The sequence below is a fragment of the Aedes albopictus genome, chromosome 2 (genome assembly GCF_035046485.1).
Source record: "Aedes albopictus strain Foshan chromosome 2, AalbF5, whole genome shotgun sequence".
Classification (NCBI taxonomy): Eukaryota; Metazoa; Arthropoda; class Insecta; order Diptera; family Culicidae; genus Aedes; species Aedes albopictus.
This window is the reverse complement of record NC_085137.1, coordinates 92,182,206-92,254,294: the sequence shown is the minus strand read 5'-3', so window position 1 is coordinate 92,254,294 and position 72,089 is coordinate 92,182,206. Positions and strand designations below refer to the sequence as shown.

The following is a 72,089-nucleotide window of genomic DNA, read 5'->3' as shown; positions in this document are numbered from 1 at the left end:
ACCCTAGTTTGAAGTGACAGCAAAACGAAATCTAAATTTGAAATCAAATGTAGTCAAGACAAACTGATATCAAAATGTGATTTCAATTTGCTGCTGATTACAAATCGAGTTCTCGATTTGCTATCATTTTGTTGTTAGACTTTGCTCGCGATCCCTATCAAATGTGAACTGTTGGCCAAATAATGTGTGCAACACACTCAAATTCAGAACATTTAGCTTCAATTCCAAATCAACAAAACATAATTAAGACTAAAGAATATGTATGAGAATAAGCACTTAGTTAGAGAACCAGTACATATTTCTAAAACACAAAACATGCAGTTCATGCTTGTATACAAGAATCGTCAGGAAAAACGAAAATACCAATGTTACCCCAGATTACGGCACTCATCAAAACCTTTTACATCCACCCTAGCCCGCTACAATCCTCAGCTAATAAAAATGACGAGACCCAGCTTGATTGATAAATGACAAGTCTTTCGTCAATCCTCTTTGATTTGTAGCACACGTCTGCCTGAGAGCCTCCCCTGGCGCACACCGGGCCGATAAAATCAATCGCCGTCTAGGGGAAACCGACGACCGGAAGCGTGAAATTTTATTATTCACCAATTTTTGACACATTTACAAAAGGATTTTTGAACCGCACCCGGGGATCTAGGCTGTACTTTTGTGCAGTCGTCTTCGTCATCGTTGGTAGTGGGATGGATGCACATTATTCCCTGAGCAAGCAAAGTGCAATTTTTCACCATCACCAGGAACAAAGAAACGATTGATTTCGTCGTCATTTTTCTTCAATTACCGTCACACGTCAGCAGCCGGCAACCGAAAGCCAGCGACAGGCGCTGCTGTCGCTGATTCTCAGGCACTCCTGGAGAGGAAAGTTTTCGATCATAAATAATGTCATGCTGAAACACAACCATCATACAGGCTCTCCTGGTCTTAGCTGATGGGGGAGGCCGGGGTAAAATGTGCTTCTTATTAATTTTATAAGAAAAGCAAAGGTAAGACTTTGGGTCTTTAGCTTCACCATTTTTGTGGAACCTTGATTGTAAAGTAATGAAGCTATTCTGATCATAATCAATTTAAAATGTTGATTTTTTTCATCCAATACATAGCTATTATTTAATGCTTAGGCTGAAACTAATTTTGATTTTCTGTAACGTCATCACCTCTCAGAAAATTTTGCGGAATTCAGCACAAATAAATTATTCAATTATTTGCGGGGACACAAATAAATTATTCAAGAAATTACAAAATTTTCAAGTGAAATTAGAGTCATCGAGAAAATTTCATAACAAATCCAATGAGTTGAATTATTTTTCCTAATTGTTTGGGTAATTTTTGATCAAATACATTTATTATTTATCCCCGCCCCCTTGACCAGTAAGAATTATTAGAAAGGAAATTGCCTACCTTCAGGCGTTTTGAAAGCAATTTCCAAAAAAATATGTTTGCCTTTCAACGGTTGCATTCAATCTTGTAATAGTTTTGCCGCTTATCTTACCTTACAGGTCAGAGTGACCTCTGCTGTACGCTGCAGTAGTGCAGTAGTCTCAATTCGACTCGGTGCATAGCCGTGCCAGTTCCGCACTCTGCGATGGGTCCGCAAATCGTCCTTCACTTGATCGACCCACGTAGCTCGCTACGCACCACGTCTGCTTGTACCGGTCGGATGACTCTCGAGATCCATTTCAAACGGGTTTCTATCCAACATCCTGATGACGTGACCAGCCCACCGTAGTCTCCCGGTTTTCGCGGTGTGGAAGATAGTTGGTTCTCTCAGCAGATTAAGCAGCTTGTGATTCATTCACCTTCTCCAAGTTCCGTCTTCCATCTGCACTCCGCCGCAACACCTTCCATTCGAAAACTTCAAGGGCGCGTTGATCCTCTGTATGCAGAATCCATGTTTGGGGCCTCAAAAAAGGTTTCTAACACTAGTTTGAATAAAGTTCTTTAAATAGCGAATGTTTAATACAAGAACAAGTTCAATACTTCACCTACTGATAGGTATATTAGAGCCCAATCGTGATTATCAAGCGTTTTTGGAATAGGGCACACATATGGCTTGACTAGCGACAGGTTGCATTTTTTTCCTGTCACAAATTTTCTCGCGGTTTTTTTTTCAATTCTGATTTCTGAATTCTTTAGCGTTGGGCTGTGCTACGGTTATCGGTGTGATACAATAATTTAATAAGTGCGAAGTTTCGAAAAAAAAACCCCAATCAGTGTGGGTTTTTCGGTAAAAGTGCCTACGAACTTGCTACGAACTCTGATGTGATTCGGGTGAACAATTTCCGTGGCCTTTGGTAGTGGTCGATGAAAAAAAAGAAGGAGGAAAAGGCAGATCCAAGTGCCGTCCAGAAGATGATGCGGGTCATGCAGGAAAAGTGGAAAAAGTTTATAAGCAACGAAGAGCTCAAGGTGATCTTGCTGAAATGGCGCAAGCGGGTGGACATCCTACGGATCATCGTGACGCTAAGCATTGCTTTGATTCCGACGCACTTCTTCCCGGAGACCGGAAAAGGGCAAGCGATGTTTCTTCGATGAAGATTTGAAATAGGTGAGAATGTTCCTTTTAAATTTACTACTTTTTTTTCAATTCACGGAATGCTTCTTCAAAAGCATTTGTATTTTCTGAACTTTTCATTGACTTTTAGCATTGCTAATTAATGCATTGAAGAGTAGTGAACAAAAATTTACTATGCCGATTTGCATCAAATTTATAAATATTTTTGAGATGGGCTTTTATTAAGGGGTCATGGGACCATAACATTTTAGTTTATTTTCAGAGAGCGAGTAAAGGCGCTTAAGCCTAGGCATTAGGGCCAGGGCACGGACCAAATACCTGTGTCCCATCCCAGGAAGGACCAAGGGGTGACATTAACCTTCTTAGCATCGTCACCCCCACCGATTTTCACCGTATTTTACTTTTTCATGAACTGAGCGGTTGGTACGAGATGTCCCCACTCATTATTTTTATTGTAGAATTAAAAACGCTGCACAGTAGGCCTGGCCGCTTTAATGATTGTAATGCATCTCCGATGTACTGCAATCATTAATAATGACAAGAAAAATGATGAAAGTAGTCGTTTCTATCATTTTCCAGGATTCTTTCAATGATTGGCTGTGTATGTGTAGACTAGACTAGACTAGACTAGGGCACACATATGGCTTATTTAAATCTACACGCTTTATTGGAGTAGTTTAGTTAGTTTAGTTTAGAAGTTTTGTGATTACTCTTTGTACGTATAGGGGCCCCAAAATTACAAAAAAAATGTGTTAGCCATCAAAATTCAATTTTACGAAAGTTAGTACCGATATGGAAGTAAAATTCATGAGCTTTATGTGAACTTCCCTGATATCCTAACCACAGGACTAAACAGAGCTTACCTTAAGGACGGGTTGAAATTCAGGGGCCCCATTTATGAGAACATAGGATTTATGAATATATGAAATACACCTATTCAATCCAAAATTACTATTTGTGAAGCACCCGGCTAAGCACGAACAGTGCCGGTAACATATATTTTTGTTCAATATTCAAATCTGACCACATGTCACATCAAACCCTTAATAATAATAGTTTGAGGATTATTTCTGCTCTCGAATGAAAAATAAGTGCAATCAACGTATTCCAACGAATTCATCAAATATTTCTTTCCAAATGTTCCTTGAAGGGTTTCCGCGAGAATTCCTTCGGGATATCTTTAACGATTTTTTCAAGCAGTTACTTCAAGGGCTTCTACAAAAAATCCTCTAAGATTTAATTCAGAACTTTTTTAAGGGATTACTTCAGAAACTCTTCTAACCATTGATTGAGCAATACTTTCAATGATTCCTCCAGGAACTCCTCCTAGCATTTCTTTAGGAAATTCTTCAGAAATTTCTCAAAGAATGCTTTAGGAATTCCTTCATAGATTTTTTTTTATGTATTTCTTCAAGTATTCTCTCAGTATTCTTCAAGGAACCCTTCAGATGAACCTTAACGAGGTCCTCCAAGGTTTCCTTTGGAGATTTCTCCAAAAAGGAGACATTCAAGAGTGCCTCATGGAAAACATGTTTGATGAATTTCTGAGATCATGCTTGGAGCCATACCTGAATGGATCTTTGGGAGATTTTATAAATGATTTTTGGAGGAATTCCTCAAGAAATCCTTGTAGGTGTGCTTGCAGGAATTTTTGGAGGAATCTCTTGAGGAATGAACTTTGTTTACAAAAAAAAAACATCTAGGCTGTTTGTCATGTTGGTCTAGAAGTACTATGAGGAACTACGTGAAGGATTCTCGAAGAAATTTTTATAGCAAAAGGATGTTTGGAAGAATTTATCATGAAATGCCTGGATTATTTCTCAAAGGAGTCAATGACGGAAACCACAAATAATTCCTCTCAAATTCTTTGGGGCATATAAAAAAATAATCCTAGAAAAAAGAATTCCTATAGATTTCCTTTGGGGAGTTTCTGCAAGAGGCCTTGGGGGAATTTCTGAGGATCGCCTTGAGGGACCCACTGAAGGAATATTTGTAAAATAGGGAGAAGATTAAATCTTTACTGGGATTTTAGAAAGGATTCTTGAACTAATTGTGAAAGAGGATTTCAAAAATCGCCTAAGGAATCTTTGGACGATTTCCTACAGCAGTTTTTGGAGGAATTTCTGAAGCTATACCTGCAAAAACAAGCTTGTACAAATTGAATGGACTTAGAAAAACCGTTCGGGGTATGACAAAATAACGCACGAAGAAATTTCTTTAAAAAAACACGAAGGAATTCCTAAAGGATTTTTCTGGGAAAGTGCTGAAGGGATCTTGTGGGGTAGCGCCAAAAGAATCGTTTGTGGAAACTCTTTTTGGAATACTTGGAAATTATATTGAGCCTCGTGGCCGTGCGGTTAGCGTCACCAAACATATAACCGTACCATGCCATGGGTTGAGGGTTCAATTCCCGCTATGAGTGATGAAACTTTTTCCAAGAATGTATCTTACTCGTATCCTCTGGTGCTCGTAATGTATGTTGAGTTCATTGACTAGTGTTAAGTTTTATTCAGTCAGTACAACCTCAGGCTGAAGACGGTGTCCATGTTTAAAAAAAAAATACTGAAGAAATTCTTTTTGATTGTCATTGTCATTGTCATTGTCATTGAAGTAATTCCTAGATGAATCCTGGAAAAAATTCTTAAAGTATCTTAAAGGAAATTCCGACGAAATTGGTGTTATCACTAAAGAAATCTTCGTCAATACAAGAGTTCTTGATGAAAACACCTACAGGATTCATTGAAGGAATTCCAGTAGAATTTCATGGAGGAATTGCTGTTAAAATTTTTACATTTATATTTGAGTTTTTTAAGTTTTCATTTGAGATATTCCTAGATCATTGATATGATCATTGGAAAAATTTCTAAAGAATTTCTAGAAAAAACACTCAGAGGATCCTGTGGTGGAATTCCTATAGAATTGCTTTCAGGAATTTGTGAAAGAATTTCCGAAAGATTTCTTGAACAAAATTATTTGTAAAATACCTGGGGAAATCATGTGTGAAATTTCCAATGGAAAATTTGGAGATTTGCTTGATGAAATTATTTAAAGAGGTCAAAAAAAATGCTCGAATACATTTTGAACGAACCTTTAGAGGAATCCCAAGAGCATTTAATGAGTGAACTACTAAAGAAATTTTTAGAAACAATCCCGAAGGAAGTTTGGTAGAAATTTCTATAGGCATCCATGAATGAATTATTTTAGAACTTTGAATAAAGCATTGGAAGAATTCCTGAAACGATCCTTGAAAAATCCTAAAAGTAATCCTCGGAAGGATCTTTGGGAGAAATAAGTATTTGAATTTCACAAGGAATGCTTATCCGAGTGATGAAATCTTTGCAGGAGTTTGTAGCAAGATTCTTGAAGAAATCCTGAAAGAATCTTTGCATGTTTTTCAAAGGCCTTTTTTAAACAAATACTTTAAAAATCTTTGGAAAAATTCCCGTAGGAATTCTTGAAACGATTCCTGATCAATTTCCGATGAATATCCTCTATGAAATCTTAGCCTTACATCAAATAGGATAAATTTGAGATCGTAAGATTACTAAGGACAAGGGTACCTTACCAAGAATCCAGAGAGAACTATTTTAAACGAATTTTGCAAGATTTCTCGAAATAGTTTTGAAAGTGTCTTATTAAAAGTCGCAATAGAAACTCTTAAAAAAGATTCTAAAGAAATGCTAGCAAAAAATCCTGATGGAATCCTTCTGGAAACTTCTAGAGTATATGGATATTAGTGGATTCTGTGGAAGAATTCCAGAAAGATTTTTCGAAAGAATTCCTAAAGATTTACTAAGGGGAACTTCTGTAGGAATCCATAGAGGAATTCTTGAATTATTTTTCTTTGGAATTATTATTTCTTTGGGAATTACCTGAAGGAATTCTCAGAATAATCTGCAGAAATTGTTGCAGTAATTCTTGAAGGAATCCTAGGAGGAATTTCAAATCTTCAAAAGAACGCCAAGATAAGTGATGAATGCTTAAACAAATGCCAAGAAAAATCTTTGGAGAAATCTCTGAAAGAGTTTTGTGGCGGAATAGTTGAAGTCTTTGAAGAATCTTTGGATAAATACTTGACTTTCACGGAAAAATCATGCAAAGAATATTTGAAGGATCTTTTGAAAAAAACCCTAATGAATCCACCTAGCGGTGATGGTGCCTTTCTCGTGCTTTAAAATATCCTTTCAACAAAACTCGAGCGACATGTTGATGACATTGACATAAATACAAAATGAAATGCTTGCTAAATCTACTCAATATGGACACATTTTATATTAGCATAACATCCAATATTCAGAAAATATAAGACAACGATCCAAAACTCAAACCAAACAAGTGTCATGAAGCCGCAAAATTTTGAAACGTCATTTTAGATTTTCCGGTCATCATTTTATGACTCCGGATATCTACCCCAACTAAACTAACTTGAACATTGAGACACCATCTTGGATGTTTTGGTATTCATTTTTGGACTCTGCACCTAAAATTACATAAAATAGTCGCCGTATTGAATTTTGCCATGCCGTTTATGATTTTCTGGTTACCAGTTTTGGACGAAGACCGGCATTCTTCCCCATTCAAACTATAGTCATATTGCAGACCTTGTGAAACAGCGCACAGCTTGGGTTTTCTGATTACAAATTTTGAATTCTGGACATATTTTCATACAAAATATGCCCATAATGCAAGAAATAAAAATCCTATAAAATAGGCACTAACTTGAAAACTGGGCCATTATCTTGGACATTGGACCGCTATCTTGGATACTCTGGTGGACTCCGAACATATTTCCCATACCAAATACACTTATTTTACATAGTTTTTACGGCTTTTCGGGCCCGTATGAAGTTGATCACCAATATTAACTTCTTTTCCCGATCAGCCTAGATAGCTGTGTAGTGTCGGTAGCGGTTAGTTCAACTGGCTAAGAATAGCACTACGGACCGCCTGTTCCAGTGGTAGAAATCCACTAATCAGGTGACCCCTAATTCATGGTGTTATGCGGCTTTACGCTTACCGTGCCTAGGAATGAATGGCTAGGGGGGTCTAATAAAAACCTAACCGCAAACGGAGCCTGTGGAGTACCAGGGCACCCTCCACAGTATTTGCCCTTACTGTGCTAACCGGAGCAATAGCGCGGTGGACCTTGTGTTTCTCCGAGACAATCAGCTGCCCTTCTTCAATCTCATACTTGAGGCTGAATAAGGGCGGGATTATGAAGATGTTATTAATTAGTTTAAATTTTCACCTATATGGTTTCGCATTATGCGTTTTACACAGTGTATTCTGTGCATCCTCGCCTTTGGCGCACTCAAATCGATACCGATCTGGCTTTATTGTTGCTGTTCTTTTTTGTGCTGTGATTGTTAAGAGTTTATTCTTGCCTAGTTTGGGTAGTGGCTACGGTTAGGATAGCTCAGATCAATCTTCAGCACAAAAGAACAGCAACGATCAATCTTTGTAGACTTATGCAAAATGGTACAGCCCAAGTGGCGTTAGTCCAAGAACCTTACTTTCGTAAGGGGAATTTCTATTTAGGAAACCTAGTGAATCCGGTGTTTGCTACTTTCAGTAAAAATGAAATGGCAAACTCACGTGTTATGCCTCGAGCATGTGTGCTTGTCAACAACGCAATCGTTGCTACACTCATCTCTGAACTAACTACCAGAGATGTATGTGCTATCACAATAGATGTATCTGTTGGAAACCTCAACAGGAAATACGTTTATTGTTCGGTTTATTTACCGCATGATGAACCATCCCCTACGGATGCTTTCAAGCAAGTCATTGCATACTGCACTTCAAAAGGCCTTCCGCTAATTGTTGGTAGTGATGCTAATGCTCACCATATAATCTGGGGCAGCTCAGACATCAATTTGAGAGGCTCCAGTTTGATGGAATACTTGAGTAGTACAGATCTTGGATTACTTAACATAGGCAACCGCCCAACCTTTATGGTATCTGGTAGAGAGGAAGTGTTAGACATAACGCTTTGCTCTAGCAGAATTAGTCATGAGCTGACCAATTGGCATGTGTCAGATGAAGAATCTTTATCTGACCATCGTTACATCTTGTTTGAACATGTGAATGTTACTTCGCAAACTTTGCGTTTCAGGAATCCCCGGTCAACCAACTGGGATCTCTTTACCGATTTGGTTGCAGCCAAATTTCATGGATACTCACCATCAATTGACACTCCAAGTGATTTAGATGATGCCGTTGATACTACAACGGCCTTCATCATGGAAGCTTTTGAAGAAGCCTGCCCTTTGCGGTCTGTGAAGACCACAAGAGGAACCCCTTGGTGGAACTCCGATCTGGCGAAGCTCAGGAAACAATGTAGAAAGAGTTGGAACAGACGACGTTCGGCTGGATCGGAGGCTTTCAGGTCGGCTCGCAAGGCCTACCAGAAAGCTCTTCGGTCTGCTGAACGATCCGGCTGGAAAAACCTTTGTACAAATGTTTCCAGTCTGAGTGAAGCCAGTCGATTGAACAAAATCCTTGCAAAATCTAAGGATTTTCAAGTGAACGAACTTCGTTTGCCAAATGGTGATTTCACTTCCTCTGATGAGGAAGTTTTAGAATGTTTATTCAGTACACACTTCCCCGGATGTGTGGATATTACATCTTCGGATGAACCTGATGTCTTTTCTTGTAGTTATGATTCTTTAGCTTCGGCTCGGAGTATCATAACTTTAGAATCGATTGAATGGGCACTTAATAGCTTTGCTCCTTTCAAATCTCCTGGGGCAGATGGGATTTATCCTATTTTGCTTCAGAAGGGATTTGATCATTTCAAACATGTTTTGAAACAACTACTTGTTTGCAGTTTTGCTACAGGGTATATTCCCAAATCCTGGCGGGATATTACTGTGAAGTTTATTCCGAAAGTGGGTCGCGCGTCGTATGAAGAAGCAAAGAGTTTCAGACCTATCAGTTTGACCTCTTTTCTTCTGAAATGCTTAGAACGCATAGTCGATCATCACATCCGTGATGTTCATCTGGCCAATGTGCCTCTTCATGTGAACCAACATGCTTACCAATCTGGAAAGTCCACTGTGACTCTTTTACACAAAGTTGTTTACGATATCGAGAAGGCATTCGCTCAAAAGCAATTTTTTTTGGTTTTTTTTTTTAGATATCGAGGGTGCCTTTGACAACGTGCCTTTCGATGCCATATTGGAAGCCGCACGGGGTCATGGTATATCTCCAATGATTTCCAATTGGATTCACCAAATGCTCAAAAACCGACATCTCTTCTCGACATTGCGTCAAGCGGCGATTAGGAAATTGAGTGTTTGTGGATGCCCCCAAGGGGGAGTCTTATCACCACTTTTATGGATTCTCGTAGCAGATACGCTATTGAGGCAACTCAATAATAGCGGTTTTCCTACTTATGGTTTTGCCGACGACTACCTAACATTGTTAGTCGGTATGTGCATCAGCACCCTTTTCGACCTGATGCAAAACGCTCTTCAGGTAGTTGAGGGTTGGTGTCGCCAATATGGCCTTTCGGTAAATCCGAGTAAAACATCTATTGTTCTTTTCACGGAAAAGCGAAACCGTAATGGTGTTCGAACTTTACGTCTCTTTGATTCTGAAATCAATGTGACTGAACAGGTAAAGTACGTTGGAGTCATTCTTGATTCCAAGCTTTCCTGGACACCTCATGTTGAGTTCAGAATCAAGAAAGCTTGTATGGCCTTCGGGCAATGCCGGCGAACCTTTGGTACAACTTGGGGTCTAAAACCCAAGTATATCAAATGGATCTACACAACTGTTGTTCGGCCAATATTGGCCTATGGATGTCTTGTGTGGTGGCAAAAGGGCGAAGTGAGAACGGTCCAATCAAAGTTAGGCCATCTCCAAAGGATGTGCTTAATGGCGATGTCTGGAGCGTTCTCTTCAACTCCCACGGCAGCGCTCGAAGTTCTCTTTGACGTTGCCCCACTACACATTCATCTCAAACAAGAAGCACTTTCTTGCACTTACCGCCTATGGGTACTCGGTTTACTAGAGGAAACTCCTGTGAACCGCAGTTCAACACACACCTCGTTGTTTCCACTTTTGGTGAATTGGGACAAAGTTGTCCTTGCTCCAAGTGATCTTACAATTGCTTGTAATTTTCCATATAGGACATTTTCCACGAAATTCCCTTCCCGGGAAGAGTGGACATCTGGTTATCTGGAGAGAAGTATTTCAGACGGCATCGTATGTTATACTGATGGCTCCCTTCTCGAAGGTCGAGCAGGTGCTGGTGTTTATTCTCATGAGCTAAGGCTGTATCAGTCTTATTCACTTGGCAGACACTGCACCGTTTTTCAGGCCGAAATCTTTGCTCTTATGTGCGGAGTGCAATCAGCACTTCAGCAGCACGTAATGGGCAAAGTAATATACTTCTGTTCAGATAGCCAGGCTGCTATTAAAGCACTTGCTTCGGCCAACTCCAGGTCGAAGATAGTTATCGCTTGTCGAACTCAAATTGAGGAGCTAAATTCAGCAAACGCTGTTCACCTTGTATGGGTACCTGGCCATTCTTCCATCGCTGGAAATGAATTGGCTGATGAGTTAGCTCGCACTGGAGCATCACATGACTTCATCGGCCCTGAGCCAGCTATTCCGGTATCCAAGTGTTGGGTGAAGCTTCAGATTGACACCTGGGCTGCCACTCAGCACAAACAATACTGGAATAGTTTGGAGTCATGTCGTCAAACAAAATTGTATTGTACTGAGCCATCTCTAGGGGTGGCAAAGTATCTAACAAATCTGTCAAAGCAGAATTGCAGCATGCTGGTCAAAGCATTGACTGGCCACTGCCGACTCAGTTATCACATGGCGAATATTCAGCAAGCTGATTCATTTGCATGTGATAGCTGTGAATCCGATTATGGAACTTCGTATCATTTAATATGTAACTGTCCAGCTTTTGCGCAATTGCGTTTCCGAGTACTCGGGAAACACTTATTAAGTGAAACTGACTTCAGAAACCTGAATCTTCAGGATGTTCTGTTGTTCTTGACCCGCTGTGGTAAAGAGCTATAGGCTCTCTTTACGCTTTATGCATTATCACAGTGCCCTTCTCAGGGCGCTGTTTGAACCCATTGTGGCACGCTTATGCGTTATTACAGTGTCCTTTTCAGGACGCTATGTGAACCCATTGTGGTACGCTTTTGCGAGTATGACGACCCTATTCCCTTACCTGTCCTTTCCCATGTCCTATCCTTTTTCCTTCCCTTCTCCGTCAGGTAAATGATGAATAGGCTCGTGTTCATGGCGATGGCACAAATTTCCCGAATGGAGGAGAACGTGCCTCTAGAGCCGACCTACTGATACCTGATACCATCTTGGATGTTTTGGTATTCATTTTTGGACTCTGCACCTAAAATTACATAAAATAGTCGCCGTATTGAATTTTGCCATGCCGTTTATGATTTTCTGGTTACCAGTTTTGGACGAAGACCGGCATTCTTCCCCATTCAAACTATAGTCATATTGCAGACCTTGTGAAACAGCGCACAGCTTGGGTTTTCTGATTACAAATTTTGAATTCTGGACATATTTTCATACAAAATATGCCCATAATGCAAGAAATAAAAATCCTATAAAATAGGCACTAACTTGAAAACTGGGCCATTATCTTGGACATTGGACCGCTATCTTGGATACTCTGGTGGACTCCGAACATATTTCCCATACCAAATACACTTATTTTACATAGTTTTAGAGCTCAAAATTCCTTAAAACCGCCACCATCTTCTGTTGACGCGATCAAATTCTTATTTTTCCATTCAACCATGACCCATCCTGCTATAAATTTACACCTTAGGAATTTGAAATGGTACGATTTGATGAGATCGCTTTAGTTTTGTCTATATTTTGTTCTCATATATGAGAACTTAGACCTATTCGTCACTGTTGTTCATACCTAATGTTTATCAGGCCATTAAACAAAGCCACGATTTAATTTTTCACATGAACGTTGGCTCTGCTACACAACAGCTACTCTCTAATGTGATCTAAGGCTATTTTCTTGCTAAACGTTCATTAGATTATCAAAAAATCTGCGATCTGATGTGTCGTATGTATGGGTTTGGTTCATTTTTATATTTGGTAATTTCCGGTGGGACTCATGATTCCATGAGTCATGGACCATGACACTACCGGTTGTCCCAATTATGGTCTGAGAATATTTTATTGCTATTTATTCACCTTTACCTAATCACCGCGATTTGATATATCGCATGAATGGGTTTGCTTCACTTTTACTTCTAACCACTTTCGAAGCCACAGCTGAACCCGCAACACTACCGGGAATCTAATGTGGTCTGACCCTATTTTTCCATCAGGTTGTCGATAAGTCGTGATCAGTCTTGTTAGAAATCACAGTCATTTGATCCTTTTCGTCGATGTTTGGCCTCCTTTGTCTCCGACATTCGCAACACAAGCAATCAAATTACTGTTCGAAACAAAAATGTCAAACGAATGCACTTCACCACGATAGCGGCTTCGGGAGACGGTTCAGCTTTTGTTATTCCTGTCTTCTTCCATAATTCGAGCTATGATGCCCATCTGCACAGTTAGAAAAAATCACCGACTTCGGTAATGTTTTACCGAAATCTTAACCGTTAAGTTTGTTTTACAGGAAAAATTCGGTAAAGGTAGCAACTTCTACCGAAGTTCGTTAGAGTTTGACAGATAAACGATAACATTTTACCGAAATTTGTTATTTTTTTACAGAATTTCGTTAAGAATCCATTACCGAACGATCAGCGGTTGAGATTTCGGTAAAAATTACCGAACGCGATTAGATGTGTGTGTGTCGTATTCAATGCAACATGCAATAGTAAACTAATATTAACATTCATAATCGGAATTGGCTGAAAATCTATGCGTAAAGCTAGAATTAGACACATGTCATAGTGTCAGATGACATTGATTTGACCCTTTCTTATGTTTATTGATCTTCGTTCTACTGCTCGTGTTGTGTGTAGGTAAGAGGTAATGATAGCGCACGAATGTAACAAAGCCGACAGACACCCGACTGCGGCAACGAAATGAAGGTAGTAAAAAGTGTCGAATGTTTACAAGACTGGTCGTGATTGGATGTACCGCATCCATGGGTTTGGTTCAATTTTACATTTTACTACCCGATTCTGATTCCGGGTTACTACCGGCTGAACCAAATATGGTCTAACATTATTGTCTTGTTAACTGCTCATCGGTTAACCAAAAACGCTGCAAATTGAAGGTGTCACATGCAGGGTTTGACAATTTCGACGGGACTCTCGGAACCGATTCCGGAACACTACGAGTTGTCTTCAGTGTGACGTAAGGCTATTTTCTAGCTAACTGTTCATCAGGTTATCGTAAAAGCCACGATTTGATGTGTCACATGCCTGGATTTGGTTTTCTTTTACATTTGGCCTCTTCCGGCCACTCAAAACCGATTCCGAAACACTTGCTGGCCGTTCATTAGGTAATCTAAAAAGCCGCTATTTGATGTGACGCATGTACGGGTTTGTTTCTCTTTCAGATTTAATCACTTCGGCGGGAACCCCAGAACCGGTTCCGGAACACTACCGGTTTAGATATGGTCTGAGATGATTTTCCTGCTCATTGTCCATCAGGTCATCGAAAATGCCGTGGTTTGATGTGCCGCATGCATGGGTTTGGTTCAATTGTATATTTGACCACTTCCAGCGGGACGACTAGAACCGGTTCCGGAACACTACCGGTTCAGATATGGTCTGAGACTATTTTCCTGCTTACCGCTCATCAGGTTATCGAAAATGCCGTGGTTTGATGTGTCTCATGCATGGGTTTGGTTCACTTTGATATTTGCCACTTCCGGCGGGACACCCGGAACCGGTTCCGGAACACTACCGGTTCAGATATGGTCTTAGACTATTTTTCTGCTTACCGCTCATCAGGTTATCGAAAATGCCGTGGTTTGATGTGTCGCATGCATAGGGTTGATGCATTTTCATATCTGGTCATTTCCTGGGGTACCGTTCCGGAACACCTAAATGGCCATATCTCCGGAACGGCTGAACCGATCCGAACCATTTTCAATAGGAAACAATGGGACCACATTCCGCGTCGAATGAACCGTCGGTCATTGAAATCGGATGAGGTTTACTGCCAAAAAGTGATGTGAGTTTTTTTGTACACACACATACAGACACACACACACACACGCACACACATACACATACAGACATCACCTCAATTCGTCGAGCTGAGTCGATTGGTATATGTGATTTGACTCTCCGGGCCTTCTATCAAAAAGTCATTTTTGGAGTGAACATATAGCCTTTCCAGTACACTTAGTGTACGAGAAAGGCAAAAAAACCAAAGAATAATATTTGAAGAAATTCTAGAAGAATTACTATTCCTCTGGCGGAATATCGAAGTAAAATCTTGGATGAATATCTGGTTCCCAAAGAATCATTGGAAGTAAAAAGAAAATCGTGTTAAGGGGCTGTCCATACACCACGTGGTCATTTTTTTGGGACTTTTCAATCCCCCCCCCCCCACCGTGGTCATTAGTCCATACAAAAATTTTTATTTGTCCATACAAAATGGTCATTGGCCAAACCCCCCCCCCCCCCTCATGACCACGTGGTTTATGGACAGCCCCTAAGTACTGTTCCTTTGAATTCCACTAAGAATTTGCATCCTTTGACAGATACGTATTTCGACCTCAACTGTAAGGTCGTCTTCAGTGTCCTGTACTTGACTCGACATGGAAGACGACCTTACAGTTGAGGCCGAAATACGTATCTGTCAAAGGATGCAAATTCTTAGTGGAATTCAAAGGAACAGTACTTAACACGATTTTCTTTTTACTTACAGATATTCCCCTAACAAACCCAGGTTAATCATCAGAATCATTGGAGTTTTTGCCTTTCTCGTACACTAAGTGTACTGGAAAGGCTATATGTTCACTCCAAAAATGACTTTTTGATAGAAGGTCCGGAGGGACGAGTTACATATACCAATCAACTCAGCTCGACGAATTGAGTTGATGTCTGTGTGTGTGTATGTGTGTATGTGTGTATGTGTGTATGTGTGTATGTGTGTGTGTGTGTGTGTGCGTGTGTGTATGTGTGTATGTGTGTGTACAAAAAACTCACATCACTTTTTGGTAGTAAACCTCAACCGATTTTAATGACCGATGGTTCATTCGACGCGGCATATAGTCCCATAGTTTCCTATTGAAAATGGTTCGGATCGGTCCAGCCGTTCCGGGGTTATGGCCAAGGATGGGAACACTCATTTGCAAAGAGTTACACTCACTTGCTATTTTCTCAGCTCAAAAGCGTGCAATCAAGAAACGATGTATGGACGACCTTTGCATTGTGGTTTTGTCTAAAACTTTGCCGAATAGAGTACAGGTCGCACACGCATACCGAAGTCGTCAGGGAGCTGCGAAGGCAACTCTCCACGAGGTGAATGTAAATTACACTCACCTCGTGGAGAGTCGCTTTTACAACTCTGTCACGACTTTGGTATGCGTGTGCGACCCCTACTCTATTCGGCAAAGTTTTAGACAAAACCAAAATGCAAAAGTCGTCCATACATCGTTTCTTGATTTCACGCTTCTGAGCTGAGAAAATAGCAAGTGAGTATAACTCTTTGAAAGTGAGTGTTCCCATCCCTGGTTATGGCCATTTAGGTGTTCCGGACCGGAACCCTTGGGAGGGGCCAGACATGAAAATGCAACAAACCCATGCATGCGACACATCAAACAGCGGCATTTCCGATAACCTAATGCAAGGTTAGCAGGAAAACAGTATCAGACCATATCTGAACCGGTAGTGTTCCGGAACCGGCTCCGAGGGGTCCCTACGGAAATGGCCAGATATAAAAGAGAACCAAACCCATGCATGCGACACATTAAACAGCGGTATTTCCGATAACCTGATGAAATGTTAGCAGGAAAACAGTATCAGACCATATCTGAACCGGTAGTGTTACGGGACCGGTTCCGGGGGGTCCCGACGGAAGTGGCCAAATATAAAAGAGAACCAAACCCATGCATGCGACACATCAAACAGCGGCATTTCCGATAACCTAATGAAAGGTTAGCTGGAAAACAGTATCAGACCATATCTGAGCCGGTAGTGTTCCGGAACCGGTTCCGAAAGGTCCCGACGGAAATGGCCAGATATAAAAGAGAACCAAACCCACGCATGCGACACATCAAACAGCGGCATATCCGACGGTTAGCAGGAAAACAGTATCAGACCATATCTGAACCGGTAGTGTTCCAGAACCGGTTCCGGGGGGTCCCGACGGAAGCGGCCAAACATAAAAGAGAACCAAACCCATGCATGCGACACATCAAACAGCGGCATTTCCGATAACCTGATGAACGGTTAGCAGGAAACTGTATCAGACCATATCTGAATCGGTAGTGTTCCGGAACCGGGGGGCACGACGGTAGTGACCAATTATAAAAGAGAACCAATTCCATGCATGTGACACATCAAATCACGGCTTTTCCAATACCCTGATGGCCGGTTATTAAGGAAGTAGGCTCAGACCACATTAGAGACTGTCAGTTGTATTGCGGAACCAATTCCGGCTGTCTCGTCGACAATCGCCTTATATAAAAGTGAAACAAACCCATACATACGAAACATCAGAGCCCGCCTTTTAATATAACCTAATGAAAGGTTAGCAAGAAACTAGTTTCCGACCATATCTGAACCGGCAGTGTTCTGGAACCGGTTCCGGATGTCCCACCGGAAGTGTACAAATATAATAGTGAACCAAACCCATGCATGCGACACATCAAACCGTGGTTTCTTCGATAACCTGATGAACGGTTAGCAACAAAAAGAAGTCTCAGACCAAATTTGGGACAACAGGTCCTGTCCGGGAACCGATTTAGTGTGTTTCGTCATAAGTGGTAAAATATAAAAGTGACCCGAACCTGTGCATGCGACACACCAAATCGCGTTTTTTCAATAACCGTATCAACTGTTTGTCAGCTAAAAGTCTCAGACGCACATTTGGGAGAACCGGTAATGTTGAAGAACAGGTAACAAGTGCCCCGCCAGAAATGGTAAAACATAGAAGTAAACCAAATTCATGCATGAGGCCATTAAGTACGTCACGTTCCTAGGGGAGAGAGGGTTGTTAAAGTGTGACAAGCAATGCAATGTATTAAGTATAGGAGAAACTCGTACGAAAGGGGCAGAGCGGAGCTTCGAACATTCCTAATTTCAGCGTGACATACTTAATGCATGCTCCCCATGGAACACATCAATTCGCGGCTTTTAAGCAAGCCTGATAACCAGTTGAAAAGAAAATAACCACACACAATATTAGTGTCATGAAATCGGTTCCAGGTATCCGCCGGAAATGATTAAACGTGGAATTGAACCAAACCCATGCATGCGGTATATCAAATAGTGGAATTATGAATCAATGTTAGCAATAAATCAAATATTGACTTTTTAAAAGCCTGGTAAACGGTGGGTAAGATTAAAAGTGAAGAAATGGTCAAAGTCTTCATATATGCAAGAGGATAAAATTGCGACAAAAGCAATCTTATCAAATCACACCATTTCAAATTCCTGTGTGGTTAACATAAACTAGGATGGATAACGTGTTATGGAAAAATTATAATTTGATCGTTTTCCCAATCTCCTTTTGCGTCTAAAATTACTGTGCACAATTTGGTCCATCAGGAGGTCAAATTTTACATGAATCGTATTAAGCGTATAAGTGTTCTCAGGATCGCCTAATGTCGACGTAAAGATCGTGAGTACATATTCGACGAGAAAGGCACTATCACCACTAGGTGGATTAATCTGGGTTTTTTTTGTATTAATTCTTTCTGGAATTTCTTATGAATTCCTTAGATGATTTTCTAGATTAACCCTCAGAGATATTATTGATAGAATCCATGTTAGCTTTCCTGAACAAATATTTCGAGGAATACTTGATGAAGCTCTTGCAAGAGAATCTTTTGAAGTATTCTGAAGTTTTTTTTTTTTGAAAACATCCTAGTAGATAAGAATGTCTGAAAAAACGACACTTTTCAACGTGTTGTACAAAATACAACAGCGCATCCAATCGATAGCTAAATGTATAAATTTATCATTACAAAATAAATACATCTGTAGTATTCATAAGGGCCCACATATTTGGTTTCGTACTGGGCCTCCAAATTCCTAGCGACACCACTGCGACTCAGCACGTGTCGTCTTGTTTCTACGCAAGTGGTTCAGCTTCCCGTAGAACTTCACAGCAAAAAAAAATCTTGTAATATCACATCATTTTCGATGCACATCAGTCACGTCGTTAAATCGATGTAAAAATTACAACCGTTCTACGCAGCAAATCAGCCGCCGCAGCAAAGTGGCTCTAGCAATCGCTAGGACCGGAACAATTGATGAATCATATATAAGTAAAATATTGGCACAGATTCGTACACTGATCCGTTGATTGTGAGCCGTATCCCTCGCCTCTCGGCTATTTCACTGAGTTAGAAGGAAGGTGATAAAATGATACTGCTTCTAAATATCCATTGAAATGGGTTTGTTGACACTTTCCTGTGCCAACCAGGGTGTACATACATAGTGAATGTGATAAATGTTGGAAAACGATGTAAGCGAATGAAATTACGTTCAAAAATGGATACATCGCCAGAAATTACGTGCCTGGATATTACAAAATTATTTGCTGTGTTCCGTGTGTCTCTAGTGTGGTGCAGCTCGTCCATTGCTTCACGATTTCGTCGTTTCTGCTGGCACTTCTTACTTCGGAAGACTGAATTCTGTTTGTTCCGTGCCTGTCTGTAACGCGCCTTATTCACCCTCGTACGGTGTTACAACATTCTCGCCCATGCTTCATTCATCTCGTATTTGAACATTCGTTGTCGTACCAGTCATTTCTGTGATTGTGAGTCGCGAAGCCTTGTGCTACAGCCGAGGTACACTATGAATCCTGTTTCAAGTTCATTGCTGGTGGTGCCACAGCTGTGGTAGAAGGTAGCCGCTCGATACCCGCATTTCCACACTTTCTGTCCAGTCCAACCAGTCCAATCCAAAGGCGCATTCCACCCCGGATACCTCCTTCTAAGTTCAGGCGGAAGGCAAATCGGCTTTATTGAATGATGGCATATCGTGTAAATCAACAGTCCCGCTCGGAAGACGAAAAATCGCACGGTGTGGTGGAAAGCTCAGGAAAAAAAAGACTGCCAAGACCGTGTAATCCTCGGCGGCTGGTGTTACAATAACACACAGGAGTGCAAAAGACTTGAACAGAGCAACGACAGCAGCAGCGGGAGGAAATGGCTCACCGATATGTTTTCGTGTTTATTTGCCATCAATATCGATGTAAATGGGTTTCTCTGCATACGGAATAAATCGATCCTGCTGATTCTTGGTAGCTGCTGCCAGCAGTCCGCCGACGACGAGACGCGACTCACTACACAGCAAGGACCGAGACCGTTCGTTCGCTGACTTGACGGCGATCATTAATCATGATTTTGTCACAAACGCATCAGATTTGATTGTCGCATTAGGCACACCAGTAAATCGTGAATATAATAGCATATAAATTGCCATTAAAGGTGCCCCATTCAATTGACAAACAGATGGTTTTATGGTCTTGATTTATGACACCAGTCAGTCCCGTGTGCCGACGTAGTCGTGGGTTGTCCGATCCTTCGATGACTGTGATACTGGCATAGAGACAGCCGTTTGGAAAATGTACATGTGCTAACTGATGATCCTGACGCGGGCATAGGTTATCGACCAGGTGTTAATCAGTGAGTGTCCATAGAATGATATTTCTCAACATTTGCTATTATTGGTTACGTTTGATTCAAGCAACTTTTTTTTTTTAAGAATAATCCCCATTCCCCTGATTTGAATCAGAAATGAAACCAGCAAATAGATCATTAGATATACGTACTATTTGCATCCGACTATCCAGTTAGTCCAATTTGCATTATTCCACTCAAAGTCCCTCAAATTTTTCATTCTTAACGTCGTTAGGACCCCTCACTAATGCATCCTTGGCGACAGTGGCAATTTGCCTGGGTTTTATTGTTGTAAGAAATTAAACCATACAAATTTACCCATAAATCAGAACGGGCAAGCGTTGTAATTCATACTTCCACGGCCCAGTTGAAGCGCAAGGAATAAGTGCGGTAATCCACTGCCTCTGCTTCTGGTATCGCCCGTTGGTCTTTCGAAAGGGAAGGAACCACTACTTCCAGCCAGCAAGGAACCACCGAACCCGGCTGACGGCCTTGCTCGTCGTATCGTATAAATTTTTGCGAAAGCGCAGAGAATGGCAGAAGATTTTGAAAGTAAACATCACTTCTGGCCGTGGAAAAAAGAGCGACAACCGAAAACGGAGAGCCGACCGAGAGCACCACAGAAGGAACCGAAAAAATAACAATAAAACACATTACAATAGTCTTTACCCTGGGTGTTGGACGGTCGAGATGGTCTACTTCCCCGCTCGGAGTCGGTTCAATTGCAGCAAGATTCCCAACCCCTCCTGAACGCACCGCGCGCAGTGCATCTCGCTGGGAAAACCACTAGGCACTAGGCAAGGTCCAGCACACTACTGGAGCTTCTTTTTCGCAGGTCCATAATTTATACTGTCAGCTTTTCACTGCGCTACAAAATTTAGAAAAGACCATTAGTTTGTGAGTCGCTCGGTACAGTATTCCTTGATTTACCACGAACATAAAAATGATTTATTTCTGAGGAATTCCACGGAGTCATGTCAGTCGATCCTGAGCGACCATTTCAAAAATATCTGAAACTTTGCACAGTTTTTCAATTTCATCTAAATCGCCATTTTTCGATATTAAACCTTCATATTCACTCACGACTAACTTTTCAAAAGGGTGTATGCGAAAATAGTTCAAAAATATTCTAAAAGCTGTACAGCAAAAACGGATTGTTCGATTGTTATGAATTTTTCAGCAAAGTTAGATAACTAAATGATGATTCCTTAGAAAATATACACTGTAAAAAATTTATTTTTTTACTTTAAAAAAATATGATCTTTGTCACAAAAACTCAAATATCTCAAAACCCTATCTTTTTACCAACGTCAATTTTTTAGGGGAAATGGCCCATTATATCAGCTATCTACCATAAAATTTTGGTGATGGTAAACTGATAAACAAAAAAGTTATGACATTTCAAACATTTCACAATTTTTACATTTAGTAACAAAAAAAATTTTTTTCTGTGTAAACTATTTCGAGAATTATATTTTGATGTTGATTTTATTGTAAAGGCTACCGCCTGAATTAAACAAATTGTTTTCATGATATTTTTGTTTGATTAGGCTGACACAAATTTCGATTTTCTCTTATGTCACCGCCCCCTCGGAAAATTTTGGTCGAAATTCAACATTTTGAGGGGGGACACCAATTAAATATTCAAGAAATTTCAACATTTTAAGGGGAAATTAGAGTTGCACAGAAAATTTCTAAACAAATCCGATGAGTTTATAGATTTTGCCGAATTGTTTGGGTATTTCTTCGTCAAATACATTTATTATTTATTGTCCTCCCCCTTAGCGAGCCAACGAGTATTGTGACAAAAGAAGAAAATGAGATTTGTTCCGGCCTTATTCATAATTGCTGTAGTATCTATTTGAAACTTAGACGCGATCCAGTGTTGTGATCAAAAACATTGAGAGTGTCATACTTTTTATTGTACGTGACTGGTGAAAAAATCCCTTGATAGTGTTGAAAAGCTGTTGATTATAAGAAAAATGGAATTAAACTTATTTTTAAGAGAAAAGCTGTATAATAAAAGTTTTATATACGCGTATACGTCTAGTTTATCTAAAAAAAAAATTACCTCTTAAAGAACAGACTTTATGATCGGAAGAATGTGAGTAACTTCAACAACAACAAATGCATGAGAGATACATACCATAGACAAACAGACGAAACGCCTAGAACAATTTTCGTGAAAATCCATCGCCCAGTTCACACTAACACCACCTGGTGGAAATGTTTCACGAAACACTGCGTTGTGCAATATCGTCATCAGAAGGCGCTGGTGTGAAACGTCAAACGCACGATGGGCGCTCTTCTGGTTATGAAAGCCACAACCAAGATTCAAAATGATCGTTAAAGGCGTGGTCAATGAAAATTTCGTCAGTGTTACGTTTGTGTGTCTGTATACATACCATGACAATGCTCACGAAAAAGCAAAGAAATACTTCGCTATGGATATTAAATTAATTATTAGTAATTTTTTTCTTCAGTCAAGCAAACAACACCAAACTAGTCAGTTAAAACTAATAAGTGATTTTGTTTATTATAATCTAACGAACAACATGAACAGTCGCTTTCTCAAAGGTCTTCAACTCAACGCTCTCTTGTAGACCGTTTGATGAAAAAAAAAATGTTCAAAAGAGTTACGAAATCTCACCGAAAGCACCATAGATAAACTGAAAGAGACTCGTTATGCCCAAATGCCCACATTGAATACAAATTTACTTGCACGTCCTGCCGTCTAGACTTTGACAAACGAGCCATCTGTATATCATCGGTAAAGCAGGGCGCAGGAAGTTCTAAAACGACAACAACTGAGAAATTGCCAGAAGTGCTAAGTGCAGAGAGTCATGCCACCGCACCATCAGCGACATCTGTTTAAACAATTTAATCACGCCCCTTTTCAAAAATGTTTTGGAATATTCTTCAACATCTATACCCATTTCAATATTTTTAACGTTGCAAAACACGCTCTCAACATTCATCTTGAAGAAGAGGGAAAACACTTGTCCTCAAATGTAACAGCAAATTAATGAATAAGGTACACCGGGGCAAGTTGAAACGGGTGGGGCAAGATGAAACAGCGGGTTAACATGATGTTTTCTAATGATAATAAATAGTTTGATCGCCGTAACGCATAGTTTTTGATTCAAACAATCTTTTAACGAAAGATAAATTACAAAATTGTATTGAAATCTGTTTCAAAACTTCGTGTTTCATCTTGCCCCACCCATTTCAACTTGCTCCGGTGTACCTTAAACGACTAATGCGCGGAGGGCGTGATAAAATCGGAACATTACTGTACATATAATATACATAATACATAATAAAAACAGATTGTTTTACTCACGCACGACCATTAACAATAAAATCAGCATCAAACTGCGATTTCCGGCCGAAATAATTTACACTTAAAAAAAATATTACTAAATGTGATAATTGTGAAATGTTTTAATTGTCATAACTTTTTTGTTTATTAGTTCATCATCACCAAATTTTTATGGTAGATTGTTAATACAATGGACCGTTTTCCCTAAAAAATTACGTTGGTAAAAAGATAGGGTTTTGAGATATTTGAGTTTTTGTGACAAAAATGATATTTTTTAAGATTAAAAAAGATTTTTTTTTCACAGTGTATATTTTCTTAGGAATCACCATTTAGTTATCTAACTTTGCTTAACAATAAAATCAGCATCAAACTGCGATTTCTGACCGAAATAATTTACACAGAAAAAAATATTTACCAAATGTGAAAATTGTGAAATGTTTGAAATGTTATAACTTTTTTGTTTATTAGTTTACCATCACCAAATTTTTATGGTAGATTGCTAATATAATGGACCGTCTTCGCTAAAAAAATTACGTTGGTAAAAAGATAGGGTTTTGAGATATTTGAGTTTTTGTGGCAAAAATGATATTTTTTAATGTTAAAAAGGATTTTTTTTCACAGTGTATGTTTTCTTAGGAATCACCATTTAGTTATCTAACTTTGCTGAAAAATTCATAGCAATCGAACGAACCATTTTGGCTGTGCAGATTTTTGAATATTTTTGAACCATTTTCACATACACCCTTTTGAAAAGTTAGTCGTGATTCAAAATTAAAATTTGATATCGAAAAATGGCGATTTAGATGGAACTGAAAAACTGTGCAAAGTTTCAGTTCAATAGAAAATCATGAATTAAAAAATTTGCTTAATTTTGATGCTGTTGCTTGGAATCGCTCTTCTGACATTAAAATAATGCACACATACACATACCAGCTCACCACCGCACAACGACGACACGGTGGTGATGGCAGAACCACACTTTGAAATGGTACAAAGCAGTGATCGTTCCAGAACTGCGATTGATGAAGATTAAGAATGTTCACCCTTATAGATTCATTAATTTTAAATAGATTTTATGCAATTCAGTATCATTATTTCTATATTACACCACACATTTCAGTATCAAATTGAAACAACTTTTGACCCCGGGAGTCGATCGCGCCGGCCCAGAAGGAGCCGTGCCTAAGCCCCAGACACGATCTCTAATCGGCTACAATTTGCGCTCAATATTACGCTAGAATGGTGTAGGAAAGAGGGCTTAAACGTAAACCCCTCTAAAACTACTATAGTTCCTTTCACTAGAAGGAAGAAATTGAGTCTTATGCAGCCTTATTTAGACGGAGTTCGAATTCACTTCTCCAAAGAAGTCAAACATCTTGGCGTTACTTTGGACAATAAACTGAACTGGAATTCTCATCTGAACAAGGTTATTACAAAGGGTACTAATGCTCTTTGGGTCTGCAGTAAAGCCCTAGGTAAAACCTGGGGACTTCGACCAAATATGGTGTATTGGGTTTATTCAGCAATAGTCCGGCCGAAAATAACATATGCGAAAAATCATACACATAAAGAGAATGCTAGAGTTAGTACACTATTACATGAGATATAATGTAACATTACATTACCATTGTGTAAATTTCCGCCAACCATCACATAAACCATCATGGACTCCAACCGGTTACGCGACCATTAGCGAAAGTTTATACGAACGTAACGTAATTTTACATGATATCTCATGTAAATATACACTAACTCTAGCATTCCCTTTATGTGCATGATTTTTCGCTGAATGCATAATGAGTTCACCGATCGTGTCATTACCCAGACAACCAGAACTCGCATAAAAATGCATAAATTTCATCATATTATCACTAACACACCTCACAATCCCATAAATGTAAACCCTAATTGCAACCAAAGTGTGAAATTCACCGCAAAAAATGACTTTTCAATTCTTTTTAGCGATGCACAAAACAGAATCGTATAATCACACAAGCAAACTCGCAAAACAACATTTGAACTCGCATTTACCGCGCACTGCGATGATTTTGCAGATTTCGTCTTGTTATGACAGCTCTACTTGCAATAGTGTATCAATTAACTCGTACAAATGCATAAGCAACTTTGTTTACGTATACATACAAACTCACATAAGCGAGAATCTATTATGCGTACATAATATGATTTGCAATGTGATAACAAGGAAAAAGTTGCTAGACTGTGGTTTCAGTGCGGAGAAGTTTTTAATATTTTATGTGAAAAACCATCCGGTAGTGAAACGTAGTGATCATTAGTTGTTTTATCGGAGCCGACGATTAAGTTCAGAAGCGTTTTTACCTGGTTATGGTAAACATAAATTGCAGAACATCACTCTCAGCTGCGGGTTGTTTGATATGCTGCTTCGACACGACAGGTAAATTAAATTATTTAGGAAACTTTGAGATGAATTAGAATATCATCGCGATTAATCAGCTAGTTTCACAAGAATTGTGTGGTGTTGAGTGTAAGGTGCGGCTTGCTAATCCGAAGGTAATGAGTTTGACACTAAGAGCGACGAGAGCTATTTTTTCCCTAATAGAGGCAAGTCGCATAAAATGATTGATCACGTCGCATTACAGTACACATCGTTTATCGCAGAGGATATCGCTTCAGCTCATACAGCGTAATCCTTGTTCTGTCAGTGCACGTATATCGCCTCCACTTTTGCACGCAAAGGGCATATTTGCAACATTTTATGCGATGATGCTTTTACGGTTAGTTGAACGCATAACTCGGTCGTAAACTTCGTTATGCGTGTAAATTGGTTGTCTGGGTAATTTCCTTCAGTAGGATTTCCTCTTTGATAAATTCTCCTAGGGATTATTAAAAAAATCTATAAGGTAACATACCTCCAAGAATGTCTTCAGATTTTTTGAAGAACTCAGTCTTCAAAATTTCATTCAATTTGGTTCACTGGTTTCCGAAATATGACGATTCAAAAATGAGTTGTCTAAAAAATAGTGTTTTACTCGAACGATTCTAACTTTGCGAAACATTAATCAATCAAGCCCAAATTTGTGCCAATGATGCACGCACGGTGTGCCAAAACCGTTATTAACAAATAAAAATGTCCACCCTAATGGCATCCGGCATTCGAAAGATATACTATTCTAGTATCTCCTCTGAAAATTTGAAAATATATTCTCGAGGGAAATCAAAGTTTTTGTGATTTGAAGATTTTGAGCCATTTCTATAGGATGTTCTTATATGAGTAAATATGCACGCACGGTGTGCCTGATACCACTATTGACAAATAAAAATGTACTCCAAACTCACACCCGGCATTCACAAGATATACTGTTCTAGTATATCCTCCGAAAATTTGAAAATTATTTATCTATGGAAACCAAAGTTTTTACTGCTTGAAGATTTTCCTCTTTTTTATAGAGTAAACTCATATATGGCAATATTGTCATAGTATGTTTCATTGGCTCTTCAAATCATAAACAAATATTAATAAGTTTCACAAGCGCCATTCCAAAGATACAACATTCAAACAACTTCTCTGAAAATTTGACAACATTTCATTGAAACGATCGCAAATTACAGTGGTTTGAAAATATAAAATATGATAGAGTATATTGAAAATGTAGTAACTTCATAAAATATTACTTCAATTTCTCATGTTAATTATTCCTCGCAATTAATATTTATTTTGTAACTCATCTAAAATTTTGATTATATATCACATTTTTTGCGATACCATTACAAAACTCAGTAGGTGTTCTTAACGTGTTTATAGATAAAGCTATAGTATGCATATCTCCAATGAAATAGAAATCAAAGCTGAAAATTGTTGTTACTGATGATCATTCAAATGTAAAATTTCTAAATTCACGGAAGACACGTTAGTAACATAACGTATTAAAGCTGGGTAGTTAAACGATTGGTATTTAGGTTTACTTTAAAAGCTTCAATATCTTAAAAATTATACCAACGATTTACAAAGCTTCCTAGGAATACCAAAACATTGGGCTGTTAATTCAGTTTAACACTCGTTTCACCATGAAACGCTTTCAAATTCACCGACAGGATACCAACACATTTATAACGTGCTTAAAAAACCGGTGCCAAACACTTAGAAAGTTTATGTGATCAACGCTCACGGCGTGCCACATTTTTATTTGTATTCAAGTAGCAGGTAGAGCTATGAAATATTAATTAGATTCTCAAACTACGGTAATTGACATTCCTCTCAATGAAATATTGCCAAATGTGAAGCGGACCTGGTGTGATGGTTAGAACACAAGACTATCACGCCGAGGGCCTGGGATCGAATCCCATTCCCAACAAATTCACAAAAATATGGGTTTTTCCTTCGGAAGGGAAGTAAAGTGTGGGTCCCGAGATGAACTAGCCTAAGGCTAAAGTTGCTTGAATATTTATTGTACTTTTGGAATTTGTGAAACTCATGACACCGTTCAACACTAGTTTGCGTTATGTACCCGACCAGAAGCTCACAACAAGATTATAACAAAATTATTACAGCCGTTGTTAGAAATAACACAATTTGATATAATTTTATTAGAAAGGATTCGTATATGTGAATAACCATAACAAAATTGTAACAAAATTTGTTATTATTTCAAAAACAAAACTATAACAAAACTTGTATTATTTATTCAAACAGATATATAACAGCATTTGTTACATTATGCATATCAAAATAATTGCCTATAACAAAATATCGTAGCACATTTATTGTAGTATTTGATACATTTTTTGTAACAAAATAATTTCAAAATGTGTTAGGTTTTTTTTATATTGACGCGAAATAGTTTAATCATTTTTGTAATACTGACCACTCGAGTCAAAGGCCATAAAACAAAACTTATAGCATTCATTAAGAACACAACGCTAAAATCGTCATGTTTTAACAACCCCCCCTCCTCTTCCTTTACGCTTTTTTGTATGAAAGTCCTAAATTTTTTGTATGAACCGTAACGTTCGATTATACTTTTCCCTCTCCCTTGAGCGATGCGTAATTTGGGGACGGCGGCATATTTGTTTAAAAAAACTGCAACAGAGTTATTATTTAGTTACAATCTGCCAAATTCTTCCCAAACCAGCAGTAGGGAATCGCGCCACTTGGGCGGTGGCTTCTATTTTCGTCTGTTTTCCGCTACAACTCAGTCAAATTTGAACCAATTGACACAATTTTCAGAATGCGGTGAGATTGGTATAGTATCTACCCGTGTACAACATTTCAAGTCAACTGGTTCAAAATTAACTGAGTTATAGTAGGAAACAGACGAATATAGAAGCCACCGCCCAAGTGGCGCGATACCCTACTTTGTAGCGTTTTTGCAACAGCACAGTATTTTCTAAAATCTACATGATTTTGGTTTAGTTTTGTGGCACAATTGTTAAGTCTTGTCTGGTGTGAAACAAAACAAGTAAACATTGACAATCTTACCCTTCATCAGATCATTAGCTTTTCTCTCTTCTCTGTTAGGGGCCGTGCACAAATTACGTCACGCTTTTAGGGGGAGGGGGGGTTTTGCAGAACGTGACGACCCATACAAAAAATATTTAGGTCCTATACAAAAAGTGTGACAAAGGGGGGAGGGGGGGTTGAAAAAGGTTGATTTTTACGTGACATAATTTGTGTATCACCCCTTAACCTTAGTTTTGTATTCTTACGCGATAGGTAGTTGGGTAAACAACGTGAAAAAAGGTTTGGAACTTTTTATTATACCGTTTTCAAATTTTGGTAGGACATCAAAGATACAGTAGACGTTCGATAAATGCAACACTTAGCGAACAAAAATCCGATAACTGGAACGCCTGACAGTATAAACAAACCATCAACTGACGTTAAATGAACGTGAACTTCATCCGTCTGTTCATTTGAGCTAACATGGCACACCATTTTGACATTTGGAGGTGCTTACAGTTAAACCGCTTGCACTGACCGAACGTCCACAGTAATAACCTTTCTGAAAGTAATCGTTTCCGAGATATTCGGAATTTAACTAAATTGTTTTTTGTCTGTATTAACGAGATTTTTAACCCTAGGCTATGTTAATCTCGGGATTTAACTTCATGAGTCTCTCAATATGTAAGAAGATGCGCTATTTTCATAAATTATTCCAGTGGCGATTCCCTAACCTCAAATCTACCTGTTCAATGAACGTAAATGTTTGAATTTTCTCATCACATTGATTTGTTATTTGTAGAAAATGATGAAAAAAGTCGTTTTCGTCCATTTTCAATTTAATTTTAATCATGAATTCTCCGCAAATGCAAGTTTTAGGGTCGTTGAACAGGTAAAAAGTCAGGTTACGAGACGCCAATGAGTTATTCGATGCTCCATTAACAACATTATGTTATTTCCAACACATTTGTATATCCCAAAAACAATCACTCACGAACAGTTCGAAAGTTATAAGAAGATTATGAACTTCATTTTGTAGAAACGATTAAGGTTTTTAACGTGAAATGATGATAACGGGTTGTTTTTATCGATAAACTCTAAGTAAGAACAAAGAAATACAACTTTGGAATGAGTAAATTCTCAGTTTGTAAATCAATCATGCGTTCTGTTGTTTTAAACAAGCTCCATTTCTGCGTGAGCATCCCTTTCAACCAGATTCGGATTTCCTTTATAGTGCTTTATCTGACGATAGTGTTCGCCATCGATTCAATACAAATCGATATCGAAAATCTCTCACTGGTTGACCGGGATGTTTTAGGTAATGTGGCCGATAAAACCCTCTCAAGACAAATAGAACAATCCTGTTGATAATACCCAATGTCATCCTATCTAAAACGACGGATATTGCATGTGCTGCAATTTGCGTCCGGACGAACAATGTTTCTGTTACATGGAACTACGTTTTGTATGCCTTCCAATATTACTTTTGAGTTGAATTTTACACAAATGACGAATCTTTACACGCGAAAACATTAGATCGATTACAATAAATACCAAAACAGTGCTGCTGTTCTAATTTCGCCAAAAAGTATACCAAGTAGTGAATGTTACTGAACATGGAGAAAGCCAAAGTGGAACTAAACAATTATATCGTGGATTTTTTTTATTCTACCTATTTTGCTTCGACCTTAGGGAGCATCTATCAAGTACGTCACGATAAAATTGAAAATTTTCAACCCTCCCTCCCTCCTCCAAAAGTGACGATAAAGTTAATGGATGACCCCTTATGTGATAGATTCCATTTCATTGCTTAAAATAAAAAAAAAGTGGAATATAACTGAATTATATCTACAGCTGTTATCATATCTGCATATGAAATAATTGTGATAGATTAAAACAAAATCACTAACGACAAATCAAGTCTATTATACGTCAACGAGCTCAATGTGACGTCAAACTTCCCCGCTCGTGTGCGTCTGACAAACAAGGATTTGAATGACGAAACTGGAAATACATAGAACCAGTAAAGCTTCTATCACCGCCCTCTTCAAGTGTTGTGATGGCCTCATTGGCAAAGGCGTCAGATTGTTACCGATGGTAGGTGTCTTGGTTCAAACCCCGTTCGGATCCGAAAATTTTATAACGTACTGGAAACTATTTTTTATGTTACCTACTTTTTCTAAAAATAGAATAACACACTTAAAAATATTAATTTAGTTTTTACCCTAAAAGGTTGCCAAGGAATTATAACACAATCTATGTATATAAAAATGAGTTTGAAGTTTCTTTGAGGCAACAAAACTCAAGAACGGATGAACCGATCAGTATGACTCTTTCACGGTTCGGTTCATATTCGTGGTGGCTGTGTTTATATGTACAAAAAGTTACGAAAATCAACATGAAAAGTAAGAAAATTGATAAAGTACTGATTTTTCATGAGCTGAAAAAGACCGAAATGAAATCAATCTAGAGTGCGGTGCTATTTTGAGCTCAATAGTTGTCAAGCCATCACAAGACGACAAGACAAAGTTTACTGGGACAGCTAGTTTGTTATAATTTTGTTAAATTCTATCATATTTCGTGGGACAAGTTTTGTAATATTTTTGTTATGATCATAACAAAAGTTATTACATTTTTGTTCTTTTCTTGTGGGAACTTTGTTAGAATTTTTGTTATTTTAACTACTAACGGTACATGTTTTATAACAACCCTTGTTATAAAAATTTATTGTAACAAAATAACACAGTTTGTTATAATTTTGTAATGTGCATCTAGCATTACCCGACTCGAAAAAAAATAATAGGGGTTTGGGACCCTAGAAACTCTAATGCGTTTATCAATTGAACACCCCAAGTTCTCAATCTAAACTTCGGTCTTGAACTGTGAAGTCCCGTTCCAATATTTTTCGAAAAAAATTTCACTATGACACTTCTAGGGTTCCAAAACCCTGTTCTTTTTTTTTCTCATCTCATTATACGAAGTTTTTTCAAATTTTGTTTAGCGATCTTATTATTTTTTTAAGATATGAAGGGCATCGTATGACAATATTCCCAAATATAAGCTTATTCTATGAAAATATAGGAAAATCTTCAAACAGTAAAAACTTTGGTTTCCCTAGATAAAACATTTTCAAATTTTCGGAGGATATACTAGAATAGTATATCTTTCGAACGCCGGGTGTGAGTTTAGAGTACATTTTTATTTGTTAATAGTGGTATCAGGCACAGAAAATCCTATAGAAATGGCTCAAAATCTTCAAATCACAAAAACTTTGATTTCCCTCGATGAAATATTTTCAAATTTTCAGAAGGGATACTAGAATAGTATATCTTTCGATTGCCGGGTGCCACTTGGGTGGACATTTTTATTTGTTAATAACGGTTTTTGGCACACCGTGCGCACATATAATAGGTTGACAAACAGTCAAAATTTGAGATTTTTTGACGCAGTCTATGAAAAGTTATAGCATGTTGAACTTTTTTGTGAGAGAAAAAAAAATTGCCTATCCCAAACATTTCCCGGGCTTGACAATGATACATATTGCCCATTTTACTGGCATTTTACCAGATTTGCTGGTAATGACTGACAAATCTCAGGTCATTTTGACAGATGTAACATGTGCATGAAAAGGACAACAACAAGATCGATAAAGTAGAATATGTTATCCGTCTTTTTCGTGCATGTGTGTGATCTGTCAAAATGACCTGTGAATTGTCAAACATTTTCATGGCTAGCTTTGTTGGTGTAATGAAGAATGTCTGAAACATACTGGAAAATATAATACTTATAAGACACCAGCAAAACAAACTGCCTGGTGGTTAGGTATGCGGAGTGCGAGAGTAAGTCTCGGTTTCATATAAATAATTCGCTTGCACTTGTAGTTAGTGGGCACAAGCAGGAGTGTGTTGTGGATTGACATCTAAGCCGAAAGAGAGATGAGTTTGTGAAATAGGAGTGTTCACGGTGCGGCTTCGGAGTCAGTTTGGCTTTCTTTTTCGCAGAATCATTACTTGTTCTGTGGCTTAGTTGGTTAAAGCGCCGGTCGAACGAAAACGGAGTCGTGAGTTCAAATCCCACCAGAACGCGATATTTTTCACAAATTTCATCTCTCAATTTGTCAATTAGCAACATTTCGTGCCTTATAATTACAAGTTTTTCCAGTATGTTCCCTGACGGGATATCAAAAAAGAAAAAAAACCTAGAGATACAACTGGCGATTGTAAGAAAAAAATTGATTTTTTTTAAGGAATCTGTGGAAAAGTGTCCACAGGAATTCGTGTAGAAACTGCAGTCACAGGCACGAGAGAAATTCTTGAACAAATCTCTCAACATTAAAACAAAAAATGATGATCGAAGAACTTCTGTAGATACTTCCGGAGGATTTTTTCAGAGAATTTCTTGCAAAATGTCTGAAAGGTGGACAACAATCCCTGAAGAAGTGTCTGAAGTAATCCATGGTGCCTAAAGAAATTAAGTGAGGAAAATTTGGCAGCAAAATTTCAAAACATATTCTGGAATAATTCTTGAAGAAATTACCGAAAGGAGTTTCTTAAATATTTGTTTTTTTTTTAATTTTTTTTATTGGGATTACTTCTGAAAAAAGTTCTTAAACTGTGCTTAGATGATTAGTACTAAGCGTTGAGTGTTTGTGTTCTTATTATACTGTACTTAATACTATTGCCTAACCTAAGCCCAATTTTGCCAACCATTGCTACCTGCTACTCAAACAATCACATCTTAACAACGGCTATATATGATGGATATCGTTTAATTTAAAGTATAGCAAACTGGTACCCCAAGTATCCAAAAGCTCAGATAAGAGGGTACTTTATAAGCTAAGCAGATTGTTCGAGGTTGTTCATTAGCCTTCAGAGCAGCTTCATTTTTAAGTTATTTTGAAACTTGAAAGCTCACTTGAGGCAGCTGGAAAGCCTTCTAAGCAGTTTCTGACAGAACTTTGACAAAATTTATGCAGAAATAAAAATGCATTTTTCAGAATCACAACCTTGTGTGTGGTATGTGATTCATGTCTGGAGTTACTTCTGATAATTATTTTTCACACACGTCGCTCCTAGGTAGATTTGAACTAGATCCTTCTGCGTGATAACTTGCTGACTTACTGAATACTGAATACTGAACTTCTATGAACCTGAAAGTTCCGGCAAAGTTCCAAGTTGCATCTTAAGCAGCTTCAAAGCTGCTTAAGAGGTTAACAATGAGCCTTGCCGAAACTTGTGACCGAAGTTCCAGGAAGGCTCATCGTTAGCCTCTTAAGCAGCCAGAAAGTTTCATTCGGAACTTTATCAGAACTTCACGGAACCTAAAGGTGCATTTTGTCAAAGGGAAGCGGAACTTTTGGTTACTTGGGACCATTATCCCTCCCACACATTTTCTTAGCATAAGTACCAACAACCTTTAGAGTCCATGTAAGTAGGATAATGATTTCAGTTTGAATTCCGCGCCTTTTTAAGGAATCTCTGAAAAACTGGGGAATGCTCTGTAGTATTTCAAAGAAGAATTTATTGAGATGTTCCTGAATAGCACCAAGAAATAAAACCCAAAGTGATCTGGAAGAATCTCTGATAAAAGGTTTCATTAAATCCCAAGAGAAGTTTATGGTTCTGAACCACAGGAGGAATTTCTGAAAAAAAAAAAAATACATGAGAAAATCCCGGAGGGTTCCCGAATAGAACTCTGGAGGAATATACAGAGTAATTCCTGAAGCAATCTCTCGAAGAGCTCCAACAAAAATTTCAGAGTGCTATCCTGCAAAAAAAGTTCTGAATTTCTGAAGAAATCGATAGAAACATTTTGAAATACATACACGTAGGAACTATTGGACAATTTCATTTAAGAATAACTTGAGAGATTACTGAAAAAAAAAATCAACTGGAGGAATCACTGATGAAACATCTGAAATTATTGCTAGATGAACTCCACTTCAATCTGTTTAGAAATTTCTGCAGGAGTTGATGTTTTTCAGGAATAGCCGAAAAAATATCTGAAGGAATATCGTGAACAAAAAAAGCCTGGAGGAATAATCTGAAATTTCGAAATAAATTCCTGAATAAAAATAAAAGAAGTTTGACGGAAATTTTTTAGAAATTTGCGGAAGTATCTTTGCTGAACTCAGAGCAAGAGTTCCTGCAATAATTTCATAAGAAGAAATCTTTAAAAAATCATCCAGAAATTTCATCCGCATTACTATTTGTATTCTTTGAGAAAAAAAATGAGAAAAAAATCAGAAACAACTTATGAGACCTAGGGCCATAAATCCAAATTTCGAAAACAAAGCTCTAGAATTTTTTTGGAAGGTCCTAGTAAATATGAGAAGAAATATACTGAAGAATTATCTTGAGAAACTCTTGAGTTCTTGAAAAAGTTATTGAAGGCAGACACAGTTTACTCGATGGACAAATTACATATATTTACATCTTGAACATTTTCTATGAATTAAAAAAAAGCTTTTTAACAGACTGTTGTATAAGTTTCTTTAGTTATTCCTTTGGATGTAAAGCCAAGTTTTTATAGCAGAGAATTCGATAGATAATTTTACTCTAGTTTTTTTTCAAGATTTTTTAAAGATGCCTTAAGAGGGTAAGCTGTTTCTGAAAAAAAAAATATTAAAGATGAAGGTAATCATAGAACTTTCTGGATGAACCAACATGTTTTAAATAGTTTTTTTTCCGTAATTCCACCACAGTTTTCGTCAGAACTTTCACTGGAAGTTCTGTTCAAATATTCCCAGAAATATTCCTGTACAGGCCCGTGCACAGAAAAGGCGACAAGGGAGGGGTTTTTCATAATTTTGGATGAGGGCAGAAGGGCGCCTAGTATATGAAACGTCGCCAATGGGAGGGTTTAACCCCCAAAACCCCTTCCTTGTGCACGGGCTTGTTCCTATACATTTCTACAGGGAATATCAAGCGACATTCTAGTAGAAATCTACAAGACGCTTTTGAAGAAGTGTCTATGAGACAGTATTCCAGGCGGAATAAGCCGAAATTTTAGAACATTTTTTAGAGAAATTTTAAAGTGGTTATCCAGGGGAAATCCTGAATGAAATTCATTGAAGTACTCTTAAAGATTTATTTTAATTTTTTGAAGAATCTTCCGAAATAATTCAGCGAGTTCAAGAAGAATGCTTTAGAAAAATATCATGAAAAATTTCAAGAATTTTTAAGAGTAACGTATACGTCTCCGTGAGCTTTCTGATTACCCTTTTCCTTACACATACTTGACCGTTTCTTCTCGAGCTTCCTAACATGACTCAATAAATGCGGTAAGTACAGTTAAGTGTTGTTACATTCAGCATCAGCAGAATCATAGGGTTGCTATCATGCAGTTGACATTACAATATATTTATCAATATGATGCAAAGGCACTGAGAGTTGAAACGTTTTTTTTTAAACTGTTGTTGTTTTTGCTGACGTAGTTTATGAATATAGTTATGGTGCATTTTTCCTAATAATTGCTACCTGTACGTATGCCCTGAAATTCGCATTACACTCGAACAATCTGTCCTTTGCGAACATGGAAAGCTAGACTGCCTGCTTCATCCATCTCCGAGAGCGATGCGAAACACTGTATTACGAAAAACACCTTGCTCTCCGCGTGCACACATCAAACCCGAAGTTTCTCACCACGACGACGGCCGGGGATGTATCGTCTCTGTAATGGCATCAACTGCATTCGAGTCCAGCAGCAACTACGGCGCAAAATTCAACCCTGTCGCCTTTCGTGAAACTCTGCACGAAACAGAAACTTACAGCGTGAGCGTTGCATTTCTGGAACATCAGCACAGCACCACCAGCTAGCATCCGCACATTTTACTGATGCGCACACCCACCGATCCCCGGCTCATCCAACCAGCCAACCGCCAACGACGAAAAATTATTATTTCATAAAAATCATAAAACACATAAAAACATTATACAATAAATTTTCGTCGCACCCTTCCGGAGCATTAAGTAATCCCGTTACCCGCTTGCAACTACACGCGCACCCGAACGGGAGAGGAAGATCCTTCTTACCCAGTCACCACACTGCAGGCTGACTGGCTGGCAGGTTGGCAATGGCAGAAGAAATTAGTTCCCCATGACAGGCAGGCAGCGAAGAAACAAATAAATAAGGCACATTACTGTGGCACACGGTTCCTAGGGGGACATTATCAGAGCACCGATGCCAAAGCATCTCATGACTTCTCTCGTGAAGGTAGGTTGGGAAGGGTGATGCCATTCAAAGAATGGCAAGCACCAACACCGGCGCAAAGAAGCGACCGCATCATCCCTTTTTGTCAATCATTCAAATTTATCTCCCGCTTCATGTGCCAGATCCTGCCACGACGACGCGACGACTGGCTGCTGCAAGGGCTTTGGTCTGTCAAGATAATGCATTATTAATCTGAAATTATGTTTATTGCTTGACTCTTCGGTGAGTCACAATAGATGGAAGGGACCTCGGTGCTAAATGGGCCTGGGCAAGGGTTGACGCTGCCCAGGCTGGGTGGTACAAGTTGTATCTGCTCGGTGAGTACCAATAAAAATGGATGGGTTGCTCAAGTGCCTAAAACATGGAGCAATAAACGAGTAGATGTCCTTGGGCAGGTTTCCCGGAATGAAACAGAAGTTATATTGGTTGTCGATCTTGGTCAGAAAATATGCAGGGTGATTAGTATTCCATGGATTTCCGTGAGTTCTTGTTTCATCCTTTGGCAGCACGAACCCTTTCTTCCGCATACCGTCAATATCCGACGTTCGAATACTGCGAAAATTGGAAAATCCTCCATGACTACAGTCTACTAGTCACGCACGTATGCAAAAAATAACGAGTGTTATCAGCGTTTTGTACATGGTACCCAGGGCCGGATCTAAGGTGTGGGGGGGTTGGGGGTCCCGGGCCCCCACATTTTAGGCTCTTTGGCTGGTAAAAATAATATTTTTAGCTGGATAAAAATAATAATGCATTTAATCTGAAAAATATTAACCCGGGAGCGGTCGCGTCGTATATTGAGTACACGCACCATAAAAAATGCACGCTTGTGGTACACAGCGTGAGCATGGCGTCGTTGCAGGTAGTCAAAGACGCGACTGCTCGAGGGTTAAAAACTCATCAAACTTGTTAAAGAATTTTAGACCCGATATTTTGATAAATATTTTTTTATCTGTCCCCTCAAACTCCAAAATCTAGCCATAAATTTTCAAGGGGGGGAGGGTAGAAAAAAAGTCAAAATTAAATTTGTATCAGCCTAAATAAAGTCATGTTTGAATTGTTTGCACTGGACGTAACCAGAACCAACATTTTTGTGATAATAATGGGTGTTTCAGTAGGGTGGGGCTAATTTTGAAAAATCGCTCCGGGATATGATTTCCCAAGTGAAAAGTTATCTGCTGGTTGAAATAAGTGAGCTGTGAAAAATGAGCAATTTCGGTTGTTATTTAGGGGTAGCGTAAAGGAAGTGGAATTTATGCCAAAGAAAATATTAAAAAAAAACCCAAATAAATCCACCTAGTGGTGATAGTGCCTTTCTCGTCGAACATGTTCCCACAATCTTTCCGGCAACGTAAGTCAAAGTGTTTCTGAATCCGAATATTTTTATAGAAAAGCAAGCATTTTATCCAGACATCTTTGAATTGACTTAAAACTTATTGATTGCACATAGTCCGACATTATGTTCAACGTATAAGCAGGGCTGAAAAATATCAGACTTCTCAGTTGACTGCTTGAGCACTTTGTTGAGCACCTTCATTAACACTGGAGGCTGATCAATATCAAGACGATACTAACAAGCTAAGCTATAACTCTTTACACAATCACAGATCACAATTTTTTTTTCTGAACATTTGGGCTGTATCTTATTGACCGTTGAAAACAAGAGCGATAGGTAGTAAGTATAGTGCGACGTCTGTTTGTATGTGGGTTTAATTTGTAAGATTTTGTTCTCTTACACATATTTATCGCTTGCATTGGTTTTATTTACTTTCGTAGTTCCGGCGAAGCACCAAACGCTGGTTGTGCAACCCTACCGGTCTGTAATGTGGTGTGAGCCTATTTTCTAGTTAACCATTCCTCGGGTTATTCAAAAAGCCGTGATGTAATATGTTGCATGGTACATTTGGTTACTTTCGATGCGGTACCGGAACAGGTTCCGGAGCACACCGGGTCTCCCAAATATAGTCTGAGACTAGTTAATTGCTAACGTTCATTAGGTTACCCAAAAAAACACGATTTGATTTATCTCATGCATGGGTGGGTATAGATCACTTTTACATTTGACCACTTCCAGTGGGACACCCAGAACTGGTTTCGGGACACTACCGGTTGTCTACTAAAATATGGTCTGAGACTATGTTCTTACGAATCGATCATCGTGTATTCAAAAAAGCTGCTATTTGATGTACTGTCAAACACTTATTTGTGCATTTCGCCAGTTCCGGCGAGACACTCGAAAGTGGTTCCGGTACACTACCGGTAGTCTTAAAGTGGCCTGAGACTTTTCTTGCTGACCGTTCTGCGCGTCATCTAAAAAGCCGATATTTAATGCGCGGTGTGCATGCGTTTGGTTCCGTTCTACATTTGACCACTTCCGGCGGAGCATCTGGAACCGGTTTCGGCACAGTATTGGTTTTCCAAAGTGTGGTCTATGATTGTTTCTCTTGTTAACCGTTCATCAGGTTACCAAAACAGCTATTTATGGGGTTGGTTCTCCTTTACATTTGACCACTTCCGATGGGGCACCCTTAATCGGTGAGGAATACTACCGGTGGTTCCAAATATGGCCGGAAATTTTTTTTTTGCCAAATCAAGATACCTAAAAATCCGCGATTTGATTTGTCGCATGGGTTTGGTTCACTTTTTTGTTTGGCCATTTCCGGCGGGACACCCGGAACCGGTTCCGGATCACTACCGGTTCAGATACATATGGTCTGAGAATATTTTCCTGCTGACTGATCATCAGGATATCAAAAAAGCCACTATTTGATATGTCGCATGTATGGGTTTGGTTAACTTTGAAACTTGGCCACCTCTGGCGGGACATCTGGAACCGGTTTCGGAACACTACCGGTTCCGATATGTTCTGAGAATGCTTTCCTGCATACTGTTCATCAGGTTATCGAAAAAGCTGCGGTTTGATATGTCACATGCATGGTTTTAGTTCAATTTTATATTTGGCCACTTCCGGCGGGACACCCGGAACCGGTTCCGGAACACAACCGGTTCAAATATGGTCTGAGAATATTTTCCTGCTTACCTTTCATCAGGATGTCAAAAAAGCCACTATTTGATATGTCGCATGCATGGGTTTGGTTAACTTTTATACTTGGCCACCTCCAGCGGGACATCTGGAACCGGTTCCGGAATACTACTGGTTCCGATATGGTCTGAGAATGTATTCCTTCTTACTGTTCATCAGGGTATCGAAAAAGCTGCGGTTTGATATGCCGCATGCATGGGTTTAGTGCACTTTTATGTTTGGCCACTTCCGGTGGGACACCCGGAACCGGCTCCGGGACACTACCGGTTCAGATATGGTCTGAGACCATTTTTCTGCTTACCGTTCATCAAGTTATCGAAAATGCCGTAGTTTGATGTGTCGCATGGATGGGTTTGTAGCGTTTTCATATCTGGCCCCTTCCTGGGGTACCGGTCCGGAACACCTAAATGGCCATAACTCCGGAACGGCTGGACCGATCCGAACCATTTTCAATAGGAAACAATGGGACCACATTCCGCGTAGCATGAACCATCGGTCATTAAAATCGGTTGAGGTTTAGTTCAAAAAAGTGACCTTTTTTGTACACAGACATACATACACACATACACACACACATACACACATACACATACATACACACATACAGACATTTGCTCAATTCGTCGAACTGAGTTGATTGGTATATGTGATTCGACCCTCCGAGCTTTCTATCAAAAAGTCGTTTTTGGAGTGAACATATAGCCTTTTCAGTACACTTAGTGTACGAGAAAGGCAAAAACATTTGAAATACAATATTCAAACATAACTTGTCTAATTAAATCAGGGATTCTAGAATCCAATTGAACCAAGTTTGACCGCAAAATTGCTCTTGTATTGACTTTTCGAACCCTCTAAGCAGAATACCCTCTTCGAATGAGTGTTATCCGTTTCGTTCCTTTTAATTCCTTTTAATTCCAATGGATAACTGACACTAAGGAAGATTACAAGTGGTAGTCGAAATACGCGTAAGGATAAGCAACTAGGGCGGAATGAAAAGGTACGAAACTGATTACACTCTATCGGAACTTCTTGATAGTTCATACTACAAATATTATATTTATATAGTAGTGTATACACTAAAACATAATAGCTCTATAGATTATGTAATGATATTGATGTTCTAGATTCTGAAATCTAGTGCGAACTTTTGCCCCGCTATCGAGGCTTTAACAACGTTCCTTTGCACAAGAAGCACAAGTAGTTTTTTGGTTATTCAAGTGCACCTCTCGTACTACTATGAAATAACAATTCTCCGTCATCAAGAGGTTATGTGACATTTCTTCTTCTTGTTACTACAAATTCTTATTCCAAAATGTCCCAAAATTACATCAAAATAGCTAAAAACACATTTTTTGTCATAACTCGACCACAACATAACGAAATCGTTCCAATGTATGTTGACGAGTAACTAACCAGATAAAGAGTCGAACCCATAGAGGTTTGCTTGGGTTCCTGACTCATGCGTAGAAAAAGACCCACTGCGAACTTTTGCTCCGCATTACTCTGTTCCTCTATTGAGAAAAATGTGAAAAAGTAAGTTTTCTCATACAATATTTCATTCAAATTTCAATCGCAAAGCGGAATACGAGGACGAAACGATTGTGCGATAGTTGCCAGAGAACCATTCGCCAGAATGCCATTGGCTAGAAAGACATAAAAATGTAAAATTTTATTTTTGTTCAGATTAATATGCGAAAGTTTAATTTATTTATTATTTATAGTGATGCAAGAGCAAACAAGAAATGGGTTTAGAGTTACTTTCAAAGAAAAGCCTGTAGCTTGAAGAAGGGCAAATCACTCTGAAACAAAAAAAAAATGATGTGAACTCAAACCTTTCAATCTTCACAATACATAAACTCTTTTATGTTGTTTAATTATTTTATTGCGAACAACAGCTTATTTTTTCAATTAGAACATTTCCACAAATTTGACTTGTGGACAAGTTGATCATGATGTGGATCGAATTGATTAAATATTATTTTGACAGAATTTGATCAATACTCATCAAAGATATTCCTTTCTTCAACACATAGGATGTTCTTTCCAGCTTCTACTGATGTGTAATTTTTGGCTTTACTTATAAATTTCAAAGATTCCCTTCTTTCAATTGAAATTAATTTTTAAGCTTATTTTCGGCAATAACAATAACATGATCACTTTAAATAATAATTTTTGTGCCAAACAGCAAAATTTCCCGGAATTGTTGATCACACACTTAAGTCAATCGAATACCATAAACAAAAACCTTTTGGAAGTAACGACTAAAATACACAGACATAATAACTTAAGTGACGGTTTTACCTATACCATTAGCCTGACTGTCACTGCCCGAAAGCCAGTACCCCCAATATCACAAGCTTGAATGTACCATTAGGCCGAATATCGCTTGATCGAATGCTATAAAAAAGCTTGTTCTTGAGTAAATTGATTCTAATAATTCCAGCAGAGTTTTTTCCTTCTTTTAATCATCTACTGTTCATCTTCTTTTTACGGAGGGTGGCCAAAATGTTTGGGATAGGAATCTTTTTTTTCTGATCGGGGATGAACCAGCCTCGGGCTGAAAATCCCCATAATAATAATCTTTTTTCTCACATAAAAAAAGTTCAACATGCTGTAATTTTTCATAGAGTGCATCAAAAATTCGCGAAATATTGATCAATTGAACTCAAATTTGAACCAATGATGCACATATAATAGGTTGACAAACAATCAAAAATTTGAGAATTTTTGATGCACTCTATAAAAAAGTTGTCTATCCTAAACATTTTGGCCACCCCCTGTAGATGAACTTGTTAGTTTATTTGCGCCTTTCTAACCAATATATTCCCTTATCACGCTGATTGTAACATCCCGGGTAGAGGTGAATGGCAAACCAAAAATGGTCGGGGATCTGCTAAACCGAACCAAAGACCATTTTTTGAAAAACAGATTTTTCTTACCCATTAGATGAAGAATATGATGATCTTCCTTCCATGTAAAAATCCAGTAATTCTGTCAGCTCTTCGTGGAGTAAATTCAAAATTTCTGTTTAGCAGAACATGCAAAAAATAAAATTGCATCCAACCAGAGTGAACTGTAAACCATTCCATACAATCAGCGAAATATTTTAGTTTTGGTCCAGATGATGAACATTTCAAGTTCTCCTCATCGCCGGCAGATTTCTTACTTCTAACCGACACAGTAAGAATCTGTGAGAGAATTGAACACGTAAATGAAAATACGGGTGTTGGAGGATCCAATTATGTTTCGATGGCGTTGACCGCCATTTTTCCAAATCACATTCAGCCAGACCGAACCAAATCCACTGCATTTATTAATCAATTTATTCTCAACAATACAAAACTCAACTGGTTTTAAATACATGCGTTATGTCGGTACACCTCATACTGATAATTAAACACAGAAGCCGTCATTGAACAACAAGGCTAATTAGTATAGTAAAGCTTGAAAAATAATCATACACTTGGTTCACTTTGGCTGATCGAAAAATGGCGTTTTCACGAAAACCGTCCTTGAGAAGAAAGTTTAAAACTTGATTAAGACATAACGACTAACCTTCAGCTAGGTAAAACGACCTAGAGGTAACGCGCTTGGTTATCACTTAAAAGATCTAAGTTAGAATCTCTTTCATTTTTTCGTAAACTTTTTTGTGCTTAGTTCACTTTGGCAGAACATTTTCATGGTTTTCTTTGACCAGCATAAATTTGAAGTACACAAATTGCCCCGCTTTCACATGGCAGGACCTCAGGATACGCATGAACATCATTGGACATAATCGCTCTTGCTCTGTGCCTGCACACATGCACCGCCTATGAAATAAACATGGGTGGGAAGGGCTGAGCTGGGCTGGGAGGGCATCCGCAGTTCATATTTAATAAAAATAAAAACAGAGATTGCTTCTATTCAAAATACGCTGGCTGATCTCACTGCTTTTCGTCAAAGCGTATTGAACACGGCTACCAACAACGAGCAACCACTTGCGCATTCATCTCCTGCACCGTCAACATCATCTAATTCTATGCATGGATGCTGTGTCGGGAACGGTACGAGAGCAATTCCATGGCTAATCAATAACGCAAATTACCGCCCGAACAGCAATGAAAAGTTTTGGATGTTTTTCTCACGTGTAAAGAATGATGTAACCGAGGATGAAATTCGCGCTATGGTTAGCGAGTGTCTTGAAACTACGGAATCGATTACTGTGCAGAAGCTGGTTTCTACCTGGGTCGACGCAACACAACTTCCATACATCTCGTTCAAGGTTGGGATTGATGTCAAGCTTCGCAATCGTGCTATGCTCTCCTCAACGTGGCCAAGTGGAGTTTGGTTTAGAGAGTTTAGAGAAAGGAATTTCACTTGGCAACCTCGAACACGTTAATGCTATATATTGTACATTGTTGTTTGTCATATTGTATTGTTGTGAACGTAATGTTGTCTAATGTTTAAATCGTCAGTGAATGTACATCTTGCAGAAATACATATTTAGAATTAAGTACACAATTCAATTAGATCTTAAAGATCCGTTGGATGTTAATAAACATAAATAAACAAATATTTCAAACTATTTTGAGACCTTTATGCTACCATACTATACGTCTCCTCTCTGATTCATGTAAAGGATTGTAAGTCATATCGATTTCAATTTCATAGACACTGAAAAATCGAGATTTTTTTCACAATTAGACTGGTTTTCTCTGAAACAAAGAAACACTGTCAGCCACACTGAACTTTAAACCATATCTCAATGTTTTTGTTCAGCCAGAGTGAACTGAGTGCAAAGTACTGAGAAATAAAATGTTATTATATCAATGATTTCAAATAATTTACATGTATTCTTCATCTCTGATGGTTAATAAAGACTTGTAAGTTACATGTGTGCGAAGAAGTTTCAAATAATCTTAGCTGTTGTTTATTTCTGAGTGGATGAACTTTAAGCTTAATTATCTCGGAATAAACTTTTTGGCGCTTAGTTCGGTTTAGCAGAACCCCGACCAAATAAAAGAATAACAAATTTTATTGTCATAACTTATTTTGTCATTACTTCATGAAGAGCTTAAAACAACATGTCAATAGCATATTATGATATCATATCAAAATATGCCATTCGCTTGCCATTTTTCAAATTTGGAAGAATAACTACTGAATGTCTTGTTTTGCTATCATAACACATTTTGCAATTGGTGAGATATTATTGCTGACCTCTTACGAGTTCGATGAACCATCGCAGTTTTGGCACTTATTACGAACAACATAATGACAAAATTTGAATTTTGGTATATTCTAATGGTAACTTTTGATATTTTTTTCGGTTGACACGCGAATAACTAATTTTGATATTGTTCTGTTTTCAATAACTCAATAATGATATATTTTGCAATTCTCAACCTTTTTGCCTTTCTCGTTCACCTAAGTGAACTGAAAGGCTATATGTTCACTCAAAAAAAAAAAATTTCGATAGGAGACTCGGAGGGTCAAGTCGCATATACTAATCAACTCAGTTCGACGAATTGAGATGATGTCTGTATGTGTGTATGTATGTGTGTCTGTGAACAAAATAAGTTCACTCACTTTTAAGGCACTTCCCATTGGCCGATTTTTCGGATTATAGCTCGAATCGAACCAGAATTTTACCGCATTGTTTGCTATTGAAAATGATTCGGATCGGTCAAGGCGTTTCGGAATTATGGCCAATTTAGTGATCCGGACCAGCATTTTTCACCCGAGCGACAGGTGTAACAGCCTGCTTAAGTTGGTGCGCGACGACCGCCACGACGGACGCCGCAGCTCGCAGCACACCACGAGAACGAAAGTAAGAGAGAATGTGAGAGAAAACGACGACGACGAAAGAACGGCGCTAACGTGCTATACATATAAGCAAAAAAGCCTAGAGTTGTCACCCATCACTAGCGAACCACGTATGAGTGTGATGATGGCAAAAATCGTGTTTTGGGACCGTTCATAAACCACGTAGACTTTATGGGGCGAAGGGGGTGGGTTTGGCCAAAGTCTACGCTCTATACAAATTTCAAAATTTTTGTATGGACAAAAGTCTACGAGGGGGGGGGGTCTGATGTCTGAAATGGCCAAATTTTGGTATACGTGGTTTATGAACAGCCCCTTCGGAATGACGAATCAGTCGTAAGACCGATTGCCCCCCTCCCCCTAAGGTAATACGTCATCCCCAGCGATTCGACGCCGACTCAAACCCACCCGAGTGCATGGGCTGGGTGAAGGTGGCAAATCGAGCATAGCACCCAACCTCACTGCCATTCATGGTTCGATAGCGATGGCGATGCTAAGTGACAGTGACGGACGGGAGGCAGCCGAAGGTTTTCGTTTTAAATTACGTTCTGGGCGTTCTACGTTCGAAACTGGGCCTACACTGAAATAAATTTTGTTGTGGAAACTACCGATTCCATAGTAAAATTACTAACCGTACCTATGATTCTCAACCGACAACAAAATCTGTTAAGGTAGCTGAAATATGCTTGAAATTACAATGTATTGTAGTAAATTCAACTAAAAGCATAGTCGTCTCAACACAAAACATTGTGAATTTTTCCAGGACACGCATTTTACAAAACAGTATGGTTAAAAATACATTGCTCATTTGTTAAATTAAGATTATTTTTGGTAATGTTAACTGCACTGCTAGTTAAGTTGACAGTGTTTTAGTGGAATTAACTGGAAAATGTTGTCGGTTGAGAATCATAGGTACGGTTAGTAATTTTACTATGGAATCGGTAGTTTCCACAACAAAATTTATTTCAGTGCAGTTTTGAAGTGCATCCCACCAAGGTATTTACATATTCTAAGGTAGTCTTAGATGTCAAAACTGGTTGAGCGGCCATTATTTTTTCACCGTGAGAAATTCAGAAAACAAATCCCCCGCCACCTCAAATTCCTTTGAAATTTCGCTTCCTCTGCTTTTCTCCACAAACTAAACGTCATGCTCAACCTTACAATATATACAAACCTTGCATCCCACTACCGGCACCAATAGGGCACTGCATTGTTTTGATTTTGTATGAGATTTTGACGTTTCGTGGCCTTGTTGTTTACAAAATATCTGTAAGAGTGAAAGAGAAGGAGAGAATTTCGTGCAGTGCCCTATACAACATATGTTTGACAACATATTGACATTGATATTATCATATCATAATATATATCAATGCTGGGATAGTGCGAGCGAAATGGTTGTCACTCGCGAATGATGTTGTTTGCCCACCGAAAGACTGGTGCGCGCGGGCAGGATCAGGATCACGCACACAGCCAGCGGTGATGCGCGGACCGGACAGCTGACTGGTTGGGTTGGGTTTCGGTTCGGGTGGCTGTGGGTGGTTGTTGGGTGGTGCCGCGCCATTCGGATGGACCGAAACGAATAAATTAGATTGATGAATATAAATAAAATATGAGCTAAATAACAAACAAAGATTGTCTTGGTGACCGCGATCGATAGCATTCGCGCAGCTTTCAGTGAGTCGCATACGTTTTCTGTATCGCGTAAGCCTTCGCTGGAAGAAAACGTCATGTTGTTCAGCGAAGCAAGGAAAATTTTCAGTGAAAAAAGCAATATTTATTTACGCGCTTTATTAGATTCTCATACTGGCTACTGTGGAAACGGGTAGCTTCAGATTCCGCCAGAACGCAACCGTAAGATCTGCAAACTGTTTAGAGAATTACAAAAGGCTAACCTTATAAAGCAGCAAAAGACATAATCATTTCATACAGTTCCCATGCAGTTCATAATGGTTTTCAAAATATTACCTAATATGTAATCGTGCTCTAAGCTATTTATTAATAACGAGCTCGAAATTCATAATGAACTACATGAGCAGTTCCACCACGTCGGAAGTTTAGCCACATGCCTGCAACAGCTTGTATAAATCAGTTTGTAAAACCAAACCTGTAAAAGATACCTATATCCGTATGCATCTAGGACATTGGAAATTCTCGATACTTAACATAATTTCAGGCATTTCTCGGATTTTTTAAGGTTTCAGAACTTTTGAATTGTCGCGAATATGCAAATAAATTTAAAGGAAATTCAAGCTCAGTAAGGAAACTAATATTCAAAATTACATTTTATTTAAACCACGTGGCAAATGCGATTCTACTACAAATTCAGAGTCAAATTAAATTTAGATAAAAAATAAAAATTTCTTGTATTCCGTTAATTGACAAACTAGGATAGTTTTAAATGTCATACTGCTATTAAATGAATGGACCACATTATATATATGATTCATCTATTGATCCGGTTCTAGCGATGGCTAGACCCACATTCAACGGCGGCGGCTGATTTGCTGCGTTAAGATCTAATTCGTGCATCACTCACGAGTCGACTTCATGTGCAGCAAACGGCTCAAACATCCGTCATCATTTTTCGGAAACGTGATATCAGGGAACGTCCATAAATTTCGTCACGCGAAAATTGCCGATTTTCAAACCCCGTTCCCCCTATGTCACACTTTTTGTATGAGAACTCTAAAAAAATGCTCACACTTTCACACTTTGCTGAAGCCCCCCTACCCATCAACGCTCAAGAATTTTTGCCATGTTCCCAAACGTGTATCTGGCGAACAGGATGCTGTTTAATCATCAAAACAGTCATCATGGAGCATCCATTACGTACGTCACGCTAAAATTGGTAATGTACATCCCCACCCCCTCTCGCACGGGGTTTTCTGTGCGTTTTTACGAGTCAAACTATCCCAAACCCCCCTCCCACTCCAAACGTTACGTTTTTTTATGGGTATTCCCTTATATAATTTTTCTTATAAGAGAAATAAATGTTCTTATTGGCCGTTGGGTTTTAAGATGTTTTAAGAGAAAAAATTCTACTCAGTTACTGAGATGGATTTATTTCAAATTATTTTTTTTTCCTGCTCAGTTTCAGTTAGAAGTGAGGCAACTCATTGAGTTGTCTCAGTTTTAACTTAACGGAATTAAGTAAGAAACTAAAAGTCTTTTCTTTTTCTGAGTAGGACCAACTCAGTGACTGAGTAGAAATTTACCTCGGTGTATGAATGTAGTAAGGCAATGGCACGTCAGGTAACGGTAAGTGATAATGCTAAGTTGCATACATCTGGGCGTTAAATTGGATATTTAAGTAAGACCAACTCATTGGCCAAGTGGAAATATTTCTGCATGAGTATACGTTTTCGTTTGGGCACAAGCCCAATGTTCTCTATTCCACAGGTTCGGCCCATCAGACAAAGTGGTATTTGTGATGTGATATTTTTAAAGACTTTAAAAGTGGCGCGAGGAGTTGCTAGGACATATCCTACCCTATCCTACCCACAAAAAATGCTGGGTTGGACAGTCCATATGTCCTACCCACACTCTTAGAAAAAATCATGTTAATTAAAGCTCACTTGGATGCACATAAAAGGAGCGGCGGCCCGTTTGAGACAAATTTACGTCTTCTATCACAAATAAAGTCGAGCTAGCAATCGCTAGAGCCGAAGCGAGAGATAAAACATACGTATGTAAAAAAACAAACCGGATTTGAAATCTGATCTGCTGATTGAGAGGCACGTGCTATACCTCTCGGCTGTATCTTCGAATTGTAAAATAAATGATAAATGTAAAACTGTTTCTACCTATCTGGTTAGATAGATTTGTTGACATCTTGTGCAATTGAGTCAAATTTGCCATTCAGTCATGAAATGTTTACGTATGTTGATGGTTTACGTCATGTGTAAATTCCTAATTTTTTAAGAGTGCAGATTTGTGTACTACTAGATCAGCCTCACCGCTGTGTCAAATGTACACAGTTACTTTTCCGGCTCTGGCGCTGTTATGAGAATAAAATTAACAATTATTATTGCACTGATCGATTCCTGATAATGCATGTCATCGTTCAGAGAGAAACTTATTTAATAATTTTGAACTTTGCTCCCATACCATGGACTTAATTTGTCACTTGTGTTTTGTTGAAAGAATATTTTATGGCACGAGAAAGGCACCATCACCGCTAGGTGGATTAATAAGGGTTTTTTGTTCTTGGTTTGTTATTGTAATGTCAAAATTTGACATTCTTTAGTTATTTCATAGAACTATGTCAGTTATTATTTTTGCCCTTTTGTTACTTATTTCAAACAAACCAATGGCAATTTTTACCATTCAGTAATTCTTTTTTAATGGTAAAACTTGCAACTGTTTTGTAATTCTTTTCTGCCCGGGATGTGAGCTTAACATATTTGGGCTCATGATATTATGGCTAATGGCGCTCCGGCTACTATTATAGAATCTTTATATCAATGGTGTTAGGGCATTCGGCTGAAGGCCGTTGGGTCGAATGTCATTTGGTCGAAGTTCATTAGGTCAAAAAGTTATTATGCCGAATGGCCATATTTTTGTTTTTCGTTTTCTCCTTTTATGCTGTTAAAATAATTGTTGAAGTTGAAACTTCTGTGTTTTACTCATGAATCTTTCCTTCTTTTAAATATAGGAACAATACACGGGTTTAAGATATGTTAATTTTTTTCAATAATTAAACTATTAGTTCCGCAATACCAATTGCTTTAAGGTTCTAACATAATCAACAATGTATGCCAAAAACTAGTCTTATAATGAAACTAGAAAGAACAGTCTGTGTTCAGAAGAAGGAAAAATTCACTATTTGAACTGGAGAATATAGTTTCGTTGTAGAAAAATAGTTTTTGCTCCGAAACCGTTGATGTTCAACTAGTGAATTTTGCCTTATTTTAAACATAGGCAAAACATAAACAAGACTAGATAGTAAGACTGAAATATATCCATCAGATTTTCACAATCACATCTTAAGTTTCAATAAATTCTTAGAAAATGGAGAAAATTTCTATTTGCTCGAAAGTACCATTTGCCAGAATGTAGCAATCCCCAGAATTTAATATTTAATATTAAATTCTGGGCATTGGTACATTCTGGCAAATGGTACATTCGGGCAAATAGTATTCTGGCAAATGGTTTTCTGGCGTTTGTCATTCTGGCGAATGGTTTTCTGGCGAACGGTTTTCTGGCAAATATCGCACAATCGGATGAAACCAATAGCATCCAAATTTTGCACAGTTGTTTTAAAAGCTAGTATGGATCGAAAAACGGTGGCCCAGTTCAATGTATACATTTATACAGGAAGGGTTAAGGTACAGATAAGGCTGCGGTTTTTTTTATAGTTGTTGAAACCTGGAATTCGTATGCACTTCTGGATTCAAATGACATTAAAAGAGAATCCTCTTAGTTTGAGCCAAAAATTTTGAGATTTAGAGGTGGCGCAGTCACCTCAAAGATGAATTTTCGAGTAATAAAAGGTGTTTCCACTTCCATTGCCATAACGTTTTTTAATTTTCAATCGATTTTCAATATTTTTCATAAATTTCTCACAAATAAATTGATTTTCGAATAATTTTGTTGAACATTAATTTTTTCCAAAGTCATGTAAAATATGAGTCTTTTTTTTTCAGTAATTCAGGTGTTCCTGTCAGAAATTCCGCTGCAGATGACTTTAAAATATTTTTTCAATGAGTAGTTCAGTAATTTAACCAAGTTTTTTTTCCTTAAGACTCTTCCAATTCTGCCTGGAATTCCATGAAATCCTTCAAAAATCCTCAAAGAATTGAACGAGAAACTTCAACAAAAATTCTAGCAGGAATTTACTCCATGTATTCCTTCAAGGATTTCTTCAAAGATTTTCTATATAATGCCTCCAAGTATCCCTTGAAAGTTTCTTCAAGTATTTCTGATGTTATTTGTTAAAGTTTTCCTTTACAAACTCCTCCAAGAATTCGATCAGGTTTTCCATCAGGTTTTTCTGCAGAATTATATCCGAAGATTCTTTCAAAAGTACCACCAAGTATTTCTTCAATGAATACTTCAGGAATTTCTCCAAGGTTTATTAATGAATTTCTTCCGTGGGTCTTCCGTGGGACGCATATAGTCAATGCGGCAAGTGTAGGGGTATTCAGAATAACCATGTTATTAATTACACAGCGTAACAAAAAATAACTTTTGGTCTGTCTCAAGAGCAAACTCATATGTCTCTGACAGATTTGGGGCCGCTCAATCCGAATCCGAGCTCAGATTTGCTCCAGCACGTTACAATTTTGAGCTATACCTCAATTTATAGGGCAAAATATGCGATTTCGGGTTTTTTTGACTGAAAGCCATTAAGCATGGAAATATTTTTTTAAGCAATCAAAAGGTAAATTGGTCAATTAACATCAAATAAACGATTTATGCAAAACATTACGTTTTACAAAATCAAATTCGATAGTTTTAAGCGATTTATGTTAGGTACGATATTTCCCATACAAGTCGCTCTCCAAAAGTTGCATGCAAGTTTTCTTACTAACATAAAATGCTTAAATCTATGAAATTTGATTTGGAAAAACGAAATATTTTACATAAGTCGTTCATTCAGATGTTAATTGACCAATTCACCCTTTTATTGCTTAAAAAAAATATTTCCATGCTTAATGGTTTGCAATCAAAAACGACCAAAATCGCATATTTTGCCCTATAAATTGAGGTATAGCTCAAAATTGTGACGTGCTGGAGCAAATGTGAGCCCAGATTCGGATTCAGCGGCCCAAAATCTGTCAGCGACACATAAGTTTGCTCTTGAGACAAAAAAACCCAGATTAATCCACCTAGTGGTGATAGTGCCTTTCTCGTCGAACATGATCTTTCCTTGGTTGGGATACGACTGGGATGATTTTGCTTCAGAATGTTGGTTTCAGCATTTTGGGGGAATCGAAAACATTAGTTTATGATTTTTTCCGACGTTTCGGTCCGTATGGGGCCTTTTCAAGGGTTTGAAACCGTCGTGATGCGGACAATCTCCTACCTATCGGGCGGTCTAGAATTCGGTCCCTGTTTTTATAATCTTCGACTATTGCTTTGTTTAGCTAGTTTCTGTGCATGGGCCATCATTCCGAAGCATGATATTTCCGTCGACGTAATGCGAACTGTTCCTGAATCCTGAGAATATTTTATTTGGAAAAGCAATAATTTTAATAAAATTGGGAAACATATTAATTGAACATATTCCGACGTTACGTTAAACGTATAGACAGAGCTGAAAAATATCAGAGTTTTCAGTTGACTGCTTGACTGCCGTGAATCGCAAGTCAGTCCCATCTGTAAAAAGTAGGCATTGAGAAAATGAACTCTGAAGTTTTCAAATTCGATTTCTATGTGAAAATTTAAAAAATCGCCATCAATTGAAAACTACAGCAATCATCATGAAACTTTCACACATTATTTCAAACGTGTAAACTTAACAGTGAAAAATATAAAACTAGCTAAAATAGTGTTAAGTTTTGTACTGGAAGGTACACAAAATCGTAATGGGACTGACTTGCGATTACATTTCATTATGGGACAATCTGACTTGATGTTGTTTTTTAATTTTACTGAACAAACTATATATTTTTATTCACGCAGCTGAAAGACCATCTCAAGAAAGATCGAAAACGGTCATTAACTCATTTTTGTCCAAAATGCAGATGGGACTGACTTGCGATTCACGGCAGTTGAGCACCTTCACTATCACTGAAGACCGATCAACATCAAGACGATAATTACAAGCTAGGATATAACGTCTTTCACAATCACAGATGAGTTTACGGTCTTCGACATAGTTTTTTCTTCACACTTTAGGCTATATTTTATCATCATAGGTTACAAAGTTCATGTAAAATTTGACAAAAAATGCAAGCAAGTGAAATTGCCCATACTAAATCCCGTAAAAAAAAATCGCAGTAGTTTTAGACGCAAAAGAGGATTGAAAAAACTTTGTCCGGGGTTGATGCGATAATTTTCATTTTCCCATATAACGTTGACCTATCCTACTGTATATTTTTACACCTCAGTGATTTGATGAGATTGCTTTAGTACAGACAAACAGACATATCATTTGTAACATATTGCTATTATATTCATCGTTACGAAAAAATAATCGGCAAATGCTAATCAGGTTGCTTTTCACAAGCCGCTGCTGGCTTGATGTTGGTAGTGAGTAGACGTCAAACGAGCAAAAACGGTTAATACTTGATTGAACCGTTGAAAACAAGGACGATGGAGAGTGAGTAGAGTAAGACGTCTGTACGTATGTGGCCTTAGTTCAGTCAAGATTTTGTTCTCTTACACATATTTATCGCTTGCATTGACTTTGTTCATTTTTGTAGTTCCTGCGAAGCACCCTAGGCAGTCTTTTTAGAGATCACATTCATTTGAACCTTTTCGTCGATATTCGGCCTCCTTTGTCTCCGACATTCGCCACACAAGCAATCAAACTACTGTACGAAACAAAAAGTCAAACGAATGCGCTTCACTACGATAGCATCTTCGGGAGACGGTTCGGTTTTTGTTATTCCTGTCTTCTTCCATAATGAGAGCTGTGTTGGCCAAATGTGTGTCGTATTTAATGCAACATGCAAGAATAAACTAATACTAACATTCATAATCGGAATTGGCTGAAAATATATGCGAAAAGCTTTTTTTTGAGAATTTCTTGGCTTTTCAGTCCGATTGTGAGATCAAAAACACCTTATGTTCTCTTACTCCGACGTTTCGATCCGTATCGGATCTTTATCAAGGATCGTAACGTTGGAGTAAGAGAACATAAGGTGTTTTTGATCTCACAATCGGACTGAAAAGCCAAGAAATTCTCCAAAGAATACAGCAAGAACAGTCGTAATCCATCAACGAATATGCGAAAAGCTAGAATTAGACAAATGTCATCGTGCCTGACGACAATGATTTGACGCTTTCTTATGTTTATTGAACTTCGTTTTACCGCTCGTGTTGTGTGTAAGAGGTAACGGTAGCGCACTTAATATTTAATATTAAATTATGGGCATTGGTACATTCTGGCAAATGGTACATTCGGGCAAATAGTATTCTGGCAAATGGTTTTCTGGCGTTTGTCATTCTGGCGAATGGTTTTCTGGCGAACGGTTTTCTGGCAAATATCGCACAATCGGACGAAACCAATAGCATCCAAATTTTGCACAGTTGTTTTAAAAGCTAGTATGGATCGAAAAACGGTGGCCCAGTTCAATGTATACATTTATACAGGAAGGGTTAAGGTACAGATAAGGCTGCGGTTTTTTTATAGTTGTTGAAACCTGGAATTCGTATGCACTTCTGGATTCAAATGACATTAAAAGAGAATCCTCTTAGTTTGAGCCAAAAATTTTGAGATTTAGAGGTGGCGCAGTCACCTCAAAGATGAATTTTCGAGTAATAAAAGGTGTTTCCACTTCCATTGCCATAACGTTTTTTAATTTTCAATCGATTTTCAATATTTTTCATAAATTTCTCACAAATAAATTGATTTTCGAATAATTTTGTTGAACATTAATTTTTTCCAAAGTCATGTAAAATATGAGTCTTTTTTTTTCAGTCATTCAGGTGTTCCTGTCAGAAATTCCGCTGCAGATGACTTTAAAATATTTTTTCAATGAGTAGTTCAGTAATTTAACCAAGTTTTTTTTCCTTAAGACTCTTCCAATTCTGCCTGGAATTCCATGAAATCCTTCAAAAATCCTCAAAGAATTGAACGAGAAACTTCAACAAAAATTCCAAAGTAACAAAGCAAGCTGACACTCGACTGCGGCAACGAAATGAAGGGAGTGAAAAATGTCGAATGTTTACAAGACTGACCCTAGGAAGCACTCAATGCTGGTTTTGCATCTCTATCGGTAGCCGCTAAAGTGGTCTGAGCCTATTTTCTTGCTAATCGTTCCTCATGGTTTAAAAAAGACCGCGGTTTGATGTGTCGCATGCATGGGTTTGGTTCCTTTTGGCATTTGGCCACTTCCGGCTGGTCACCATAGATCGGTCCCGGAACACTATCGGTAGCCTTTATAAAGATCTTCGTTGTGGTCTGAGCCTATTTTCTGGCTAATCGTTCATCACGTTGTTTAAAAAGTCGCTGTTTAATGTGCCACAGGCATGGGTTTTGATCTCTACTACATTTGACCACTTCCAGTGGGACACCCGGAACCGGTTCCGGAACTCTATCGGTTGTTCCAAATATGATCTGAAACTATTTTCTTTTTTTATCCGTTTATCAGGCTGCCTGAAAAGCTTGCGATATTAAGGAGTGTATCGTAAAGTAGTTGAAAATGTTTAAACTAGCCTCAAAAATAGTTTAATACAACTTTTGAGTAATTTTATTTTTGGAGATACTGTATAAATCCTTGAAAAAAGAAATAACTTTTATGATTTTTTAAAAATGTTCTTTTAACTGGGTTTTTAACCTAGATTACTGAATGCATGTTTTTAAATTTTTGCACACCTTCTAAAAAATTGAAATTGCGAAAAAAGTTCGATAATGTTCAAAAATTGTTAACTTCTTTGTACAAATATAATAAGCTCCATAATCCTCATGATATAGGCAAATTATTTTTTTTCAAGAAAAATCTCCACTGCATTTAAGCGCAATTCTTAAAAATGAAAAAAGGCCATTTTTGAGGAACCCCTTTTTTCTATGCTCCTCCAAATCATGTTTACGCAAATAAAAAATACATAAAATGAAAAATTCGCATTTTTTTAAATAGAGTATGTTTTTTAATTTATGGACGAGTAAGTTAGAGCAAAAAATAGAATTTTATAACCTTTTAAGATATTAAAAGCAGAACTTTAAAGTTTGATTAAAAAATAGACGTTTTTTGAAGTGGACCATTTTGTAGATATAGGAGATTTTTCTATCGAAAATATGAATTTTGAAAGTCGGTGTTGAATGATATGTTATGTGTACATAACTGTTAACAAACACCAATATTTTTCAGATTTTTTATCGTACAAATTTTACTCGCTACAGATTTTTGAAATGTTGAAAAAGCTTAACAAAATTGCATTTTGTGCAGATTTTTATTTTGTGAGGTGTATTCATTTAACCATATTTTCAATAATACAAAACATTTTCCAAATGTTTCCAAGGTATTCTAAACTTAACTATATTGTGAAGATTTCATAGAAGAACCGAAATGAAAAGACCGACCCAGCTTCGAGATAGAGCATTCTGAACATTTTCAACTACTTTCCGATACACTCCTTATGCGTCGCATGTAAGGGTTGGGTAACTTTTATACTTGGCTACTTCCGGCATGACATCTGGAACCGGTTCTGTAACATTACCGGTTCCGATATGGTCTGAGAATGTTTTCCTGCCTACTGTTCATCAGGCTATCGAAAAAGCCGCTGTTTGATGTGTCGCATGTATGGGTTTGGTTCACTTTCATATTTGGCCACTTCCGGCGGGTCACCCGAAACCGGTTCCGGAACACAACCGGTTCAGATATGGTCCGAGACTATTTTCCTGTTTACCGTTCATCATTTTTTCGAAAGTGCCGCGGTTTGATGTGTCGCATGAATGGGTTTGTAGCGTTTTCATATCTGCCCCCTTCCTGGGGTACCGATCCGGAACACCTAAATGGCCATAACTCCGGAACGGCTGGACCGATCCGAACCATTTTCAATAGGAAACAATGGGACCAGATTCCGCGTCGAATGAACCATTGGTCATTGAAATCGGTTGAGGTTTACTACCAAAAAGTGATGTGAGTTTTTTTTTGTACACACACATACTCTCACACACACACACACATACACACACACACACACACACACATACATACACACACAGACATCACCTCAATTCGTCGAGCTGAGTTGATTGGTATATGTGACTCGACCCTCCGGGCCTTCTATCAAAAAGTCATTTTTGGAGTGAACATATACCCGGATAAAAATGAACCATTGAGTGTACGGTCTAAATTATACATATACCATAAATTATACAAGATACAATAAAATGTATTGTAAGTTAATAATCCAATATCATGATTTTGTATTGTAAAAACAATACTCTAACATTATATTTTTATGTTACAATACACTTAATTGTTTTTGTTATGTTCGATCATATCCACGTGAGTATGTTTACTAAACATACTGCCGTGTGTCCCTAATAGGAATTCCCATAGAACTATACCGCACACGGCAGCATATAGTGTTATGAAACATGATGTTAAACATAGATTTACTGACAGAATGTTAAACAAAGATTTTATTTATTTATTTATTACAAAACTCAATCAACCCATGGAACATATTTGACTATTCTAATATACATTTTATTCGACGCAAAAATACGGACGCATTTCTTAACAGTGTCATTGATTTTGATAAGCATTTCATTATCGATTTCTGTTCCAATTGAAAGATTTTGTTCATTTTGAATTGCAATCGGTTTGTAAATGAAATAATCGTCTGAATTAGAAAATAGAATACGCAAAATAATCCCAAATACATTTTCATCATTTACAACCATGGTAAAAGTAGCATCATCTGAATTTTGTAAAGCCTGTGTAAACGAATGCTTTCGTCTAGGTTTGAATGTATATCTGTTCCTTGTCAAAACATTTCGCTCTTCAAAAATTTGATCTGAAATCTGGTCATCTAATCTACTCCTCAAATGGTCACTGATATTAACGTTAATGTTTAGACATTTAGGTTTTTGCTTGTGTTTATAAATTGATTCACAAAACGCTCGAGCTTCAACGTGCTTGATTGCCTGCAGGTCAATAGTATTTATCTTTTGTGCCAAGACACATCGATTTGCAATCTGAACAACAGGCTGTTTAGGACCTTTAATGTATTTCTTCAAAACGCCGTTCATATCTTCAAAGCAAAAGAGTGAAAATGCCCATAACGGACCAAAATTTCTGGCACATGAAGCAATATGAAGCAGTAAATGAACATTAAATTTCATTTCATTAATTCCGTACAGTTGCTCACAATCCTTAACAAATTGTTGTAGTAAACCTTCACTTTCAATAATGTTTTCTTCAGTAAGACATGGACCTAATAGTTTTTCAATTGATTCTACTAATAGTTGAAAATGATCATAGTATCTACTTGGTAAGGCATGTTTTAAACATACGGAGCAGTAAATCAAGAGCCAATTCTGCCATTCGTTGGCTTTCCACGTTTTTCTATCACTAACCTTACGAGGTGACCTTGAACATTCTTGAAAAGATTGTGTCGATGTCATTATTTTGTCTATTTCATCAATATGTCTTTTTATACAATATTCGTTAGCACTAAAATCAAACCAAAGCCCACAAAATTGTTTGCAGACTCCAAGCAGAACTGCATGCATGAAATCTACTGGACAATTTGTGATGATATCAAAATAAGGTATTGAAAGCAAATTCGAAACTCCTTTGATTCCATTAACAGATTCGCCTCGTTTCATGCATAAATCCATTGCTCTAACTGTGTCCTGATGATTTCTTTCGTCCACTTCTAAGTATTTGTAACGTATTTGCTTATTCGCAGCTAAATATCCGGGATGTAAACAAAAGCTACACGCCTCGTAGCCATTGAATTGTTTTATCTGCTGGAGTTTACAACGCGCTACACTATCTACGCAACAACAAATAGTGATGACTTTATAAGATGTGTCTTCAAATAAAGATAGGCCTTCGCATGCTAGAGTTCGAAGTTGTTGCAAAAATGGTTTCATAAATACGTTCAGATCTGGTTCACTGTTTGATAACCAAAGTCCAGCGACTATGATGTTTTCTCTTAAAAATCTCAAAGATGGTGGTAGATTATTGATAACCACCAATATGGGCCACAATGATTTTTTAACATTGGAATTGAAAACAGCAACCCCATCTGTGTTAATCGAAATCAAAATGCTATAGGCATGATCTATCTTTCGAGCTACCTTTCCTTGTAGAATGTCACTTATTTTTCCATCAAGCATTGTTGACTTATACGTTTGAATCTGTTTCCAATTCCTGAGAAGAACGCTTTTGAGACAAGCAGACAAGTCAAAAGAAATGAAAAAGTTCTTTCCATTTCTCCGGCATATGTTGCATGTTTCTTCATCACTACTTCCCAAATAGAAACCACAGCCCTTACACACGAAATGGCGCTCAAAATGCGGTGTCCCAAAGTATGAGATGAATGAATAAAAAGTTTTAGGGACTGATGAAAAGCCGACAATGACATTGATTAGCCGAAGCAAGTCTTCAAGTGCGCTGTTTGATAGATTGTGACGCACGAAAATATGCATAAGCATAATTAAAACTTCCTCCTTAGTGATGCTTAGCTGTGGATGAAGAAGATCGCCATCGTCCATGAAGTTATCCTGTAATAATAATTTTGTTAGAATTTCATGTTTGTTGATTGAAAATCTCACACTTGATATCACAAGAAGCACAAATAACTATTATTGATCAGACTGCATTGTTTTCTTTTAAAAAAATGTTAATGATACTTTTTCTGCAAGATTTAACAGACAAACCGATGCCACACCTAGAACATTTATCGTTTCAAAACATAGTCACGGAAGCATTATCGCCAAATGCCTTAAGGGCGAACGGGACGGTCGAGGAAATATCCGCCATTGCTCGGTAGATCTGGTATATTAAGGCTCACTTCAGTGCATGTGCTGATTGGTTTTCAGCATCTTCAGCGCGACAGAACTCGAGATTACCATCTTCAAAATCGCGAGGCAAATTGTTAGAAAGAGAGGCAAGATAGGAAAAATAACACGGCGTCCCGTTCTACCTTAAAGCACCGTGTTTGAGCGATCACGTATTAGGTGCGAGGTGCCTGCAGTGAACGAACGTCAACATCAATTGTGAGCACTGCGGGCCAACTAGATAACATTTGTTTCAATCTACGGCTAATTCCATGAGCGATGCAAATTATTCGACTATTACATCTGCTTGCATGTGATAGAATAATTCATTATCGAATAACAATGTGAAATTTCCGTTACGTTCATTAATATAGCATAGCTTATTATAATGTTCTAACGATAAATAGTTATACTGCTACAATAAATACCAAGCGCGAGAAATAGTATTTCGTTCACCTCGACATTCATAGATGGTTAATATCAAATTATGTCAACAATTATTTTATGATTCCATCTCCTCCTTCTCGTCATATTATGTACGGGTTCAGCAATTATATATGAACTGTCACGCTAAGTCTTCTCATCAAATAGTGACATAATTTGAAAACCCTACTCTGAGAGATACGAGATTTCAATGTAGGATTTAAAATAGTTACCTGGTCATTACTTTCAAATTCTAGTTCCGAAGCTGTTTCATCGGAAGAAGATGTTTCATATTCAGCACATACTGTGCTGCGATCGGCATCCGAAATCTCTGATCTACGTTCTGCTTCTTCGTGATCAGATTCGTAAATCGAATCCATGTGGTTGGCATCATCCGACAACTGATCGTTTCTGAGGTCTGAGAGATTTTGTTCACTAGGAACAGAGTCTCTCGTCGTCTGGAACTCCGGAGAACATGGTGGGATTGACTGTAAATACATATTATATGAATTAGAAAATATAACATGATTTGAATAATGTTTAAATACCTGATGGTCAGCGGAGTTGAGATCGTCAATCGCTTGGGATTTTTGGTGAGTAATTTGCTCAGCATAAATTTTATGCTGTTCATCAGAACGCTCCTCTACTTCATATTCTGATGGTTCTGGTATATTGTGCACAGCTACACAGTCTTGGTTTGGTTCAATGCGTGCTGACTGAAATTTAGAAAATCTAGTTGCACATTTTTTTCAATCGATGGGTGATGTTTTGATCTTACCTTTCGATAACGTCGAGCATATGGAACGTTATTGTAGCCGCTAAATAATATATCCAGCCTCGAATTACGCATTCTCTTCATTTTTGTGGTTTGTGAGTTTCACTTTTTATCAGGAATTGGTAAAATGCTATTTTTGACTACTCGATAGCTGCTACTTGAACATAAGCAATGAATGAAGAATGAAACATCCAAATAGAGCTTGCTGACGTTTATCCACCTCTCTCTTTCAAGCATGCAGGCGAGATAGGATTTGTTTTCATCGGGAAACCTTTCCTGATGACAACAAATCCTATTCCGCCTACATGTTTGAAAGAGAAAGGTGAATAAACGTCAGCAAGCTCTATAAGTAAAGTTTTCAACAAGGTGCAAATAATATCTCTGAATCATGACGTCACATATTTTTATTGTTAACACCGACTGCGTTTCGCACCACGTCACGTTATAGTGACAGATGTGAATTACCAGAGGTGCGGCGATAGAGAAACTAGTCTATCCTTTCATTCTTACGGTGTTCTTATGCAAGTGACGTAATATTTACGATTTGTAAACATGACGTCATTCACATAAGAAAAGCCTAGGAATGAAAGCTCTCGGATAGTGACGTCACTATTTTATTTATTTTCTCTCACACACCAAAACATATGTCCCAACCTCTATAGAGATTGATTGAAATAACAGAACACGCTAAAAAATCTACTTTGTGACTGGAGCAAGAATATTTCGCAAAGTATTCTGGCTGATATTTTTAGCTGTCCCTATGGAAGTAATCATCAGTGAATTATGCGTATTGCAAGTATCCATTATTTTGTTGTCTTTTATTAGAAATGCGAAGTTATAAATCAAAATATTAAATACTTTTGAAATAAATTATTTTTGTCATGAGCATGAGTAAAGAGTAGATTTTTTAGCGTGCAATCCAATGTTTTATTTTAACCTAGCGTAATATATCGATGGAGCCTATTGTTACATTTGTTTACAGTCTGAAAATATCAGCCTCCTGTCACGCAGCCATGTTTTTGAGGTCAGCATCAAAATCCTGGAACGATTATTGATTGTGGCTGAATCATATCAATAACAATTATAAATTTTATGGAAACTTTATTCCCGTGACGAAGACGAGCTGATACTATTACGACTTCATTTTTAAATAAATAATTGCGAAATTAAAAATCATGTTTTGCTTAAACTAACGATTTTAAAAGCTAAAAAAAAATGATTGTGAAAAAAAAGTTTCGCCGCTTTTGATTTTTGCTCCTGGAATTATGTTTGTTTACAAACTTTGCGCTGTCATGGGGAACCAAGCCGCCGAGCCGCCGCTATTGTGTTCAACGAGGCGGCTGGAAGTGGGAACCAGAGATGTTGGCTCGTTATTTTCCTGTGGGGCAGTATTGCGGTGACAGGAGGCTGGAAAATATTTACATATTGTCAATATCGTTTTTATTATTCGATTTCTAAAAAACTGGAAGCGCAGTTGAGACAACAACAAAAAAGTTTTTATTCCTACACAATCAACTGAGTAAACCGTGACAGTTCACGAAAAAAAGTTGGGCGAAAAAACATCCGGAAAAACTTGTTTAAGATACTATCATTTGTTACTCTAGGTTTCAGTTTTTTTTCCACAAAGAGCAGAAACTTCGTCATTGTGGTGCAAATCTGCTAAATCTCCTGGTAACAAAAAACGCGATACCAAAAAGTTTCCATTCGAAATGCCTCCTAAAAGGAAAATGTCTTCAGTGAAAAAGCCGGGGAAAAAGCCGAAAACCGGTGAGATTGCTGGCGCTTATTTTTAAGATAATAAACAATAACTACTGTACCATTGAATTTATTTTCAGAGCGTGAACCTTCGAAGAAAACCAAGCGCCAAACAGGAGGCGGACAAAATGGCGCGCGCGAACAAGCAAAAAAATCAAATAATGAATATTTGAAAGAAGTGGTAATTTCAACGTGGATTCAATTGCATATAAAGAAACTCAATTGTTATTTTTATTCTAGTTGGATGTAGCGATGACCCAGGTAAACGGAGCAGCGTACACCACCGGGGGACTTAACTTCGTGGCAGTGGACAGCGCGAAACTCTCGGGGGAAGATCGCAGGGATTGTGAAGATCCCCTTGATTTAAGTCAAAAATCAGATCTGATCCAAAACAAGGTGGATTTCGACCATGCTGGGATAAATGCAACCGAAAATCGTGCTAACAAGTCCCTGGCTCAGCAGTGTAATCAGCAGAATCAGCTACAAAGACAATCCAAAGATCTGACCATGGAAATGGAGGATTTTGTGGATAGCAGCCAACCATCACTGCCCAAATCGATGTCGTTCCGGTCAAGGACTCTTGCCGCATCATTGTCAGCCGCTACTGACCGCTGGAATAAAACGACTACTTCAAAACACGATGTTGACGGCGTTAACCATCACCAGGAACCACGTAGGCCCGGAAGCCTAGCAATCAAATTTCCGATCGTTAAGGATGCTGACGGATCGTCTCGCTTGAATGTTCCTGCCCCCAAAGCAAAAGCCGAAGCAAAAAGTGTAGTGCGTCATACAACAGCATCAACCCCGAAGTCAAAAACATCGAAGGATAAACCGCTTTTAAGTCTGACAGCTGTGGATGTGCCGATGGAAACGGAGGATTTTGTCGACAACAGCCAACCTGCGGTGCCCAAATCGATGTCGTTCCGGTCAAGGATTCATGTTGCCTCATTGTCAGCTGCTGCTGGTAAAACCAACGATCCGTTCTTAGTACTATCTCAGCCATTGCACAAAACGATGATAGATGATGCTCTGGATCCAAAACTGGATGTTGATGACGTTGACCCTCACCTGGTACCGAGAAGGCCTGGAAGCCTAGCCATCAGATGTCCAACCTTCAGTGACGTTGACAAAACGTCTCGCTCGAAAGTCCCTGTCCCCAAAACAACGACCATTGGGGAACAACGCAAGGAACAACGTGCATCATCAACTCCGAAATCAAAAACATCGAACGACAAACCAAATTTGAGTCCAATTGCTGGGTTCCATGGTGAAGATGAAATGGATGATGAAGACTCATTGTCACTGCAAGACTTTGATGACGGAAGCTCGGAGGACTGGGAACCACCATTCCCCCTCGGAAATGCAATCCCAACAACGTCTGATGCTGCGAATCGAAATACTGGACAAAAAACTGTTAATGTATCGGAGAAGGAAAATGATGGCGATAGTCTGTACCGTAAAAAATATCATGATTTGCTGGAGAAGTATGAGCAGAAATGCAAGGCGTACAAGGAGATGAAGAATAAAAATGAGAAACAAAAGATGAAAATTGCAGAAATGAAGGATTTGGTCGTTTTTGCAAACGCAGAAGCTAAAAAAGCGCTAGCAGATCCAAATGCTAAGGTGGTAAGTCTAAATCAATTATATTTTCTTTTTTTTTTCTAAATTATTATTTAACATTGGATTAGCAAACTTATGAAATCAATTACTACTATATTATTTTATTGATTTTACAGACATTCACAACGGATTCAGAAATTGATATTAGCTTCCAGCAAATTGAAGAAGTGAACGCTGCTTCTAACTCTGACATTCAATTCGGTCAAAATTTGGCGCTATTTTTTTATGGCGCCAACACTTTGCGAGAAATGTCTGTCAAAGGTGTTGCGACCCACCGCTTCAAAAACGCTAAGGCACGACCGGGAATCTCGCCCAAAAAGTTGACGTTCATACACGGTAAGCGCATTACTTTCGAGATTAATAACCCCATAACAAAACCCATTTTTTAATATTTTCTCAACAGAAAAAGTGCAACAACGCGTCGCCGCACGGGTTGGAGCTAATAATTTGGCAACCATCAATGCACTGGCTAATTCGACACTCATCAACAAGGGCATTGGAGAAAAAATCGCCAACCTGAATAAGGCTGTGAGGCTCTCTGCAGCGCGTAATGCTCTTCGCGATGCGGAACAAAATCCAAACCCAGCAGCCAAGGATTAGCCTGGTTATTATATGTTTCGAGCTATTTGAAATGAACTACCTCGACTGACAAATCGTCTGTGACGATTTTTATCGATTTTTTTAACTTGTTTTAGTTGGGACATTTTCAATGTTATTAAGTTTTATTTCACTTTTAACTAAGTACGTTGAATTCGGTACAATACAATCATAAGGTTTACGATGTAAATGAAGGTTGTCATAAATAAAAAATATTTGCGCTCATGAATATTCGTCTCATTGTTTTTATTGTAAAACAATTACCGCACCATTCCATTTAATGTAAAATTAACTATGTTTATACCATTCAAAACAAAACATGTACGTTGATTCTTATTGTTTGGTTACAATACAAATACCTTTTATTCTACTGTAAATTTATTTTTTCGATCTGTTTTTCAACAGTATATATACCGTATACCTTATTGTTTTGCGAAAAAAAATATATGGGAAAAATATATTTTTTGTAATGTTACGATACTTAACAACCTATACATTATATTGTAGAAACTTCGAAAACAGTTCATTAAATGGGTAAAAACAGTACATTGAACTGTATGTTTATGGTCATTTTTACAATATACTGTACTGTACATATACTGTTTTAAATAGCGCTGTTACAATATAATCTCTTGTCCTTGTACAATATTTTTTATTCGGGTAGCCTTTCCAGTACACTTAGTGTACGAGAAAGGCAAAAATGTTGCGCTGTGTTATGGAAGTGTTAGAAGAGCACTCATAGAAACAAGTTTTGTCCCAGTTGGGCAAGCAGTTGGGACGTAATACCAGAGAGTCTTCCGGGAATCCCTTCAGTAAGTTGATAAGTTTTTTAAGGATATTAGCGAAAAACTCCTTCAAGTGTTGTTTTTGAAATTCTTCAAAGGTTTCCATCGATAATACAATAAAGGTTTGCTTAGGAATTCCAAGATTCAATTAATTTTCGAAGGCTTTCTTCAGATTTATCTCTAAATAAATATACGCTTATGATTTTCTTCACAATTACTCTTAGGGTTGCTCCAAGAATTTCTCCAATGATTGTTTGAAGAGTTTTTGTTTAGATTATTTTACGATTCCTTCCAAAGATTAATACATTTATTTGATCAGGAACTCCTTCAAGAATTCCCTCTTAGGTTTTCTTCATGAAATCATTCAAGGATAAGTTCAGAACTCTTTTGAGAATATCTCCAAAAATTTGTTTTGCTAAGTCTATCAATGATTATTTAAGGAACTCCAAAAAAGTTTTTATCAGATTTATTTAGGAATTTTCACATCAATTTTGTAAAGATTCCTTCTAGATAAACACAAAAAACAATATCTTCCAACATTCCTCCAAGTTCCGTAGTTTATCCAATAGTTGCTTCAGGAATTCCAGTAAGGATTTTTTTTTTATAATTTTATAAAGGATTCCTTCAAGAAATCCAAAATAGAGGAGAACGTGCCTCTGTAGCCGACCTGGAGAATATCTTCAAATATTGCAACATTTCTGCAGAGCTTCCTGTAGTGAATACGAGCCGAATAGAATTGAGTAAAATCGAATCACCTTTACGTAGTTTACGTTGAGTGTGTATTGATGACAGATACTGAAATGAACTCAAGGGAAGAAAAAGAAGCGAACGGTTCGAAATAAATTTCCCTTCAGTTATATGACGAGTGTTACGAAGAACGGTCGATGTAGAATAATAATTTTATTTTTGTTAATAATAATGGTAGATTTCGAATACGACATGGCGCAGTCGGTAGTGAAATGTGATTTAGTGAGGTTTCCCACCGGATCTGCTGGGGGAGAGAGTTTCTCCAGCAGAAATACCAATCCGCCGGATGGGAAAGTGAGGTTTCCCACCGGATCTGCTGGGGGAGAGAGTTTCTCCAGCAGATATACCAATCCTCCGGATGGGAAAGTGAGGTTTCCCACCGGATCTGCTGGGGGAGAGAGTTTCTCCAGCAGAAATACCAATCCGCCGGATGGGAAAGTGAGGTTTCCCACCGGATCTGCTGGGGGAGAGAGTTTCTCCAGCAGAAATGCCAATCCGCCGGATGGGAAAGTGAGGTTTCCCACCGGATCTGCTGGGGGAGAGAGTTTCTCCAGCAGATATACCAATCGTCTGGATGGGAAAGTGAGGTTTCCCACCGGATCTGCTGGGGGAGAGAGTTTCTCCAGCAGAAATACCAATCCGCCGGATGGGAAAGTGAGGTTTCCCACCGGATCTGCTGGGGGAGAGAGTTTCTCCAGCAGATATACCAATCCTCCGGATGGGAAAGTGAGGTTTCCCACCGGATCTGCTGGGGGAGAGAGTTTCTCCAGCAGAAATACCAATCCGCCGGATGGGAAAGTGAGGTTTCCCACCAGATCTGCTGGGGGAGAGAGTTTCTCCAGCAGAAGTACCAATCCGCCGGATGAGAAAGTGAGGTTTCCCACCGGATCTGCTGGGGGAGAGAGTTTCTCCAGCAGAAATACCAAATGTGGAAGTACGAGAACTTCCGCCGGATGGGATGATGATCAAAAATTTAATTTTGTGATGATGATGATGATGATGATGATGATGATGATTTTTTTTCATTCCATCGTAACAATAGTAGAGAAGAAGGCGAATGTAGTGAATACGAGCCGAATAGAATTGAGTAAAATCGAATCACCTTTACGTAGTTTACGTTGAGTGTGTATTGATGACAGATACTGAAATGAACTCAAGGGAAGAAAAAGAAGCGAACGGTTCGAAATAAATTTCCCTTCAGTTATATGACGAGTGTTACGAAGAACGGTCGATGTAGAATAATAATTTTATTTTTGTTAATAATAATGGTAGATTTCGAATACGACACTTCCTAATAAAGGTTTGTTATTTAAAAACGTTTCCGTAAAAACGACCTTAAGGAGATAATGTTTTTCTTAAATTTTCTGGTTCCGGGTCATTTGGCCAAAAGGGTTATTTGGCCGAACGCCATTTGGCCGAATACCGTTTGGCCGAAAAAGGTATGATGAACTTTAGTGATCATGCCACTCTTTCCTATACCAGTATAACTCGAAAGAATAGTCTATGATTCAAAGAAGGAAAACCCTCTGACAAAAATATTCTCAGTTTCAACGCCAACTAATCCCTTGATGGTAAAACTAGAAAGAAAGCCTATGAGATGGTAAATCTAGAAAAAATAGCCTGTGACTGAAAGAAGGAAATATTTCTGATGATCATATTGGCAGCTAGCATGTTATTCAGAGTTTGCCCACGCCTTCAAATGCTTTGGATAAAAAATCTACCAAACGGCCAAATGACCCATTTGACCAGATGACGTTCGAACAAATGGCCGGGGTTCTGCTAAACCGAACTAAGTGCCAAAAACTTTATTCCGAGATAATTAAGCTTAAAGTTCAACCACTCACAAATAAACAACAGCTAAGATTATTTAAAACTTTTCCACACACATGTAACTTACAAGCCTTTATTAATCATCAGAGACGAAGAATACATGTAAATTTATTTGAAATCATTGATATAATTACATTTAATTTTTCAGTACTTCGCACTCAGTTCACTCTGGCTGAACAAAAATATTGGAATATGGTTTATAGTTCAGTGCGGCTGACTGTGTTTCTTTGTTTCATAAAAAACCATTCGGATTGTGAAAAAAAAAACTCGATTTTTCATCGTCTATGAAGTTGAAATCGATATCGCTCACAATTCTTTACATGAATCAGAGAGGACGCGTATATTATGGTAGCATGGAGGTTTCAAAATAGTTTGAAATATGAACGGCGGATGCCCTCCCAGCTCAGCCCTTCCCACCTATGTTTTTAATAGGCGGTGCATGTGCAGGCACAGAGCAAGAGTGATTATGTAAAATGATGTCCTTGCATGTCCTGAGGTCCTGAGATTTGAAAACGGAGCAATATGTGTACTTCAAATTTACACTGGTCGAAGAAAACCATGAAAATGGTCTGCCAAAGTGAACTAAGACAAAAAAAAATCAAAAATATTTAAGAGATTCGAACTTGGGTCCTTTAAGTGATAACCAATCACGTTACCTCTAGGTCATTTTACCTAGCTGTAGATCAGTCGTTAAGTCTGAATCAAGTTCTAGACATTCTTCTCTAGCATGGTTTTCGTGAAAACGCCATTTTTCGATCAGCCAAAGCGAACCAAGTGTTTGATTTTTTTTTTGAGCTTTATTATTCTTATTAGCCTTGTTGTTCAATGACGGCTTCTGTGTTAAATTATCAGTATGAGGTGTGTCGACATAACGCAGGTATTTAAAACCAGTTGATTTTTGTGTTGTTGAGAATAAATAGATTCTAAAATGCAGTGGATTTGGTTCGGTCTGGCTGAATGTGATTTGGAAAAATGGCGATCAGCACCATCGAAACATAATTGTATCCTCCAACATCCGTATTTCTAATAACGTGTTCAATTCTCCCACATATTGTTACTATGAGTCGGTTGGAAGTTAGAAATTTGACGGCGATGAGCATAACTTGAAATGTTCTTCATCTGGAACAACACTAAAACATTTTGCTGATTCTATGGAATGGTTTACAGTTCACTCTGGTTGGATGCAATTTTATTTTTTGTATGTTCTGCCAAACAGAAACCTTGAATTTACTCCACGAAGAGCTGTCAGAACTACTGGATTTTTACATGGAAGGAGGATCATCGATTTCTTCATCCAATGGTAAAGAAAACTCAATTTTTCAAAAAATGGTCTTTGGTTCGGTTTAGCAGAACCCCGACCAAATAGCGTTCGGCCAGATGGTTAGACGCCAAATTTTCTCATTCAGAGATAAAGGTTTGAAGTTCCAGACGATCACATTTGATAAAGATTTATCATAAAAGATCATTACACTACTATTTGTACGTAGGGTATGTGTGCCATCAGCAATCTCACGCTCCCATATTCATCCTATTCGAAAACAAGCGATTACGGCACCGATTGATTCCGTTCTTTGTGTTTACATGGGTGCTCACTTTTAACAAAAAATACAAAAATAAGAAACAAAACAAACAGCGCTCCAATCCCTTGTTTTTCGTAGGATGAAAATGGAAGCCATATGCTTAACCCTAAAAGGTATACCTTCATGACCTCAGTTTCGTCACCTCGCTGAGTGTGTTCCATCAAAGATGAGCTCTGAAAGGCACCTGGGCTCCAATGGACCCCAGGTATCTCTTTTAGGGTTAATAAGGGAACCAATACCCTACCTAGAATTTTTAGTGAAACCATAAGCAGTAGTTTTCTCCATCACGCTGTAGGTTTCAGTTATACTCAAGCTGTTTATTCAAACAATTGCAAACTGGATGTCACAAAAATGAGTGAAACTTTGGAGCATTTGTCAGGAGGGCTCCAATCGTGCCCTTTTCGCTATAAATTAATCATGTTATACCAATTGACCTAATTTTAGTTATCATATTTATTAGTATATGTTTAGGGCCCTTTGACTGAATAGAAGTCATTTGGGTCCGGAAGGCTTAATTTGGCCGATTAACTTGTAATCAATTTATAGTTAATGAATTAAGATACTACTAAAATCAGGTACCCCTGCCCAAACAGTCCCACATCCCATTTTTTTTTCTATCCAATTAATCGTGTCAGGGCACACACCAATTTATTCAGTGTTGTAATCTCCTGTTTGACTTGACTTACTACGCAGTGGCTCATTTATGGTAACATCTAAGAAGCCCGCCTCTAGGTATGGCAAAGGCGTCCCCGTCTGTGTGCTGATGGTGCTCTAGTGTGTACGTCATGTGTAATAAAACTTTCCGCGTGAGGAGGCGGCATCGCTTTTCTTTCATCTGCGCTGAGAGGCTTTTATCATTTCCATACATAAAATTATCTTTTGATATTTCTTTTTAATCATAATATTTACTAATCAAACACACGCTTCTTCGACAGAGAAAAACGAACCGAGATATGAATGTTAGCGTTCCTCACACTCCACACGCTCATCCTACAGGTATACTCTCAGTCGTCTTTCAATTAGAGATAGCGGGCTGTACAATACAACCTGTGGATGATAGGTCCCACAAGAAAAACCGCCCAGCCAGTAGCTTGCTTTGAAATTCAAACTGATGGGAGGAAATCGCGTTCAATTGCAAGGTTGCTTCATTACCGTAATTGAATTTTCGCAATCTGACGAAAAATTTCGCGTTTCGGGTGCTGCTGTGCCGAGACGTTAATTATGAATTAACCCCAAGATTCATGA

The 72,089-nt window shown here is 38.2% G+C and overlaps 1 protein-coding gene across 1 annotated transcript; it reads left to right on the top strand.

Annotated features, from left to right (window-relative positions):
• Nucleotides 1-63,657: 63,657 nt before the first annotated feature.
• Nucleotides 63,658-66,440, top strand: LOC109418685 (uncharacterized). The gene is made up of 5 exons (XM_062847692.1): nt 63,658-63,697; nt 63,766-63,866; nt 63,926-65,311; nt 65,422-65,641; nt 65,709-66,440. Exons 1-5 carry the CDS (start codon nt 63,658-63,660, stop codon nt 65,903-65,905), a joined length of 1,944 nt encoding a protein of 647 aa, XP_062703676.1. The 3' UTR covers nt 65,906-66,440.
• The last annotated feature ends 5,649 nt before the right edge of the window (nt 66,441-72,089 follow it).

Bases quoted from the DNA above. Each gene is read 5' to 3' on its own strand.
- LOC109418685 (XM_062847692.1), top strand. From the start codon at position 63,658: ATGTCTTCAGTGAAAAAGCCGGGGAAAAAGCCGAAAACCG. The intron at 63,867-63,925 runs GTAATTTCAACG...TTTTTATTCTAG, and splicing joins ATGAATATTTGAAAGAAGTG to TTGGATGTAGCGATGACCCA. The intron at 65,312-65,421 runs GTAAGTCTAAAT...TTGATTTTACAG, and splicing joins CAGATCCAAATGCTAAGGTG to ACATTCACAACGGATTCAGA.